The sequence below is a fragment of the Crocodylus siamensis genome, chromosome 1, assembly GCF_052110815.1.
Source record: "Crocodylus siamensis isolate JL-2025a chromosome 1, ASM5211081v1, whole genome shotgun sequence".
In the NCBI taxonomy this organism is placed as follows: Eukaryota; Metazoa; Chordata; order Crocodylia; family Crocodylidae; genus Crocodylus; species Crocodylus siamensis.
In genome coordinates, this window is record NC_143395.1 from 28,286,432 (window position 1) to 28,358,520 (window position 72,089).

General features: G+C 41.7%; 2 long non-coding RNA genes across 2 annotated transcripts; both read right to left on the reverse strand.

Moving 5' to 3' along the window:
* Nucleotides 1-679: 679 nt before the first annotated feature.
* On the reverse strand, nucleotides 680-30,968 carry LOC149872676 (uncharacterized). The gene is made up of 3 exons (XR_016439787.1): nucleotides 30,883-30,968; nucleotides 2,311-2,386; nucleotides 680-856 (listed from the first exon to the last, which is right to left on the reverse strand). It is a non-coding gene; the product is annotated as an uncharacterized LOC149872676 (long non-coding RNA).
* An 8,452-nt stretch (nucleotides 30,969-39,420) lies between these two features.
* LOC149872677 (uncharacterized) lies at nucleotides 39,421-46,818 on the reverse strand. Its single transcript, XR_016439786.1, has 3 exons — nucleotides 46,731-46,818; nucleotides 42,699-42,782; nucleotides 39,421-39,731 (listed from the first exon to the last, which is right to left on the reverse strand). It is a non-coding gene; the product is annotated as an uncharacterized LOC149872677 (long non-coding RNA).
* Nucleotides 46,819-72,089: the final 25,271 nt, after the last annotated feature.

Below are 72,089 nucleotides of genomic sequence, written 5' to 3' on the forward strand. Positions count from 1 at the left end.
GAAGGAGTATCAAGAAAAGCTTTCAAGAGCTCTTTATATGAAGCAGTAGTAGGGCACCACCTGCACAACTCTTTTTTTTTTTTTTGCTAAGTCAGTTACTTATTCAACATCACCCACCCACAACAGAATTATTGCCATCTCTTTCTCTCCCCTTTCAGACTGTGTAGACATCAGGAAAGCCAGAATAGGATGCAGAATTCAGCATTACAAAAGTTGCGAAAGATCCCTGCTGTAGACAACATATTGCAGGAGATGCGGCAACAGTATGATAATGCATAATTCATCATTCAGCAGCGTAGCCATACTTCTCTCTGACAATAGTGCCAGCATGTAAAAAAAGAAGAAAAAAAGATAGCTAAAAAGTACAGAAAATTATGACTATACATAGACTTGTCATGCTGTGTAAATTGCTGAAACTTGTGCAATGGTGATCGCCTGTCTGATAATAGAATTCTGAAATAATATTAGGAGTGGTGTGAAAAATTTATGGCCAATTTAGTCATTCAAGCAAGGCTAGAAATCTCTTGGTTAAGGCTGCAGTGGGAGATAACTTGCCACAAGATGAACTGATTGGAACTCTGCTAAGTATATGCTTCAGTGACTTCTGGAACAGGCAAAAGCTGTTTATGAAATCATAAGGGAGCGCAAGATGGGCAAAGCACTTACCTAAAGTCATGGATTTTGGAATTTAAGAGTGAAGTGTTCTCTTCTGCCACTTTTCAAAGGTAGCTCTGGGAATCTGCATTAAGCATCTTAAAACCAGGCATTGTCTCATAGGACAGGAAGGTGAGTAGGATACTATTGCTGTAAGATTGGAAGGTGTAATCGCTCTCTGGCTGGCTGCAAAGTTCAGAAACTGAAAAATAGACAAAACCAGTATTTGTTAGCAGCCTTGGGCTATGGAAAAAATATTTCCATGGGCTTAGGTACAGAAAAATCTTCACATTAGCTTTGAGATGATAAATAAGAACTCAAGACAAAACTAGTTGGAAGTGCAGCAGTGCCTTTTGTTAATATGAATAAGCACACTGCTCAGTCTGAGTCCACTCAGACTTCCATGTAACTTCCTCTATTGATCCTGAAGGAATAGAAGGGAAACCTGTATCAGGAACTTAAGTTTATGTTGTCGCTCTGCTAATATCATGGTGCAAAGTTTATTCATGGGTGGGTCTGAGTTTCAAAATGAGATGTTCTAAATGAAATCTCAGTTCTTCAGGTGTGGAGTTTAAAGATTTGGTTACATGCTATCTCCACTCCTGGGCTTTGAAAAGTATATTTAGGCATAAACCTTGCACAGATGAAATGGCATGACAGTAGTGCTACTCAAGCTATGTAGCTGTCATTTCATCTTTTCTTCTTCAGAGCAACTTTCTGCACCAAGATGGAGGAAAAACAAATGTAGGTAAACAAACTTCAGCTATTGGTATGGAGCAATGCATTCGAGTTGGGATAAGAGCTGAAGCAACATCATGAAGACATATTCAGATTCCTCCACCCCCCATTTGGTAGTTTAAAGCAAGTTTGCTTGAGGTATATTCAGACAGCTTTCTGCAAATATGCTAGCAAGCCAGTGTATTCTCTCTTTTGCCATAGAGAAAAACTCATGAATAGGACAGAAACAAGACCTGTGTACCAATGAAGTGCTAGTGGGAATGTCTACACAAGATGCTACATTGCCGTAGTGCCAAGGTACGGTGACATAGCTTGTGGCTATGGTGATATAGTGTTGGTGAGTACTAAGGATGATACCACTGCTACTGAGCAGTAGCAACGAGTAGCTTGTTGCTGCTGTGCAGTAGGGTTGAAAATGACCTATGCGCCGCCAGACTGCGCAGTTCCAGGGGGCACTGTGCAGTCAGGGGCACGTATAGACGTGGCCAGTGAGGCCTTTTTAATGGAATATAGATGGGCATGTGTCTTAAGCTGGCATTCTGTACAGAGTTGCTTGTTATGCATACAGAAAGTAATATTATCTACAAATCAGATAATAAAAAGATGTATAGCAAACAGCAGTTTGTAAATATTTTAAACGTACACTTTTATAAACTCAATACAAATCTTTTATTATTTGTGTTCTTTTTCTTCTCCCTTCTCCAGTCTTCTGTTGTAGCATTCATTTCTAAGTGACATTTTGCTCAGAAAAAAGTCAAATGTAAATTTAAAATCTGGGAGACCAAATTCACTTACCATTATAGAAAATAGTAATCAGCTTAGCTACCCAAAAATAACTCAGGCAGTTAGCATTCACCAGCTTGCATGCTGTATTGATACATTTAGTTTACAACTTCCACATCCATCTGCCAAACCCACCTGGGTTTCAGATGGGGCATTTGCTGTCTCCATTAATGATGAGCTTCAGTTTATTCCCTATGCTTTTCCCACAGCACTTTGAAAAAGGAAAAGGAGAAGAAATGTTACAACGCACATTATACCGTGGTGTGTTAGTTTGAATTATAAAATAAATGACATTCTGTATGAAGAACTGTGCCAGACAGTGTTTCCTCCTTCTTATGACACCCACAATGAGTCAGAAAAGAGAGCATTTCATCCAGAGTCAGAAGCCAAAAATAAATAGACTTCTAGTAGGACAGAAACTGATTTGTTTTTATTAGGTGCCTGACAATGTTACTCCACATGGGATTAACACCAAACTTCAGTATCTGTATTGTAGAGCAGAATAAGGACTGCTGGATTTGGACATGTAACTGTCAGGAATGAAGGACAGCAGGCTCCACTGATGCATTGCAGGAAAGTTCTGCGGTGCATAGAAGAGGGTCTTCCCATCCCAAAAGCTATATGCTCTCCTCCCGCACCCCGATGAGGTTTGCCTAAGGAATGGGTCTCCCCTTTTTCAGGAAGAGTAGTTAAGCATGCAGTGAGACAACATCAAATTCAGTAAGACTCAAATACATGCTAAAAGTTAAGTATTTGCCTAAGTATTTTCCTGAACCAGGGCTTGAATCTTCAATGATGCCAGTATATGTTTCTATCCTACACTCTCCTTCCCCTGCTCCACTCTGTTTTTTGCAGAACCCCAAGTTTGTTTCTTTTTTCCTCCCCAGATTTATGGACGAGGAAGATGGGATTCACTCCCTTCTTTTTTCTTCGTGTAAGCACCATACATGCAGGTCTTTAGAGACTGTATATATGTATAAATATGGTGCATCATCACATATAACACAACACACATTTTTCTTTAGGTAAAAAGAAACTGGTAGCTTTACTAATATGCTAAAGAACTAGGGTTATATTATGCAGTTCAAGATTGAAGCAAAACAAATAGAATTTGCTATATCATGTATTCAGTATAAAAAACACAACGAACTGAGCAACAATAATCAAAAGATGTTGTTTCTTTTTGTCTTGTTATCAGTAGAATTAAATATATATCTATTTAAGATGCAGAAAACAAAACTAGCCTTCTTGAGTGCCTTGACAATGCATCACTGAAAATTATTCCCACACCTGAGTTGATGTTTAACTCAGTTAATGTTTCCACACCTGAGTTTATGTTTCTAGGTAGAATTAAAAACAATCTGCATGTCTTTGAAATAGGAGCTATATTAAAAGGAGCAGCAGAATTTCAGAAGAAAATGAAAAGCCAATTAGTGCTATGATGTATATTGAAAAATGAGACCGAGTTGTTAACACCTTTGGAATGAAGAGTTTAGAAGGAATCTGGTAGATTATGAGCCATGAAGCCAAGTGACTCCCTCCTTGCTGCTTGAAAAGAAATGATGCTGCCACCCTCAGGCAATTAGTTTTTACCATCAGTGCCTTCAAATGTAGATGGAAAGCTGTAGTAGCTGTTACACTGGAACTGGTACATGCATGTGAGCCGGTAGCTATACAAGTGAGCTAATCTCCCTGACTTCAATGCTAGATGAAGCAAGGTTAAAGTTGAAGTAGTCTTCCTACATTTGTATAGCTACAAGCCCCTGCACAGTAACTGTTACTGTGTTACAGCTGCTGCATGGTCCAGAATAGCAGTTCTCCCTCCTCTCTTAATCCTACTCCGAGAGTATGTTTGTTCACCCAGTGTTTTCCAATAGTTAATGACACAATTACCACAGCAGAGCTGTGACCATTTTATGTGTTAATGCATCTGAGTTTATTATAGGCAGATATTTTCTTCCTATAGCTTAGGCTCCTTAGGCTTTTTTGTTAATAAGTAGGCAATATATAAGCACACATTCTGAGGATTTCTAGGCAGAGGAAGATGTGAACAGGTCAATTGTGCAGCACAGCCAAGTGAAGACAGGGACAAATAGTTACTTGTTTGTCGGGGGCTTCATTTAGAACAGTTTAGGATGCCAGCAGTGTTCCACAGTGGTTATCAAAAGTATGGGAATGGAAAAATTCCTCTGTAGGGCACTCCCATCTCAACTCTAGACTTTTTCATCTTCTATGGTGCCAGAGGTTGCAGTGGCAGCTCAGAAGAGTATCCATCTCAAATGTAGGCCTTGATGGGTAGGGGAGGAGGACAGCTGTAGGGGCCTCAGTACTGTAAGCAATGGCTAAGACAATTCTTCCACATCTCAAGGCAGTCAGAGATCCTTCAACAACCTCAAGTGACTGCACAGTTGTGGGCTAAAGAGATTTACAACAACTCTTGGGGATCTTGTTAAACTAATGTCTAAACATTATTACAGAGACCACATTTTAGCCTGTGCTCTGTTTGCATATCAATAGCTCTCTGTGCAATGAATCGCATTAAACACTTACTTTGGAATGAAAGGTGGGAAAAGCCTTACCACTGTTAATGGCTCCCCAAAACTGATACAGAGACTCTAAACAATGGTTCTTTTGAATGACAGCTAAGCAGTATCAACTTTGAATAGTGCCTGACTTCTGAAACATAGCTAATTTGCTAGCTGCATAGAGTATTATCAGTTGTATGCACATCCTTCTCCATGCACCTGCACAGGATGTGGGCATCGTCAAGGACAGGAAGGCTTTCTATTCCCTGAATATGCAGGTGTGTGGAATGACAAGTGTCAGCTTTAAGTTTCCAGGATTATTTCATAATGCATATACACTCAGGCAATCTGCCCTATGTCAACAATCTGGGACTGTTTCCTTGCTGACAGCATCATGGTAAGTACAACATTATGTGGACAGACCTGATGGAAAATTGCCCTACAGTCTACGCAAAAGTGTATAAAAACGTATGTTCCATATTGTAGGCGACCAAATGTGTCCCTGAATTCTCCTTATATGGGATGGTTAGTTTCATGATAGATTAACATATCATGCTTAAATGTGGTTGAGCAAGAAGTATTTTTTATTTCACTTAAGAAACATCAACTGAATAATGAAAGTCATGCAGTGATTGGTGGCTTGCAGTTTTCCAGGTGAGTTAATATATTGCTTCTTACCCAGGGTTACAGATGTGCTTTTTTACATTACCTGAATAAGGTAAGGAACATGGAGTGGCTAGCTCAGGTTAAAAAGAAAAAGAAAGACAAACAAAAAACAAACAGAAACAATATGGCCAAAAATGCCAGCCAGCACAACAGTCTATAAAAATCAATGACAAATTAGCAATTTTAAAAGACCATAAAAGAGAAAAAAGGATGCTTCCATATAATCCTGGTTCATGTCATTGTGAAAAAACTCACCTTTAGGATTTGGAGTTTTCTTATTATTTCTAGTCCCACAAAACTGAAATGTCATGTTCCATAAGAATTGCCTAGCCCCATGAATATGTGAGGACCCCAAAATATTTTTGTAAAAATGGTTTTATATTGTAAAAGTATGTATTTCAATTATTTGGGAAATTATTTATTATATTTATATATTTTATATTTTTTCTGGTATATTTGTTAATTATGTAAACACCAGGAAAAGTATTTTTAAAACCAGGGTAGGACCCCTGATCGATTTCTCAATAGAAGGACTCATTTAGTAGTCTGTTGTGACTGACAGATCTTCCTGCAGTGGCAGAGTTGGGTAGGCTCAGTCTAAGAAAGGTCCCTAAAAAAAATAACAGGATTCAAGTGCTAAAGTTATCCTTCAGGCAGAAAAAGCTTCATTATTGAAGGGATAACACTGCAAAGCCCAGAGTTTTTCCATAAAAAAAAAAAGTTAATTTTGCTTCTGATACCGCCACATGTACCAATGAAGGGTTTCTTCACAGAGGTCAGAGAAAAATATTGGAATCCTTGCCTTTGTTATCCCATTATAACAGAACCCTGGGTGAGATAGCAGGCACACCAGTTTGGCTAGCGAGCTTATATTTGTAAAAAAGACTACCCAGAAAAATATCCTGAAATACTGGTGTCTAACCCAGTTTCGTATTTCATTATATAAATCATAGGATGAGGATGACCACCAAGTTGGGGGATTCCAGAACTTCTTATCTAAGGGATTATCTCCCCATCTCTAGCTTTAGTTCCCTGGAGTGCATTTCTTTTCCTATATGACTTATAAATTACCCTTCCCTTTACTGCCTTTTAGCAGTGGTCCTCTGAATAGTGTTCTCTCCTATGGACCTTTTCTTTAGGGAATGTGCTCTCACCTCATGCTTTATATAGTATCATCTGCAGAATTGTTATGTCCTCACTAAAGAGTCTCATAAAATGATGCATTCTGGACCTGAATGGATCTCTGGCCCTGAGTGAACGAGATTACTGGCTACTGGTTATTTTCTCAATTTGGCTGCTGACATGAAGTTTCAGCAGACTATTGAGAGAAAGAGAGAAACCCGTCACTATCAGGTTAAACTAATGACCCTTGGCTATACAGTCTACAGATGAATGCAAGCATAGACATTTTTCCAGTTTTCTACTGAGATTCTATGTGTTTGCTAACTACAGAATATGTGTGAATAATTTAATGAAAGATTAGTATTACTTCCATTTTGCAATACTTACTGTGATCAACCTATGACATTCCACTGATTTTGTTTGTTTGTTTGTTTATTAAAGGTATTATCACAGACCATCCTTTGATTTCCTGGTATAGGATTTTGGGTGGCCCACTCCAATCTCTTTATGGATTGCCTGTGAAAACCATTAGGAATTTGTATGCAAGTCTATATTCTTGGAAAGTATATTAGCAAATTGAGTTTCCTATAAGAACCGGAAACCTACTACTTTGGGGAAAATATGGCAGTGGCTCTAAACAGATACAATTTGATCTCTATAATTTGTTTATTGCCTTTTGTCCAAATTACTGATCACTCTATCTCCTAACAGTGACTTAATAGGTTCTATATACTAGAGTTACAGTAGACAGTTTTTAGGGGGATGGTTTAACTGTTCAAGGAGCTTTGACATATTTTATTGAATATCCATCTGTTTTCTTTTTGTTCTTCATGGTCTTAGGGTTATACTACCTTTATTTATATTTATATATACCACCATATTTATAATTTTATGTCATCCAGATTCCTTTAGATGCCAAACATGATATTTTCTCTTCATGGGAATAGGCACATAAATACAGTATTTTAGCCCTCAAAGTCTGCCTTCAGTATTACGGTAGACATTTCTGGAGGGATATACACACTGCCTTATTATCTCCTGTTTTATTGCCAGCCTTATCTGACTACGAAGGCAAGAAAATTAGCAAATATCTGGGCTCTTTTAGTTTGGCTTCTTACTGGAGAATAAAACAATTATGCAAACCATTTTTATCAGATAATGATGTGCATGACATGCACCAGATCCTTATAATCTCATATGAAGCCCCCACCTCTCCTTCCTGCAAAATATGTTTTTTTCCCTGTTCAATATAAATCTACAAAGAGAGCATATGAGGTACCACAAAAATAGATATCCTCTTCTATTAATATATGCTCAAGGTTGAGCAGTGCAAAGAAGAGATCAGCAACTGAATGAAGGCTGGCTGGTTTACACTTAAGCCAAAAAACACACCAGATGACATAAGTGGGGGAGAAGCATTTTGAAGAATTTAAGAATACTTTTACCTCACCAACAATCTTAGAAAGCAACCACATTCTTGATCAACTAAAGAGTTCAGATGGTCTCCAGAGGTAGCTCTAAGTACAGGCTAGATTATGCCAAGACACAAATTGCCATGGTGATTGGTATTGATTAACATAAGACTTTCATTAACCAAAGGGTTGAGCACTTCCTATATTTCTAGCCCTCTTTGATAAAGATCAGCACTTATAATTAAACTAGAGTTTTAAAGGTGAGCACGGTAGCCCTAAGCATATACCAGGCCCTGCCACTGAGTTAATTATGGAGGAAACCCAGAAAAAGCAATCCCTGCTCATCTCCAAAGTAATTTCCTCTGCTTCAGCTTAAGACCATTGCTCCTAGTTATGTCCCCTACAGCCATAGAGAAATGTCTATCCCCATTCCCTTTATAACCCTTTACAACCACGTAGTTGAAGACTGTTGTCAAATCCCCTCTCAATATTCTCTTCCCCAGACTAAATAATCTCATTCTTTCAGCTTTTCTTCATAAGTCACGTTTTCCAGGAATTGTTGCTACTCTCTGTTGAACTCCTTCCAATATGTCCACATCCTTCTTGAAGTGGGGGGCCCAAAACTGGACAGACTACTCCAGGTGAGGCTTCACCAGTAATGAATAAAGAAGAAGAATCACTCCCCTTTATTTGCAAGTGACCACAGTCTCAGCACATTTGTAGCTGAATAATTGTCTAATTTCTATTAAGCATCACAAGAAGGAGTGATTTAAGGAGAACCACGACACAGGCTTACAGATGCTTCAGGGTAATTTCTTCCAAACAAAAGAGCATGACGTTTCAAAGGACCTGTAGAGACAGGAATCACTGAATAACTGAGGCAGTTGGGGATGTTGCCACAGTTAGAGGCTTGGGTGACAGACAAAATGCCCATGCATGTTTGGTTCCTCAGAGACAACTAGCAGCACCTTGTGGCACCACTAGATGGTCCCAGGGAATGCCCATGCCATCCATGCTTTGGTGTGTGGCAAGTTACCACGGGGGTGGTAGGGGAGGTTGGGACCAGCACTGGGATGCCTCCTGGGGGCCTCCTGGGGCTGCAGCAGCAGCGATTCTACCACACAAAGCCTGGTGGCAGCTGCAGTGCAGCCCCTGGCGGCCTGGCTCTTCTTTTGAGCAGCGCACACTCTCTGTGTGTGTGCTGCTCTGCTTTTTTTCTCTGTGGTGAGAAAAACCCTCCATGCTGCTCCGTTGTAGCATGAAGAACAGCTGAACGTGTGGCACCACATACCGCATGGCTGTGCATGTCTGGATGCAGCCAATGGTGGTTTTCCTCATTGTTAAGCATAAAAAGGAGGTCATGGAAGGAAGGGTTAAGAAAGAATATTAAGAGTTTTTGCCTCTGTTGAGTTTTAGGTAATAGCTAGATTTCAAGGAGAAGATCTCAAAAAGGTGGAACAGTATTTTTCTTGAACAGAAGGAGAAAGGTCTGAAGTAGAAAGCTAGTTCTGTGAGTCATCAACAGGCAGATGCCAGTTGAATTTATACTTGCAGATGAAATTATCTATAGATAAGGAGGGGTACTCCCACAGCAAGTTGAAGTGAGGTTGAGAAGCATCCCCTGAAGAACATACTGAAAAAGCAATTAAAAAAATAGGAAGAAAACTAGGACAAAGCATAGTAATAGAAGACAATGGAATACAAGGCTTCAAGAAGAGGATTGAGAGTCCATCAAAGACAACTGTTGGGAAAAGAAAGACGAGAATATTTGTGAGGTGAAAGAGCCCCTGGGGAGACAGAAGTTAAGGACAAGAATAAGGGAGGTGATCACAGTAGATGTAAGAAGAATAGAAGCAGATGTGGTCACTGTACAAGAGAAGGAATAAGAGGACAGTAGAAAAAAACCTTTTGTGTTTGTGACTGTATAGAATGAGGAAAGACTTGTATTGCGAGAGAGATGGAAAGATCTGAGGAGGAAGAAGGTCATGTCATGTGTCAGTTTTCTTTTGGGAAAAATCATTTAGATCCTATGTGAAGAGAGAAATATTTTTTTTCTTCCAAGACCCCATTATGCACAGCTTTGGGTAATGCATGTAGAATGGAAACAGTAAAATAAAACACCTTACATATATTATGGAATCATGTCACTTGAAAACATGGGAGAAACAGCCACTGTTATGACTAGTTTCAAGTTTCACCAAAAGCTTGATTCAGCTGTGTTTGCAGGTGATCTAGCCACAGTTATGATTGTTTGGGTAAATGCTCAAGTAAAATGCAATAAAGTATAAAGCACAGGTCATTATTCATTGTTTCCAGGCACTGTATGTAAACACAAATGAAATGACCATGAGAATGGTTTTAGCATTCATGTTGATTCATACCAATTTAGATTTCTAATTTGTATATATAAATATTATTATTAAAGTGAAACATGTATCCATGTGAGTACAATACTGCTTTGTCTAATGTCAAATAATGTCCTGTACCAACAAATGACCAGTCAAAGTTGTGCACTCATCTTTTAACAGCCTTTTTTGGGCACAGTCTCCTATTTTCTGAGTAGTGGATTGATATACTTGGGTTAATGTGAAAGAAAACATGTAGTGTACAATACTGTGATCTACTGTATGGTTCTTTGAATATGGTGAAAGGGTCATATAGTAATGTCAGGTGACACTGCAATGGAAAGTATTCAAGCACCAAGAGCTAAGTGAAAAAAATAAGTTTCCTTAAAAGCAGGGACGAAAATATATACATTTAGAGTATGACAAAACTCACTGGCTGCCTATAGATGTGATAGTTAGTGCTCTAATTGGAATGCATCGAAGCAGACTCGATTCGATTTGGATTTGACCAATTCAGGGGATAGTGATTCAATTCAGTGATTTGAATCACTGTCCCGAATCCATTCAACTGAACCTGATTCAGAGATTTGGCTGCTTCCAAATCTCCAAATCACACAGGTCCATCCCCGGCCAACTCTTCCAGCCCCAGCAATGGCTGCCCCACCTGCCCACTGCTCCCCACTGTCCCACGCTGCATGGGGGGCTCTTCACAAGCCCCAACCCCCCCCAACTGTCCCAGCCCCACCCGTAGCTGCCTTACTCACCCCAGCTCTGGCCTTTTAATGAAAAAAAAAAACAACTAAACCCTAGGCTCACCAGTTCCTGCATGGTGGGGGGCTCTTCCATGAGCCTCCTGAAGCCCTGAGCCCACTGCAGGACCTGGTGAGTCTCAGGTTTTTCATTTTTTTTCTCTTAAAGGGCCAGAGCTGGAGCCGGCGGGGCAGCCATGGCAGGGCTGGGGGCGGGGGCGAGGGCAGTGTCCAGGAGCTCATAGCAGAGCCCCCCATGCAGCATGGGGCAGTGGGGATTGCCTCCGGCCTAGCAGCACCCAGTGAGTGGGGGCTTTTTTTTAAAGCACTGAGAGCTGGGGCTGGGCAGGGCAGCCACTCGGGGGCTAGGGGGATGGGCAGGGGTTGGGGGGCTTGGGGAGCAGGCAGCAGATGGGGCCTGGCAGGGGGTCCCCCATGGTCCCCTCTCTCCCCCTACTTATCAGGTACTTATCAGCTACTTATCATCTCTGAGTCTGGCTCCAGCTCTCTGCTGCATGAGTAGGGACTGTCCGAATCATGGAAGCTCTCTGAATTTTTTCCAAATCGATCCCAATCAATTTGGAGAGCTTTGAATTGATTCAGATCTTTTCATTGGTCACCTGATTCAATTCAGATTTGGAGTTTTTGCCACCAAATCGGGCCAAATCTCCTCCACATCAAATCAGCACCTGAAGCTTCGCACAGCCGTAGCTGGTATTAGGGCAATTCAAGCCATGCCCTGAGTCCTGAGTAGATCAGGATCCCCTTGAATTATATATATGTTTCAGGGTTTATTATACTGTGGTAAATGACTTCATGCTCTGTTTATTATGGTTCTTAGTGCTTATTTACTAATTTATTTTTTTGACCATTTCTTAACCATTGTTCTATTTAAAGTCTCATTACTTCAGTGGGGGGAAGTTTTCTGTAAGAGGTGTTTTCTTGGTAGCAGTGCTTGAAAAAAAAGATGGAATTGTTCCCTTAATTATAAGTTATTAGAGAATTTCAAGAAACAGCTAGTGGCGTTGTGCCTTGGTTTAATCCTCTTTCTTTTTCATAACTCATGTGAATATACCTTCCTATTTAAAATTTACAATGAAATTTTATCCAGGTTTCCTATCCAAGGAAACTTGGATAAAATTTATCCTATTCTGAAACCAGAAACTTGGATAGGACAGCAGTCATCCATTTGAACAAATTAAATGATTCTTTCATTTTCTTGTTTCATAGTTTCACAGTTTCTAGGGTTGGAAGGGACCTGAGCAGATCATCTAGTCCGACCCCCTGCCATGGCAGGAAAGAGTACTGGGGTCAAACGACCCCAGCAAGGTGTTCATCTAACTTCCATCTCCATTGTTATATGGACATGGTTTTTGTTTTTACTCTTACTACCTGTGAACAATGTCTCTGCTCCTCAAAAGGGAAACATTTTATGATGAAGCATGAAAAGTTGCTTTCCAAGGTGCCAAAAACATATACAGTGTAGTTTTTTCATCCTGTGCCTCCAGTTTAATTTATAGGATAGTTGTCTAGGAAAGGGGCCTGAAACTGAACCATTTCATAGGACTCCAAGAAGCTTCCCTGCTAATTCCTGAATGAGTTCACTATTTATAGCATTGTTATTACCACCTGAAGATACCACAGAGAAAATTCTTCAGGTAGTGACATACAATTTATTTCATTTGTGGTCCTAGGTATGACTAGAGGACCTGACAATAACATGGTGGAGCTATTTGTGGCAGGGTAGCTCCTATAAAATACCACATTGTTGCAACCTGCAGAGTAAGGCAAATTACTCAAAACCTTAATCCCCACTGCCTTGTGGGTTCTCTTTGGTTGGAGAAAGGCTAAGGGGCATCATTCTGACAGAAATGCACCCTTCCTGAGGCATTAGGCAGTCAGCTACAGCCTTAATCTGTTGCTTTGTGGTAGAAGTTACAAGCATTGAGGCACAGAATAGTTGGACACAGTCTAGCCTTTGGACTCTTAATGATCTATAGTGGGAAGGGTAGGATTAGTGCAGCCTCTACTTCTCCCTAGTCTTGCTTAGGCATAAAAATTGAAGGCCTTGGTGCGTTGATCACAAGACTTCATAAGGGACATAAGGAACCTGAGGCAGATACCAAGATGGCCAAGCAATCCTATTCATGGGTGGCCTGCTTACCTCTCCTGAGGAAGGCTGTAGGAAAGGTAGGTGAAAAAAATCATGCCCCAACTCAGTCTATCCTGGCCAAAATAAAATGAAGTGACTTGCATGCTGGAATGTTTGGACTCTGACCCCTGGATTTGATTTAGACTCTGATTTATAGAAAATGGCACTACTAAACTATGCATTGGTTAGACTTGAAATTAATATACCTGAATTATCAGAAACTTGGCTCTCAGATACAGGTTCTATTCAAGAGAATGACTACACTAGATTCTGGCATGGGAAGCCAGTAGGAGAACAGGGAGTAGGCTTTGCTAAGTTTAGAAAAAACTTACTGTCTTCCTGTGAAAGCCCCATTGCTGTGTCTAGTTGACTTATGATGCTCAGAGTTCACACACAGAATGGCTTTATTTAGTATCTATGTGCCTACTCTTTAAGCCAACAACAAAGATAAAAATATTTTTTATCAACAACTTGGAAAAGAGATTGAGAAAACTCACAGAACTGAGAACATTATAATACTTGGCAAATTCAATGCAAGAGTTGAATGTAGTTTTGAGAACTGACCTAGTATTCTGGGCAAACACGGAATTAGTAATATAAATGAAAATAGCCAATAAGTGTTAAAACTCTGTGCAAGTCAAAACCTATGTTTTACTAACACCTGCTTTGCTGGGAAAATTACCATACTAACTTGAATACAAGAAAAGATTATTTTTCCCACTTGGCATAGCATGGGGAAAAAGCTCCTTATCTTATCATCACAAATAGTGAAATCTCACTAAATACATTGCCTATTATTAAACTTCTGCCTATCGTTACACTTCAGCAATGGAAACCAACTGTGAAGCTGATTAAATGGTGGCAACACTGAGCATGACTATAGAACATTGCCTACATTGGGAAAATGCTAATGAGAACCTACCACAATAATTGGTTAGTGTAGCCTATCTGACTAAGACATACAGTAGTGTGCATTAAGTGCATTCCTTCTTAATGCTGACTCTCTTTCAAGTCATGGTGAGTCACAAGATTGCATGCAGTTATCTCAGAATTCCTCTGTTAGCCCCTCTCTTAGCCTGGGATATATGATCAGTGTGGCCCTACCCTTCCTGAGATGAAGCTAGACCATGTTGCCCTGTCCTTCATCTGCATACATTTTTCTGAGCTTTCCAGAGGACTTTTGACAAGAACACTGATTCCACTCATGAGTTGGGGTTAATTACCACATGAATCCTTTGCGGGGTGGGGTACACACACATAGTGAGTGGTGCTGAGCTATTGGGTCACCATGGCTTGAAATGCTCTTGGCTCTGGTGAAGCCCAGTCCAACGAAATATGGTGTAAATCACAAGTCTTTGACAGCTGGCAGGCTTTGAGGCCTGGCCAGGCCCAACACCCAGGCCTGCAGTAGTTCTTTTCACCTGCCCCTGTACCCTAAGAGACATACATACAGTTGGCAGGCTTTGGTGGCCTGGTAGGGCCTAGCACCCAGGCCTGCAGTAAATTTCACACCCCCCAAGCAGACACAGTTGCACAAGCACCCACATCAGTCATGAGTTTTGCCTGTTATCAGTCAGAGGTGCAGGGCCCCAGAAGCCAGACTCCCCCTGCACCTATCCTGGGAAAGCTTAAAAATTAAGATGCACAATGCTGCTGTAACAGCATTTGGCAAAAATGCAAGGAAAATGTAGGCTGTTGGAAAAGCACTCTGAAACCCTTCTACCACTGGTTAAGAACAACAGAACAGCATTAACTATCTACAAGAAAGCTCTGAACACCATAACCTTTACAAAGTGGAGAAAAGTTCTAAGACAAATGCAAAAGGAAGCTAGGAGGTGCACCCAAGATTTTTGGCTGAAACTCTGCGATGATATTCAGAAACTGACATAGGTGATAGCCATGGTATGTACAAAGGTATCAAAAGCTCCATAGGCTGTAAGAATCTAGGTGAAAGAATCTATGCTGAAGTCCATGTGGTTTTTGCTCAGGAGACTCCACTATTGATATGATATTTTTGATCAAGAATCTGCAAGAGAAATATAGAGAGAGACAAATAACACTGTACATAGCCTTCATTGATCTGACAAAGGCCTTCAATACAGTCAACAGACAGGGACTTTTTACTGTTCTGAAGAAACTGGGTTATCCCCCCTGAGTTGTTGAAAATCATTCACTCATTACATCAAAATATGAAGGCAACTGTAGTGTATTAAAACAAGGACTCAAATGCCTTTTATATCAACAATGGGCTATGTCTTAGCCCTGGAACTCTTTAACTTCTACTTTTCATTACTGCTTTTTGATGCATTCAAGGACAGCAGTGATGATGATATTTATCTTTGAACCAGACTAGATGGAGGCTTGTTCAACATCACAGGATTTAGGATGAAAACCATAGTGAAAGCTGGTTCTGAGAGATTTCCTGGTTGCGGATGTTGCAGTCTTGGTTTCCCACAGTGAATCTTTCTTACAAAATCTCTTAGGTAGATTTTCTAAGTCATGCAAAAGCTTTGGTTTGACAACAAGTCTAAGAAGACTGTAATTATGTACCAAGGGGTGGAAAAAAGACTACTCGACATCACTCTGGAGGGAAAATCTCTTGGCATCATCAACAGCTTTTGTTAGTTGGGTTCCACGATCAGCAGCATCTTCACCTCCATAGTCAACTGACTAATAGAATCATGAAAGCAGCTAAGGTTTTCAGGCTATTACAGAAACATGCATGGAATAATAGTAAATTATCAAGTGAGATGAAGATGCAAATCTATGATGGCAACACTGAGCATGACTATGCAAATCTTGAAGATGCAAATCTTGTGTGCTGTCTTTTTTGCTTTATGGTTCAGAAATGTGAACTACATGTGCTAGGCACATCAAGAGATTGAACAGTTTCCACATAAGATGCCTGTGTAAGATACTAAAAATAAAGTGGGAAGATACCAAATACAGAGGTGATAGAGCATGCAGGACTGACACACTTAGAAACCACTATCATGAGGAGGTTGAAATGCCCAGACATGTCTGAAGAATGGGAGGAATGTATCCCAACAATATTTTGTACAGTGAGATTTGAGATGGCTCTAAAAAGTGGGATCACCCTTTATGGTAGTACCACAATGTGTGTAAAAATAATATGAAATCTTTCAACATCCATATGGAAAGCTGGAAGGAACACACAGAATCCTATCTGATCTGGAGGGAACATCTGGCATGGGGTATAGCACAATGTGTAGCTGCTTTGATTCAGAAGATGGAAACAAAGTGAGAAAGAAGAAATAGCATGCTTTAAATTTGGACTCCAACTGAGACAACACGTGGATCAGATCTATGAAATTTGTAATAAGCCGTGTCTCTGTTGAATTGGGCTTGTGAGCCACAAGTGGATTCATCAGGCACTGGACTAGAACTCTTACATGTACACCATGATCATTTCTTTGACAATCCCTAGCAGTCAAAGGTGATTGTCTTCCATGATTGTCTTATCTTTGTGTCCAAAGATGGCTGATGAGGTCTATCCAGGATTGACAGACTCTACTGACATTCATACATGTGTTTTTGCATGGGGTGGGTAGTGATGGATTCTTGATTTGGTCTGCAACAGGCTGTTTCTGCTGATCCTGCTTTTTTTAGAATCTGTTGTTGTTAGGTTTCAAAGTACTGAGATTCCTGCAGCAGACCCTTACTTCATTTGGGGGCAGTCCTGGGCAATAGTCTTCCATGAGTTGACCTTGATATTGCATTTTTTAAGCTGGCTTTGAAGATGTCCCTGAAGCACTTCCTTTACCCTCCTCTTGAGCGTATGCCTTGGCTGAGCTGGGAGAATAAAACTTGCTTCAGGAGTCTGCAGTCAGACACCTGGATGACACGGCCAGGCCAATGAAGTTGATGGATGATCATTGTCTCAGTACCCATGGTGTTTGCTTTCAGGATGACACTAATGTTGGTGTTTTCCCACTGGATTAAGAGGATCTTCCACAGGCAGTGCTGATGGTACTTCTACAAAAACTTTAGATGTCTCCTGTATGTTGTTCATGTCTCAGCTCTGTACAGCAAGGTGGGGATCATGACTGCTTGATAAACTATGAGCTTGGTTTTGGATCTAATGTCATGATCTTCAAACACCCATTTTTTCAGGTATCCAAAGTCAGCACCTGCACAGTTGAGGTGATGTTGGATTTCTGCATTAATGTCAGTCTTCTGAGAGAGATGGCTTCTGAGGTACAGAAAATACACAATGTTCTCCAGATTCTCACCATAGATCTGGATTACCAGAGCTGGGAACTGTTTATTAGGAGCTTGTTGGTGTAGGACCTTAGTCTTCTGAATGTTAAGTGTCAGTCCCATTTTCTTGAATGCCTTGGTGAAGATGTTGATGATTGCCTGAAGATCTGCTTTTGAGTAAGCACAGATTACAGCATCATTAGCATCCAGGAGCAAAATGAGTGAGGTCAGGGTGGTCTTGGTTTTGTCTCAGAATCAACTGAAGTTAAAGAGCTTACCATCCATTTGGTAGTTTAGCTCCACTCTGGCTGGAAGCTTGTTGGTGGTCAGATGTAGCATCGTGGCAAGGAATATTGAGAAGAGTATTGGAGTGATGACACAGCCTTGCTTAACTCCCATTTTAACCTCAAAGGGATCTGTGATAAATCCATTGCTGAGAACCACTGCTCACATACCATCATGGAGCAGGAAAGAATAGTGACAGATTTTGGTGGGCATCCATACTTCAGAAGGAATATCCACAGTGCTTCTTGGCTGACAGAGTCAAAGTCATTCATGGTGTCAAAGGAGGCCATGCAGGTTTATGTTGTTCCTGGCATTTTTCCTGCAGCCAGCAAGCTGTAAAGTTCATGTCAGTTGTGCCTCTTGATGCCCTAAACCCACAATGAGATGCCATGGAGAGCTCTTCAGCAAGTGGAAGGAGATGGTTCAGGATGGTTCTCACAATGATCTTCCTTGTGGTGGACAGCAAGGAGATCCTTCTGTAGTTTCCACAGTTAGATTTGTCTTCTTTCTTGAAGACAGTCACAATCATAATTTCCTTGAGGTTGTTTAGGATTTCCTCATCATTCCAGATTCTTAAGATGAGGGCATGAAGTGGTGATGTGAACTCCTCTCCCCGCACTTGAAGATTTCCATAGGGATTCTATCTGCTTCAGGTGCCTTATCACTATTCATCTGCTTGATGGCTTTCCTTACTTCATTAAGGTTTGGAGGGATTCCGAGATCATCTTTGACTGGTTGTTGTGGGAAGTTGAGAACATGCTCATCAATAAAAGTCTCGATTGAGAAGGTCTTCAAAATGTGTCTTCCAATGGGTATTGATGGCTCCTCTTTCCTTGATCAGGTCTCCTCCATCTTTAGGTCTAAAACAGGTCGGCCCCTGAGTGCTCGGACCATAAATGGGCTTGGTGCCTCTGAAGAAACCACACATATCATGGATATCAGGAGGGTTTTGAATCTCCATTGCCTCGTCTTCCCACCATTAATTCTTCATGTTGTGGGTCCTCCTTTGGACCTCTGCCTTTGCTTGTTAGATCGACAGTTTCCTATTATTATTTGATTTGATTTCAAAATAAATTGACAGCACATGTCAACAACTTCTGTGCAATGCCCATGAATGCTGCCCTGAAGGACACACTATGTACCACATCTCAGAATTGAGGCAATGTTACCATCTAACAGCAACCCTGAGTAAATGCCCAGTGATGCTTTTAGGTTCTCAGTCTCAAGTAAGGGTATTAGCAAGCTGCTGAGGTTGGTTTGAGGTGGTTACATTGCCTAATATTTTGGATTTGAGACATATAGAGATCAAGAGAGTGGGATGTGCCAGTTAATGACACACTGATATTAACACTGAAAAAGGAGGTTAGGGGCTAGGTTCCATTTCAGTGTAAATGCGAAAATTGTGCTTACCCAGCTAAACAAATGGTCCCACTAAACACATGTAAAAAATCCACCAGACATTTAAATTAATTCTATTTTGCCTGGGAACAAAATAGAGTTGCAAACTGTGCATAGTGTCTAAAATTGAAACATGCATGGCTGGGTAAGTGCTATTTGGGAGTGGAATGTGAAATAGGATCTACTTGTAGATGTACCAGGTAGCTTTTAGTAACTAACATCTCTGAACAACAGTGACCATGATTTTGTAGCCACTTCTTAAAATCATTCTTTCCAGAGTGACCCAGTCAGCTGCTGAGGTTAAGCTATAATGTATAGCCTAATCCTTGCATTTTTCATTCTGAGTGTTTTAGGTGAGTGGGTATCAAACTATTGACAAAGGAACAACGTCGGTGGAATTTTGGATGTACTAAGGATATATAAGAGGACAGTGTCATTCTGTGGGGAGGGGGTTAGATATATTTTATTCTATCTATTTGGCTAAACCTGAGGTATGGCCAAGGTTTAAGGTTTTTTCTGACATCATGCAGTAAGAATGATAAGAGAGGTATCCACTGCTGATAAGAAACATACCCATACTAGTTGCATCCCTTCCATCTCATGACTCAAGGCTAATAAAAGTTTTAATCTTGTCATATGACCACAGTCACTGGTTCAGTGTCTACTATTATGGCTAATATTCACTGAAATCAATATTCTCTTAATTTCCCACCGGGTTACTGACTCCTGTTGAGAAATGGACCAACACCATTCAGTGAGTCTTCATGGGGCTTCCATTTAATTCTAGAAGCATAGGAATATCCACACTGGCTCAAACATGCAGTACATATTCTTCACCAATGGTCAGCACCAGTTTTTTTCTGAAGAAGGGACAAACAATCCCATCGTAGGCTGTATAAAATTAGTTCTCTTATCTTAATCTAAATCAGAAATTTGTTTAACCCTGAAACATTTAGTTTTATATGCCTTCCAATGCTATTTTTAGGTATTCATTATTATAATGCCTGTATAATTCTTGATAGTCATAGAAATACCCAGTTCCTCATTGAATATTTATAAATCTCTTGGCATCAATGATATCCCATGTCAATGAGTTCCACTGTTTAATTGCACTTTTTAATTATGCATTGTCTGGAAAAATGTTTCCTTTTGTCAGTTCTCAGGTAATTTTTTTTATTATTATTATGAAAAAAGATGAGTGGTGACTCCAAAATAACTTCTCCGGAACATTCGTTATTTCGTATACTTTTAGAAAGCCCGCCGCTTTTTTATGGCAAAACCCCCCTTTTTGCTATGTACATTTTTACTTTTCTATTCATTGAATAATTCCTGTCACTCTTTTTTGAATTTACTCTATTTCTGTAGTACAGGGAGTCATCAGACTCACAACACAATCGGTTCCTGAAAACGGTGTCTTAAGTTGAAATGTTGTAACTCAGAACTAATTTTCCCATAGGAAACAATGTTATAAATGGGGGATTGGTTCCTGAACCAAGGCCCAAAACCCTATTTTCACCAAAAATAACCCAGATTTTTGTACTCAATCAATTATAGATGGGTAATATAGCTACATTAATGTATTTATATTGTAAATAGCAATCATATTGATTTAGAAGGACTTATTTGAGGTGACTTTGCTGGACTTTTTGAAGGTCTCTAGGTTGGACTTTTTGAAGGGTTTTTGGCTGGATTATTCGAAGGAGCCTTGGCTGCAGGTTTTTCTGGCGTCTTGTCTGCCTTCTTAAAGAAAGTGTCCAAGGAAGTTTGGACAGATGCTCTCCAGGGAGATGGGTGACACAGCAACTTATTCACTGACATGGCATCACATCAGATCAAGCATTGTAAAGTCAAAACTGATGTCAGTGTCAATTTAGTGTCAAAACTGAAACAGAGTGTCAATTTAGAAACATAAGTGTGAAACATTGCTGTCACGCTGTAAGTCAAGGACAGCCTGTATCCTTTTTTGATCTGGGATGGCCATTATAGCACATAGTTTTCTAGGAAAAGACAGAATTGCTTCACATGGTGACTATATTTTCACCATATTCTTCTCTATCTTAATCCTTAGGAATCCTAACATCTTGTTGGCTTTTTTTTTTTAACAGCAACCACACATAGAGGCCAACCTTTGATGTTTAGATCCTTTTCCTGAATTGACCCTTGTAAGTTACACAGTTATTCATTTCTTCCTTCATTTGCATTACTTTTCCAGCTGGTTAATAAATACATTAAACACCAGACCTCATATAGAACATTTAAGAATCCCACTCCTAAGCTTTTGCCATTTCTATTCTTTTTCTGGCTCTTATCTTTTAATTCATGGCAATACTTTGCCTCCACCCTCATGCCTACTTAACTACTGCTATGGATTCTAAAGCCCATCAAATCAGTTGCCATATACTGAAGGGGAAAGGATTTACTTAAAGTTCCTGGGCCAGATTCTCTCTAGTGATCTAGCCCATTTATAACAACACATAGCATTTATAACAATACATTGGGTTGGAAAAATGGTTAATCTTCCTAGCTCTGGATCCCATACCAGCTGTTTGGTCCCTCACATGAACAGGACTGACACAGGCAGAAACATACAAATTCATGCTCACTTATGCACCACTGCATGGGCATTGCCCCGTGTTTATTTTTAAGCACATTTTGGAAAATATTTTGGGAATAAAAGTAAACAAGCATTTTAAATTTTAAAAGTACTTTGTAGTGTTTAAAATGTAAAATGCTTTCTAGGAATTAGAGAGAATCTCAAATGTCTCAGCAGGTTTGGAAATAAAGATTCTCCAATCCACTCTGCAAGCTTATTCCATAAAAGTAAAATGCAAATTTCCATAAATTAAAGTGCATTCCATTCTTTCCATGAGTTTTTCTTATACAACAGTTTAAATTTAGCACTACAATTTCTACCTATAAACCCTAGGAAATGACATAGTTGATAGCTAAAAGAGTAGTTAGACTAAAGGCCATTCTGGGCAAGGTCTGTTTATTCATACAGAGATTAGCACAATAAGAGTTTGGCTGGGGCCCCTAGATGTTACAATTATATTAAATAATAATAATTGTAATAATAATAGTAATAACATAACAAGGTATTACATTGCAAATGAACAAAAAAGAAGTAGACCTCTGGCAGGAATGATTATTTTTTAATGGAACCAGTTTCTTACATAAAATAGTATAAACAATATTTCTTCAAGTGCAAACATTTCCCCGTGAAGAAGAAATATTCCTCCCCTCCATTTTCTACTATTTTTCAGAACCACTATCTTTTAATAAAGTACTTAAATAACCTTGGGAACTAAAACACATTTTCTTTTATTTTTTTTTTAGCTGTTTGATTTGTTTGGAAAGTTATTAAAATAAAAGCTTTAAAGGACAACATGAAAACCAGGAATGAATTGAAAAAGTAGCTGTTATCTAAAAAGGCATTTCTGCCTCTTTAGTTAAAACTACCCATATAAAACCTGTATTAATTTTAAATTATTAACTTGAGAGAGAAATATAATAAAACGTGTTGCTAATGCTTTGTTATCCTTATGACTTCAACTACAGCTCAAAAAATGCAATTAATTCTGTAACGTACACTCTGTGGCGGATGTCATTCAAGCTGCAGCAGCTTATTGGGTAGTTAAAAGGATAAAATCAAGTAGTCATTCTACTAATCCCTTTACAAGGAAACAGCTTTCTGCATAAAAAGTGGAACTTATGTGGTCATTAGCAGATGCTACATCAAGCAACCAAAAATATACACATTTAAATTCTTAAGCACAATCTATGAACACTACACAGATGGTTTCCAAGAAACTGTACCTAAATTGATTACGATAAAAATGATCTGCTGCAATTGTTTCTGTCAAAAGGGAGAACAGAATTTGTCCCAATGTGTCGCTCTGCCCACTCATGCAGAGAACCCAGCTGCTGGGACAGATGTTGCTCTAAGCACTTTATTTTAGGGTCATTAAAATGGTTACAGGGGTTAGTCATTCATTGTTTTATAAATTGTGCTTACTAGCTGAGCTCAATAGACACTAGAAAACTTCTTTGTAGTTGATCAGGAAAAAAAGTTGCATGTCAAATTGCATCTACTTAATGTGGATTGTTAAAAAAAGAGTAGCAAATGGTGATGCACAGTCACAGGAAAGGATGAAAAAACAATCATTCCTCTCAGAAAAAGCACCTATACTTAGACCTATTAATAATATTTGTGCCTCGACCTTTATCTTCTTTGACTATGAATAGAAAACCTGCCTCAAGGCCTTCTTGTATTTGTTTTTTATTCCATGTACCATTACAGAATTAGGCTTTTGTATATAATGCATTCCAGCACAGTCTTTCCTACAAAGAATTAAGAGCAGAAATTGCCAGACAGCAAACGTTTAAGATCGATTGATTTGATCAGCACAGAATGGTTCCAGTCTACCTTCCTGCTGCCTTTGCAAATGTTGTTCTTTGGCAGCTTGAGTGAACTCAAGCTTTCCTTAGAAATATTTGGCTAGACCTTTTCTTTGCTGGCAAGTTGGGTGGTTTTCCATGGCTCATCTAATTAAGGACTGACTTTGCCATGTTCATGCAGTACGTTTCAATGAGAAGCAGAACTGTAAAAGGATGAATCCCAATGATAAATAGCAAGACTGGCAGGCATCTCCTTCTCCAATCATTTTGATAGCATTTATAGTCTGTGCTGCCAAAGACAGGGAATTTTATATATATATATATATACACATACATATATATATATATATCTCCTAATTTATATAGTACCTGTTATCACATCAACAATTCTTTTTAAATTAAAAAAAAAAACCATGGTAACTTCATTTTGGAGTAGATATCCTGATTTGGCAGAGCAATTATCTAGGTGATCGATGTGCGGTTTTCAGGCTTTTCAACTTTTTTTTTTTGCTTTTAAGATCAAATTCACCCTTATATAGAAAAACCCAGCGCAAGACTTTGCTTAAATCTAATTCACATCTTCAAGATGAGACTATAACCTTATGTTGGCTCTTTGTACCTTTGCAAAAGATGAATTTCACTCCACTAATTTTATTTGGGTGAATTTGGAGCAACCATACCTGGTTCCCCAGCATTCAGTAGGGCACCTAAATTAGCTTATTTTGAATGTGGCAAAAATTAAAATAAAAATAAATCAAGGGAAAATTAAGCAGAAAAATGAGTAATAGTTTCTTTTAAAAGGCATGGGTTTGAAGTCACTTTCAAAAAGTTTTTTCTAAACTCCAAGTAATTACGAAGTCCTCAGGTATTTCCTACAGCTCATATAGACAGAAGAACAAGAACCAGCCAAAAGAGAGATCCTTCCAGAAGAGATAATTCCTGAAAATATATTGCTTATAAGCAGTCACAGTTTCAACCATATCAGTAAAGACTTCAAACAAATCACAAAGCATACAAGGAAATTTTAGTCCAAAATAGTCTGGTTTTACCTGGATTTAGATATTGGATCTGCCAATTCTTTCAGTATGATATAAAGCTGTTTGGCATGGATATGTGAGGACCCCAAAAGAACCCTTGAATGGTAAACAACATCTGTACTTGATGTTTAAAGTTTTTATGTATAAAATATATTTGTTCATTACAACCTTACAAAGAAGAGACTTTACTATTATGGACAGGAAAGCATTAGATTCTTGATTTTGGCAGCTATTTTCACTATAAAATATTATATAAAAACTGAGAGGCCACATGGTTCATTGCATAGGGGAGTAGGCTAGGAATCAGGTGACCTGGGTTTTGTCTTCAGCCCTACCTGTGACTTCCTCTGCCATTCTCAGTAAGCCACTGTACCTTTCTTTGTTATTTCCCTATTGCCCTTGGATATGTACAGACATTATACTTAGATAGACTTAACTAGGGTTAGGTTGATCTAAGTTCTGAACTGTACAAATGTTCAAGGAGTTTAGATAGGGCAAAACATGGTTGGCCCAATTTAAATGAATTCACCAAAGGAGGTGCACTATGTAGATAGAGCTAGCCCATGCCTGATCTAACTGAACATTTGAAGTGCAGCCCCAGTGCTGGGAAAGCCAAGCCTCTTGCCCCAGGTCCAAGGCTGGACTTTTCCTACTCCCTCCCCTCTCCAACTGGGCTATTTTTAGCCCTTCAACCCCGCTGTGGATTAGCTATCTCCCCCATCCCACCAAAACCCCTCAGACCCAACAATTCCCTCCTCATCCTGCCTGCCCTTTCACCCCCCTGCCCTTACTTACATAGGGACCTGATCTATGATCATGCAGCTTAAAGCAAGCTGTGTGATCATAGATCATGTCCCATGAATATATGAACACATGAAAATGTCCTTTGTCTATCCACCCTATTTATATTATAAGCTTTTCAGGATAAAGGCCTCTTCTCACTCTGTTTCTATACAATCGGATCTATAAAGGGCCCCGAACTCAGGTGGGACTTTCAGGAACCTCTGTAATATAAAAAAATAAAGGAGTCCTTCAACAATGTACTGCTATGCTAGGGTCTGGATATAACTTTTAGGAGACATATTTAAGTGTATAATAGCAGAAGCTCTGCCACCTTTTCACTTGCAGAACAAATATATTTTTTAGCATCTGTGGTTCATACATTGTTCCCAGAAGAACACAGAGAGACACATCCTGGTGATAAGCATGCTCAAGAACTTAAAAGAATTTTTGATATTTTGCACACCAGGCAAGACAACATAAGGCTGTTCACAGCCTCATGTGTCACTCTAAATTCCATTATACTTACATTAGGTTCTGCTTGTTCTTCTTGCAAATGCACTGACAGATTTTTGCAGCCCCATGCAATGGCTTTTTTTAGCATATGAAAGGTTTGTAGTTTATTTTAGCCTTGGAGATACTTAAGAAATTATTAAAGCAAATCAAAATATGCTGCTTGCATGTGCTGTGAACTATACTGAGTAACCAAATCCCTTTCTCATAGACAGCTGAACAGAAATTGCAAAGTCAGTTATTTAAATTGATGATGTTGGGGTAGCAAAGGTAGTTGATGACTTGATATGCATTCAATGGAAGCTGAAGCTATGCAATTTAGGAAAGGAGGTATCAACATACCTGTCTTGAATTCAAGCTCATTCTATTCTGGCTTTGTTTTATTTGTATTAAAATACTAGCCATAATTCTCCACAGAGATGAGATCCTTATTGTATTAAGTGCTATATATACCCATGCTATGAAAAAATGCTTACCTGGAGAAGCTCACTATTGGTCTGATATCAGATCAGTACCAATATGACAAAAATTGTCCGTATCAGATATCAGCCCTATGGGGCTGATAATTTGGCCAATACATGCCCGTGCTGCACACAGCCACAGTGCAGCACAGAGCAGAGGCAGCAGCATGGAGAGCTGCCTCCAGCTGGTAAGTTGGAAGTGGAGGGGGGAGGGAAGGAGCATGGGGGGGAGATCAACGACCCTGCAGTGGGGGAGGGGGCAGGGACAGGCATTGCCCAGCCAACAAGAGCACAGCATGGCAGCAAGAGGGCACAGCAGCCCCCCAGAACTCCAGGGACCTAGCAGACCTCCTAAGGCTAAAAAGAAAAGCCTACAAAAGATGGAGGACGGGATTCACATCCAAGGAGAATTATTCTGCACTGGTCTGGTCCTGGAGGGAGCAAACCAGGAAAGCCAAGGCTGCAAATGAACTCCAACTAGCTTTGAGCATCAAGGACAATAAAAAGTCCTTTTTCAGATATATGGGGAGCCGGAGGAAAAGCAAGGGCAACAAACATTGGGACTCTGCTGAACCAGATGGGGCAACTGATGCCCAGGAAAAAGGCAACCTATTAAATGGGTACTTTGCATCGGTCTTTCATCAGTCCCATGGGACGCCCATGCCCACCATGGGACAGGGAGGTCTGGGTGAGGGAGATCCCCAGTCTTCCATAAATGCTAACCTCATGAAGGAACATCTTGAGAAGCTGGATAGCTTCAAGTCAGCCGGTCCTGACAATCTCCACCCCAGGGTACTCAAGGAGCTGGCAAGCATCATAGCTCAGCCCCTGGCATGGACCTTTGAAAACTCCTGGCACTCTGGTGAAGTGCCCGAAGACTGGAAGAAGGCCAACGTGGTGCCTATCTTCAAGAAAGGGAGGAAAGTGGATCCGGCTAACTAAAGGCCCATCAGCCTGACTTCTATCTCAAGAAAGATCTTAGAAAAGTTTATTAAAGAGGCCATCCTTAATGGACTGCCCAAGGCCAACATCCTAAGGGATAGCCAGCATGGGTTTGTTGCGGGTAGGTCTTGCTTGACCAATCTCATTTCCTTCTACAATCAGGTGACCTATCACCTGGACAAGGGAGAGGAGATTGATATCATATATCATGACTTCAAAAAAGCCTTCGATCTGGTATCCCATGATCACCTCTTGGTGAAACTGGCCAGTTGTGGCCTTGGGTCTACCATGATCCCCTGGCTGGGAAATTGGCTCTGTGGTCACACCCAGAGGGTAGTAATTGATGGACCAGTGGGGTCCCCCAAAGCTCTGTCCTTGGACCCATTTTGTTCAACATCTTCATAAATGATGTGGACATTGGAGTCAGGAGCAGACTGGCCAAGTTTGCCTATGACACCAAACTTTGGAGAAAAGCATCCACACCAGAATACAGGCGGGTGATCCAGGCTGACCTGGACAGGCTCACAAATGGGTGGATGAGAACCCGATGGTGTTTAACACTGAAAAATGCAAAGTTCTTCACCTTGGGAAGAAAAACCTGCAGCATCCTTATAGGCTCGGCAGTGTTACATTGGCTAGCACTATGGAAGAAAGAGACTTGGGTGTCATCATTGACCACAAGTTGAACATGAGCCTTCAATACAATGCTGCAGCTAGTAAAGCGACCAAAACACTGGCTTGCATCCATAGATGCATTCTCAAGAATGACCAGGACGTCATTCTTCCCTTGTACTCGGCCTTGGGGAGGCCGCAGCTGGAGTACTGCATCCAGTTTTGGGCTCCACAATTCAAAAGGGATGTGGAGAAGCTTGAGACAGTCCAGAGAAGAGCCACATGCATGATCAGAGGTCAGGAAAACAGACCTTACGACGACAGGCTGAGAGCCATGGGGCTCGTTAGCTTGGAAAAGCGTAGGCTCAGTGGTGATCTGATGGCCACCTATAAGTTTATCAGGGGTGACCATCAGGATCTGGGGGAACATTTGTTCACCAGAGCGCCCCAAAGGATGATGAGGTCGAATGGTCATAAACTACTGCGAGACCATTTCAGGCTGGACATAAGGAAGAATGTCTTTACTGTCCGAGCCCCCAAGGTCTGGAACAGCCTGCCATCGGAGCTGGTTCAAGCACCTACATTGAACACCTTCAAGAGCAAATTGGATGCTTATCTTGCAGGGATCCTATGACCCCAGCTGACTTCCTGCCCTTTGGGCAGGGGGCTGGACTCGATGATCTTCCGAGGTCCCTTCCAGCCCTGATGTCTATGAAATCTATGAAATACATGGGACAGAGGAGTGGAGCTATGGCAAAATTTGGGGTGACTATAGCTTCCCCACAGTGCTGCTGGAGCTCACTCTGAGCCGACTCCCAGGAAGAAAAGCCGCGTGCAGCACCAGCTCCACCCCGCAGCTGCAGCCCACCACACACTGCGCAGATCAAGAGGCACATGCCCCCCCAGGTTGCAAGCAGTGGCAGGAGCTGCCCCCATTCCATGAGCCATGCCTCCATCCCATGCCTTCTCCCCCTGCCCCACCTGGGCAGCACCTGCCCATGTTCCCTGCCTTACCACTGGGGGTGTTGATCTGCCACCCCCAGACCTGTTCCTTCACCCCTCCCTTTCCACCACACTGGACTTACCAGCTGATGGCAGTTGTATCAGATTCTGGATCAATAGCAGCCAAAATGCCTCCTTAAATATCAACTATGGTATCGTCCCCTTATCGGTGCACCCCTACTTAATATGTAACAGATAATTATGATACGTTTCATTGCTAATAGTATGTACTTTAGCTCAAAAGAAAAGTTTCTCACAGCATTTGTACAGCCAGCACACTAGTTTCATTCAAGGGCTCTGGTGCTGATATATATATTTTTTGCTTGCTTCATTTATGCTACCTGAAGGGGGATTTTAAAGAAGACAGAAGTAACCTTTTCACTGTGGCTGTTGGGAACAGGACTAGGAGCAATAGCCTTAAGCTGCAGCAGAGGAAATTTAGGTTGGAGATTAGGAAGAATTGTCTGACTATGAAGGTAGTCAAGCATTGGAAAAGGCTTCCTAGAGAAGTTGTTAAATCTCCACCCCTGGAATTTTTCAAGGCCAGATTAGACAGACACTTGGCTAGGATAGTTTAGTGAGGGAAGATCCTGCTTTGAACAGAGAGCTGTATTTATTGAGGTCCCTTCCAGCCTTACTTTCCCATGGTCCTATGATTTATTTAATGAGCAAACAGGACACACATTGCTGCTTTCCAAAATATGAGCACTGAAGTCCTGTCCCCAGTGAGGCCTTGGCAAAACAGCCTTTGACTTCAGTGGGATGAAGATTTCATCCAGAAATGCACCTGCTTCTCTGTGGCATTCCAGCCTACCATGAATAACCATACCCTGTGAGTACATGCTACTCTACTCCTCCCTTCATCTAGTTTCAGTCTTGGACTAGATTATCATGATTCAGTTGCCCTGAGCAACTCTATTGATGCAAAGCAGCCCCAAATTTAACTAAGCAGGCTGGTTACACCCAGTTTATGGCTGCTTCATATGGCTGAATAAAGCAGCTGGAATGCATCAGTTAATCTTGTCTTTTGTCTACAAGGGCAGTATTACAAAGTAAGGATCTGTAAAGAGAGTAGCATATGAGAAGCAAAGCCAAAAGTGGGTGCTTATCTGAAGATGGCTAATAGGTCATTAACCTCCCATTTGATTTTCCACAGGGCATTAGCCTCCCATCCTATGAAAACGAATCTCCTTTAAAGCCTCTCAAGTTGGATACCAAAAAATTTCAGGATTCTAAAACAACTAACAACGTTTGAAATTTTTAGGCAAAGGGAATACATCTGGAGGATTTCCAATTAATTTTCAAGAGGAAAAAGGCAGGCCAGTTCTTTGGGTAGATGTGATATCTTTTATTAGACCAACTGAGTAGTTGGAAAAATGTTATTTGTAAGTTTTTGGGTACAAACCAAAAACCCAGCAAGAGGACAACCACATGTAAACTCCTATACCTGTCAGTCACTCCACTTTGAGGGAAGAAAACTAAATGTGTGAACATAATCAAGTCACGGTCACTGTATTTTAAAATTCTTGAATAAAGAAGTTAAAGACTAAAGAGTGTCTATCAAGGGTATTAATGTAAGATGTGTGGGTATCTGATGTTCAACCATTTGGGGAAGCAAGAAAGTGGACTTCCTCTGGTCCAGCTGAAGAGTATGCATTTCTGTTGCAATTGGTTCTTTATGGTCACATGTTCTTTACCATTTTATGTACTTGAAGCATAAAACCAAAGCTGCTGGTTAAAGTTAGCTCATGTGATAGACAAGGAAGATTATTAATACATTTTGGCTGCCTGCTCACTGTAAGTTGTAGCATCTGCAAGCACCTGCAACTGCGTAGGTGTGTTTTTCTACTCTTGTTGATTATCTTATCAAGAAGGTCTTTGATGGAAACCACATCCTCTCACTCAGAATCAGAAAAGGTTTATATTAAAGTGGCTGAGAACTCACAATGAACCCCCCCAAATATCTGTTTCAAATATGATTCTCTAAGTAATTTTCTTTGTACCTGAGTTGTAAACATGACCTTTGCAAACCAACAGTACTTTCCCAACTGAAAGGGTGTTATAGAAACAAGATAAAATGAACTTACAGCAGAGTTTGATTCTGCACTGCCATGCACATTGTCTAATTATTTGCACCTGCAAAAAACGGGTGCAAAATGTAACCATCTTGATCTGTTGACATAGAATACCCCCTTTCCACAAGTGCGGACGATTCTACCATCTGCAGGAGACAATAAAATATAATAACTTTAAATAAAAATGTTAAATTACAATCATGGCATTAAAGAGGCAATACATTCTGATTAGCCAGAAAAGTCAAGGCAACTCAGCTAAGACTTCTTTTCTGTCCTTCATCTATCTAACTACATCTTAACATTAAAAGGAGTTTAGTTAAATGCCATTATTTTTAGGTTTGTTATCTCAAATTCTAGGCAAATGAGGGAAGGAGAAAATGGGAAAATATGACATGTTTGCCTCCAGTAAAAGAGACTTGATGATTCAAGAGGTCCTTTCCAACCCTGTGTTCCTAAACAAAATCAACGGAGTTACTCTGACATAAAATCCATGTAATGGGGCAGTGAATCAGGGTCTTTGACTCTGAATTTCCTAACTTTTCTTGTTTCCAAAGGATTCACACTTTGTTTTAGCCTGGAACAAAATCAAAGTTGTCCATTCTCTACAGTGCACCAGACTGCAAAGTATGGGACAGCGCATCTGTTTTCATATATAGGACTAATATATAAACAAATGCACTGTTTTTTCAAAATATTTGTAAATAAACACAGAGGCGCTACTAGAAGAAAGCTCACTATGGAACAAATCTATTTTTCATTCATATCAGTGGAAATATTCCTACTGGGTTCATTAGGGGGTGAGTAAGACTTGTGTATAACAAAATATTTAACTTTAAATGTTTTTAAAATGTGTGTCCTCAACTCCTTGCAATTGTTTATCTGGAGTTAGTGAACCAGACAGATGCTAAAATGCAATTCACTTCTAGTGGTTCAATGGAATAGGCAAAACTCATGATTAGAAAATCTCCTTTCAGACAGAATGTGGGTAACATTTGCACAAGTGCCTAAAGGATTTAGGAACTTCAAACCCATTTTCAATCATGACAGAGTCACTAAGATGTCTAACAGCCCTGCTGACAGTGGCTCCCTGAAGAGTGAAGGTACTGCTGAGTAACACAACTTGCCTTGCTCCTGCACCTTGTATGCTACAACCCAGAAGTGAGGCAGCAAAGCGGGTGTAGGGAAACCTAAACATGCTCAGAGATGCTCTCAGGCTCTTTTTCTCAGTCATGCTTCTTGTTGCACTTTCTGGCCATCACTAAACCTGCTATCCTGCCTCATTTCTGGGTTTTGGTGTGTGCCAGGCAGGAGTAAGTGAGGCACTATGTGCTTCTTGGCAGTGTTCCTGGGGCTGCCAAAGAAGCAGTGCAGGCAGGCCATTAGGGTCAATGAAGGACTTTGGCCTTGGGCTTGACCTGTAGGTCACCATGAAGTAAGTTAGGGTGTAAACGCACAGTGCATTTTCTACTTTGAACTATAGCACTAAGAATGTAGACTGCAGGAAGTGCTAAACAGTTCATTTCACTATGAAATTGGAAGAAGCTACCTCACAATTACAATGCACTAAAAGTGCCTATAGCAGGAGCTAGTGCATAGTAGCTAGAACACTGTCCATTAACACATGCTTTGCAGTAATTTCCCCAGGTAGAAAAGCCTTTAGACACCTAACTGCCATTTCAACCCTTTAAGACCAACATACAGGCATCAACGAGATCCTTAGCTAATGATGAGGACCTAAAGAGTGGCTACATCTAGTGCAACATAATCTGGGTAGCACAAATCAGAGATGATTCTGCCTTAGAGTGGCATAATTTTGAGCCACATAAGGAGAGCTTAAAACCAGCTTCAGGTGTCAATATGCAGACAATCCAGATATAAACAGCTCCAGGAGCCAGCCAAAATGATTGTGTAACAATCCATGGGCATGCACAAAACTTCCTGAACCCAGCTGATGCCCAAACTCTGAAAGGATTCTCAGCACCTCTCCCTGTCTCATAGACTTTCTTGGAGCATGTCTAAACATGCAAAACAGGCAGCCACAGACACAACAGCTTGGTGGATATCCCCTGTTACACCTCATGACTCACTGATTAGAGCTTCTTCTTTGGGAATCCCTCACAGTTGTGGATGGTTGTCTCCTATGATTATCTTATCTGTGGGTCCAAAATGGCTGATGAGCCTGATCCAGAACTGACAGACTCTGCTGCAAGTTGGGTATGTGTCTCCATGCATAGTGCCTCCAGATTTTTTATTCAGTCTATGAAACGCTGTTTCTGCAGCTTCCACTTTTTCATCTCATGTTGTCATCATAAAGTTTCAAAGTACTGAAATCCTTGCAGCAGACTCTTCCTCCATTTGGGATGGTCTTGGGTGATACCCTCCCTTAAGTTGATGTTGATGTTGCATTTTTTTAAGTTGGCATTGAGGGCATCCTGGAAGTCCTTTCTCTGCCCTCTTCCTTGACTACACTGGACGTCTAGAATCAGATATCTGGATCATTTGGCTGGCCCAACCAAGTTGATGTTGAATGTCATCATCTTGATGCTCATAGTGTTTGCTTGTGAAGGGTGCTAATGTTGGTGCATCTGTCTTCCCACTGAATTCATAGGATCTTCTGCAAGCAGGTACTTCTCCAATGACTTGAGACATCTCTTGTACTTTGTCCGTGTCTCAGCTCTGTACAGTGAAGTGGGGATCACAACTTCGTGATAAACCATCAGCTTGGTTTTGGATCTGATGTTGCAATCTTCAAACACCCATTCCCTCAGGTGTCTGAAGGCTGCACTTGCATATTTGAGGCAATGTTAGATTTCTTCATTAATGTCAGCCTTGTGCTAGAGATGGCTTCCGAGGTATGGGAAATACTTAACATTCTCCAGAATCTCACTGTGAATCTGAATTATTGGAGCTGACGAATACCCATTAAGAGCTTATTGATGGAAGACCTTAGTCTTTTGAATGTTAAGCATCAGTCCCATTTTCTTGTATGACTCAGTAAAGACATCAACAATTGCCTGAAGGTCTTCTTCTGAGTGAGCACAGACTACAGCATCATCAGTGTACAGGACCTCAGTGATTGAGGTGAGGGTGGTCTTAGTTTTGGCTTAGATTTGGCTGAGATTAAACAGTTTACCATCCATTTGTTAATTTAGCTGCATTCTGACTGAAAGCTTGTTGGTAGTCAGATGTAGCATCATGGTAAGAAATATTGGGAAGAGTGTTGGAGCAATGATACAGCCTTGCTTAATTCCCATCTTAACCTCAAAGGCTGCCTTAATGTGCAGTAATGAATGCACGTGGTTTTTGATTGACCTTTTATGTGCAGTAGCCTATTTTACTGAATATTAGTGTAATCACATAGTTTTTTATGTAATGCTTTAATGCACAGTAAAATAGGCTATTGTGCACACATGTAGATGCACCTTATCTCTCCTATTAAAGCTGTTCCACACTGTATAAATGCCTAAATATTCATTGGAGTAGACACTTGTAATATGACTCACGTCCCAGGACAATAGTTACTTCCCCTTTATCCTTGTCTGTCTCTGGCCTTGCCTTCTAATGAGATCATTCAAATTAAATAATAATTTTTACCAGCTTTTGGATTTAAACTATGCTTAATTTTCTGAAAATTTCCCAATAATCCAGAATCTATACATATGAGAACAGGTTTTCTTAATAAGTTAAAGAATAATCAAATAAAGCTTCAACCAGAGTGTCTGGAAGACAATCAAGAAACGGCCAAGGCGTGGGAATTTCTGGGTATAATAATTAGAAAGAAGACTTTTAGATCATGCAAAGATAAAAAGATTACTTGGATTAAGTTAAAAAAGGTGGTGGTGAAAGAAAGCCCAGTCAGCCAGTAACCCTGCTTATTACAAAAGAAAATGAAAGAGTTAGTTGTAGTTTGAGCAGTGATTCTCAACCAGGGTGCTATGGGGACATCCTGGGGTGCCTTGAGATATTTTTAGAGGTACTGTGTAATATTAGCACTGGTAGGTGTTTAAATACCTACACATGATTCACAAGCCAAACTCACAGATTACAATATGAACCCAAAGCGGTGGAAATATTTTGACCTGTTGTGGTCTTTCTGAGTTCTTTGCAGCAGAAGAATTGCTCCATTATTTTTCCTTAAACAATGAGTGACAGTTAAGAACTAGCATTTTCTGAGGGGTTCCTTGAGTCTAATAAGAGGTACCTGGACTCTAAAAAGATTAGATACTTTATCTCAAAGTCGGAACAGACACTAGGTGCATTTGCTACAACTCATAAGTGCCACAGAACAAAATCCAGGCCTCATAAAAAAAGTCATAATTCTGCTGTTCACAGTGGATACTTACCCACGGCTAAACCTGCACCATAATTTTATCTCTAGAAGAGAGTCTATACTTCTCAGAACCTTCAGAGTACTAACGATGAGTGTACTGTTGACTTGAGGGTCTGAAGCAGTACTTGAGCTGAGGGAAAAAGGGGAATGAAAAAGAATGCTTCAGTCTTCAGCTTTTTCCCGTTTGCTGGGTAGACTCAGGCATATGGTACTCATAAGCATCCTGCCCCAGTCGAGTGCTTCTAATAAGCATGGCAACTTGCTTCCATCTTCCTGTCCCACTCTGCCTTGCTTCTGAATGATATCCTTCCAACCAGAGCAGAAGTAAAGTTACAGATTCTTATCCCTGGAAAATTGCTCTCTGTATTCATTTAATAAGATACGATGAAAACCATTTGATAAGATTTGCTCATTAAGGTTATTGGGATAAAGTTTATTACGAAGAGTGGAGTGATCAGTCTGATAAAAAGCTTTGTAGTTAAAGAATGCACAGGTTGGTAGAAGAGAGATCACAATGATGCCTACCTCTTATATAACATTTAAATCCATTTATCTCAAAACACTTTTAAAGGAGTGCAAGCGTTATATTATACAGAAAGATAAACTGAGGTACCAACAGGCAATTTATCTTGCTAAAGTCCAGTGACTCCTCCACTGGACCATGTTGCCTCCCTTTTCAAATGTAGATAAGGGTGGGGCATTTTTTTATTGCAACAATATGCAATAAAGGCTGTGATTTGAGTGTTTTGCAACAAATTGGTAGTTGATTGTTTGGAAGATCAGAATTGAGACTAATTTTAAGCCTTAAAAAGCTGCTACAATGTTTGATTAGTATTAAAAAGCAATGAGAGCACTGTGTAGAGTACTAAGCAGCCCACTCTATAGAGATTTCTAGGACAAGTAATCAAACAGAATACAGGGTTACACAGAAGGCAGGGCATAGGGGTACCACTGGGTGTGAACAAGCATTTGTGTGACTCTGTTTAGGTTTAGGCAGCTCCCTGAGTAGGGATCACCGCATGCAAGCATTTGCTGCTTGCAAGAAGGAGGTGCTGGTGGGAATAGAGAAGGCTGAAGGGTTGGGTGGTGGGGGGTAGGGAGGACACCAGGATGCCATATCTTGTGGGGGCTGCCCAGTCCAAGGGTGTGCTAATCAGTGGAGGGAAACAGCCTGGTCAAGGCTGGAGAGGTAAAAGAAGCACAGCCCACAGGCTCTGGAGAGTGTCTGGGGTTCCCCAGCCCCACGGCTTTGCTGGTGACATGTGCAAGCATTCAGTAGGTCAGTTAACACATTTTAGGTCATGCCATTCCATGCCAATCTAAAGTTAATTCCTGTCTAACTGGTTCATACGCAACAGCTTATTTCATCAGATGCTATAACGACTGATGCATAGCTTATGCTTCTGAACCACTCTAAGGGTTCCTATACACATACAGGGAACCTGCTCTGATGTGCTGGAAATTCAGTACACTGGAGCAGACTCAATTAATCGAGTCTTCTGGAGCATGGAAATTGATGCAATTTGGCAGCCTTCCCACATCACATGTCTCAGCATCCCCATGTGTCCCCGCCCTGAAAAAATAGTGATAGAGTGCTTTGAAATAAAATATATTCAATGAGCTTTAGTTCAAAGCCCCCTGTCACTATTTTTTCAGCATGGGGATGCGCAGGGGTGCTGATTCACATGACATGTGGGCGCTATTAATTAGCATGGCTCACTAATTAAAGCACCTGGAGCCATATCCCACAGCATGTGTAAAAAAGGTACCAGGTTGCCTTGCTTTCTGCCTAACTTAAAACCAGCAGAACTCACTAGTTTACTGCACAGTAAGTGCATGTGTCTACACATGTGCATGTTTATTGTACAGTAAATGATGCTAATTTTGAATAAATTTGCTGCCTGTGCAGGCCTGCTGGCACCCTGGCACTGCAGTGCTGCAAGACTGCCAAGCTTGCAGGGTGCTACAGGGTGCTACAGGCTCCAGCAAGGCCTGCCAGCACTGAGACCTACCTGCAGGCAGCTTCTATAGCCTATTCCCAATGCACCCCAAGCAGCCTGCCTGGATCCTGCAGGTGCTGTGGGACATTGCCTGAATCACATGGCTGTCAGTCCCATACCGTGCCCCTGAGCTGAGCATCGCAGGCAGCTGCCCAGGCCCAGCAGCACAGGGACAGCTGCACAGAGGCTTAGAGAGCTGGTGTGGGACCCTTGATGGCTGCCCTGATCATCTTCACCCACACTCATGCTCACGCCCATGCTCATCATCCAAGGCCCCAACTGGTGCATGGAAGAGACTGGCAACCTCGTGGTGTTCTAGGGTAAAGTGAAGGTGCAGTGCCAGTTCATGCGGGGTGGGAGCTCCAATACCCATTTCTATGAAGGGCTGTCAGGCCAGATATGGGAGCAAGGGCATGACTGGTTGGTGTGGCAGTGCCACATAAAAGTCAAGGTCTTGTGGGTGCAATGGGTGGCTGTGCATGAACTCAATCATCAGTTGAGGAGTGCCCGCAGGCCTTGGCCTTTATGCAGCAATTGACAGCCCTCCTGGCACCCCAGGAAACAGGCTGCAGCTGCACTGTGTACAGCAGCATGGGCGGCCTGCCTGAGCCCCCATTCCAGCCTGGTACTGACAATGACACATGACTGGGGGAGGGTCTCTCAGATCTGGAGCACCCTCTCCCACCAAGCTCCCTGGCTACAGCCTCCACCAGCAGCTCAGAGAGCCCAGGCCGGCACTTGCCCTTACAGCTGCTCAGCCTCGGGCCCAGCCATGAAGAGAGGTCGGCCATGTCACTGCCAGCTGGCAGCAGCCCCAGCTTCTCCCCATGGTGGGTAGGTCCTGTCCAGGCACCCGTACACTGTGTCCCACCATCTGAGGTCACGACCCAGAGCTACAGTGTCACCATCAATAGGGACTGACTAGAGCCACCAGCCATACCAGACCTGGCAACGTGGTAAGCCCCAGCCTCCCTGCCCCACACCCTGCCCCTCCTCCTTATTTGCTCTGCCCACACTCCCCTGGCCCTGGGTCCCCCCCTCCACAGCATGCAGGGAGGCAGGAGACAGTGCAAACCTTTATTGAGCAGCCCAAATGCCCACAGCTAGGTGGCCATAGGGCTCTCACATGCCAAGAATACATCCATGCCAGTGGCAATATTGTCCTTGGCTGCAGGGGGCAGGGATGTGTAGCATAGCCACATAGCATTGTGGGGCAGCCCAGGCTTGTCCCCCATGACATCAAAGTTCAGGTGAGTGAGTGACAGTTGTGCAGGTACACTTGGGGCACCCTGGCTATCAGCAGCATAGTGGGTCAGGAACCCCAAGGTCTCCAAACAGCTCCTCATGCAGTTCCCAGGACACACACAGCAGGGGCATGCTTGAGGCACAGGACCAGTGTGGGGCAGAGCTGTCTCTGGGGCACCTCCCTGGATGGAAAGCTTGGCTGGCTTCTGCCTGAGCCTAACACTGCCTGCCTGACTTACCATGGTTCCTGGGCACCCACGCATGCCCAAGCCCCGATGTGAGGCTGGCCAGTGCATGGCCTTTGGTACAGAGCATCTTATCTCAGAAACTAATTAATTGCCTGTCAAGAATTATGTGGGGGTGGAGATGGAGCACCACCACCCACCACCCCACACTGCCACTGCCTCCTAGGAACAGGGAAGGAAGCTTCCATGTGGCGGCCACTACCACCACCCACCAGCCCATATGCTGCCACTCTGCATTCAACCATACGCCATGCCCCAAACCCTTCCCTCACTCTACATGCAGCCCTGCACCATTCCTCCCACCGCCCCACCACCCTGTGTCCAGCCCTTCAACACCCACCCTCTCTCATCCCCTGTTCTGTATCTGCCTAGCCCTCTCTGCCTGGCCTGCTCTGCTGGAGCCATGTCCTTCCCAGTGCCTCATTCATTATGGGCATTCTTGATGCAGCACCAGCTGGAGCCTAGCCCCCCCCAAGAGCATTACGGACAGACAGACAAACATATAGACAGATGGACTAAGCCCTTTATATATAGAGAATGTTGTAAATGCCCACAAACAGCTTAGCTTAGCAGGGAACTCTTCGTTAAACTAAATCACAAAAAGGAAGCTTATGAGCAGTGGAAATTGTCGGGGTAACAGGGCCCCAAGGTCACAGTGATCGGGGTGGCAATCGGATACGAACAGGTGGGATTACTGACGTGGAGTTCAGAGGAAGAGACATGTAGCGGATACAAACAAGGTGGGTTTATTTTAACTTACACTTTGATGAAGCGTAGGAACGATATTCTTCAGTTACAGGAACAAACAACAATAAACAACAGAGGGGTCTGTTGGCCCACGAGGTTCACCGACAAGACAAGCCTGTCGGATAAGTCTCAGGGCTGCTCATAAATGGATATATATACAAACGAAGACAACACAACTGTAACTTAAACAACACGTGATGCCAGTCCGAGTTAATGGACGACAAGTAGTTGTATACGAAGCCGAGGTTGATAGCCGGAACGTGATGCAGCAAAGAGCAGGTACATAGGAATGAGCTGAATCGTGGTCAATGTGGAATGCCGAGGTCAGTTCAAAGCCAGGTAAGCAGCAGCCGGGTCGAAGAATCCAAATCGCAGAAATCATAGAGACGTAGTCAAAACCAGAAAGTATACAGTTCGTAACCAGAAGATCAAACACAGAAAATAAAGGTAAGTCGCTGTGCAGACTGAAGAATGGAACTGGGAAATTAGATTCCAAACTCTCTCTTACTAACAGTCCCTGCCTAAGCAGCCTCTGCCTTCAGATAGAGCAGTTCCTTTCTCTCCTACTGCACAGACACACCCTACCAACACTCACGCACCCACCAATACACACCAACCCACCCCAAAGGTTTTAAAGTGACCCTTCAGCCAATCAGGGTGTCCGGTTGGAGGAATTTTCTAGACCCTGACATCATGCTTCTAACACACTGAGCATGTGCAGGTCTGAGCTTTATGTAGCAACTGAGCATGTGCAGGACTAAAAGTAGGTCATGCCTGATTGACATGCCTGGAGGTCACCCAGGGGGCACATGCTGGGCACACTGTGGAATTTTCCATTAGCTGATGTTATCTGCGCATGTCTGGGGACTTAACTCCGGTGTTGTCATCACCGTTCAAGATTTTACTAGGATAGAAATTTGAACAAATAACTAGGGAGAAGTATAAGAGCATTGCTCAGGAATGCAGGGATGAAGTCAGGAAGGCCAAAGTGCAATTGGAGTTGCAGTTAACAAGGGGTGTAACAAGAAGGGTTTCTACAAGTATGTTGGTAGCAAGAGGAGGATCAGGGAAAGTATGGGTCCCTTTCTGAACAGGGGAGGCAACCTTGTGACACAGGATGCAGAAAAAGCTGAAGTGCTTAATGCCTTTTTTACTTCAGTCTTCACAATCAAGATCAGCTCCCAAACTACCGCATTGGGCAGCACAGTTTGGGGAAGAGGTGATCAGCCAACAGTGGCAAAAGAACAAGTTAGGGACTATTTAGAAAAGCTGGACATATACAAGTCCATGGCACTGGATGGGATACACCTGAGAGTGCTGAGGAAGTTGGCTGATGAGATTGAAGAGCCACTGGCCCTCATCTTTCAAAACTCATGGCTATCAGTAGAGATCCCTGATGATTGGAGAAGGACAAACATAGTGCCCATATTTAAGAGATGGAAAAAGGAGGATCCAGGGAATTACGGACCAGTCAGCCTCACCTCGGTCCCTGGAAAAATCATGGAGCTGATCTTCAAGGAATCTATTTCTAAGCACTTGGAGGAGAAGTTGACTAGGAACAGTCAGCATGGATTCACCAAGGGCAAGTCATGCCTGACAACCTGATTGCCTTCTATGATGAAATGACTGGCTACGTGGACATCAGAAGACCAGTGGATGTGGTATACTTTGATTTTAGCAAGGCTTGTCATATTGTCTCCCACAACATTATTGCAGGTAAGCTAAGGAAGTATGGGGCTAGATGAATGGACTGTAAGGTGGATAGAAAACTGGCTGAAGCACTGGGCTCAAAAGGTAGTAATCAATGGCTCAATGTCTAGTTGGCAGCTGGTATCAAGTGGAGTGCCCCAGAGGTCAGTCCTGGGGCTGCTTTTGTTCAATGTCTTCATCAGTGACCTGGAAGTTGGCATAAAGTGCACCCTCAACAAGTATGCAGATGATACCAAGCTGAGAGGTGTAGTAGATATGCTGGAAGGTAGGGTTAGGATTCAGGGTGAAAAGAAATCTCATGAGGTTCAACAAGGACAAGTTCAAATTCCCACACTTAAGATAGAATCCCATGTACTGCTACAGACTGGGGGCTGGCTGGCTGGGCAGCTGCTCTTCAGAAAAGAACCTGGGGGTTACAGTGGATAATAAACTGAATATGAGTCAACAGTGTGCTCTTGTTGCAAAAAAGACTAACAGCATACTGGGCTGCATTGGTAGGTAGCAGATCAAATGTAGTGATTCTCCTCTCTTTAGCACTGGCAAGGTCACATCTCGAGTACTGTGTTCAGTTGTGGGCTCTCCACTACAGAAAGGATGTGGAAAAATTGGAGAGAGTCCAGCAGAGAGCAATTAAAATAGTGAGGGGGTGGTGCACATTTTCTGAGGAGAGGCTGAGGGAACTGGGCTTATTTATTTTGGAGAAGAGAAAACTGAGAGGTGATTTAACAGCAGCCTATAACTACCTGAAGGGAGCTTTGAAAGACAATAGAGCTAGACTGTTCTCAATGGTGGCAGGTGACAGAACATGGAGCAATGGTCTCAAGTTGCAGCAAGGGAAGTTTCAATGAGATATTAGAAACAATTTTCTGACTAGGAGGGTAGTAAAACACTGGAACAGGTTACCCAGAGAGGTTGTGGAATCTCCATCCTTGGAGATTTTCAAGTTCCGCGTAGACAAAGCTTTGACTGGGATACTCTAGTTGGGAATGGTCCAAGAGGGCAAAGGTAGCCCCAGTGGTGATGTCATTGGTGTCTGTGTGAGGGTCCAGCCAGGTGGATGGGGTACAGCATCAGCTTCATGGTGGCAACAGCCCTGGGATGGCACGGTGGGGCTGGGCAGGTGGTTGCTGTGCATGGGGGAGCTAAGCAGGCTGAGATGGCTTTGGGTCAGGGGGTGGTCAGCATGATGGGCCATCAGGGCCAGCATGGTGACCAGAAGGAGCCCCAGGCAGGTGCTGGTTGTTGCTGCCATGGGCAGGGACTGGGGCAGCCATAGTGCAGGGATGAGGAGGAGGTGGGGCAAGAACTGCCACATGCTGCCTCTGTGCTGTGCACTCTGCTCCTGGCCAGGGAGTAGATAGTAGGGCTGCCATTTCAAGAGGGTTGCCAGCTGCTAGCAACAGCAGTTGAAGCCTGAAGCTTCCTCCACTGGGCCCATTGCAGGGCTGCAGGAAGTGGCAGCAGTTTGGTGCTAAGAGCAGCAAATCTGCTGCTGTCCCTGCATGTGTAGATGCCTGCCCAGGAGCATTTACTCACAAGTAATTTACTTACAGTAAACTGATTTCAGATCAAATGGTTGTGTAGATACACTCTAGTAGTAGTATATGGTAGATTAAGCAGTCAGCTTTCTAGCCTCTGTAAATAAAAGAAACAGGTGAGTGAGTGACTAGACCAGAAGAGTGCACTCATGGGGTCTTCAGTGAATGGTGAAATAAGTAGTAACCATACAGGTGTAATATGAAAAATATAACTACAAAGAAATTAATCCAAGTTCTCTTATAAAGTGCAAACTATGGGAGTAATTCTGTTGAAGTTAATGGAATGAAGTAAATTTTTAGATCAGGCTTTCATATATTGACATACTGTTGTGGGAGGTGAATTAAAATAGTTTAATTCTTGAGGGAACAAGTTTGATCTGAGAAATTATTTTTATCCAGGTGAATCACTTCTTGCTAACATAATGAAGAATAGGGGAAATCAATATTATTTAGAAAACCTCATATGGATAAATAAGAGCTTATAACTAGTGGCATTTGCACCCTAATATACTCTGTTGAATAAGGGCACAGTCTTCTTGGAGTCACTGAAATCAGTGGAAAGACAATAGGAGCTAATTCAGTCTTTATAAATCCTTCTTAAAATATTAAGCATCTGACTTTTTTAACATTGTTCATGGTGACTGTCTCCTATAATACATGTAATTATTGGTTAACAGGGACATTCAGTAACTAGTATTTATTTCTCTGATCATAACAGATTGGAAGCATTGAGTCGGTGGCCTTGAGGATTTATGAGTCAAATGTCTCTTGTTGTGTATTTTTTGAGATATGTAGCCAGCAGAAACAAAAACATCTAAAACAAAAGTGGGGACTTGTAGTAACAAGCTGAATTGGAATGTAATCACAATCCAGCTGTCTTCACAACAGGATTCTGAATGGGAAGAGCATTTGAAAAGGGGAGCGTAAGCAACAAGTACAATAATCATATTAATTCATGCACTGAAATACACAAATGGAATTTTCTAGATGAATTCAAGAATACTTCTTTGTACAGAGAAACATAAATAAAGTTTAATCAAAGTATTGGTTTCATCTTTGTGCAATGAATACCGTAAGTATGGGAAATCAAGGGTTGGAAAGCCCAGGATATTCTTAGTAACATACTTCATCTCATAGGTCTGTTATTCTGCCTAACATAAAATAAGAAATCTGTGACCATATATATAAGGTCAAATATTCAACAAATATTCACCTATTCAATATTCAATGTTCAAATATTCAGCAGCTTGTGGCCACGTGTCAGTTAAAAGAATAGGCAATGCACTGGGATGGAGGGGAGGCTGGGTTAGTATATGCCCCTCCTCCCAGATTTCTGCCCTCACAGTGGGGTGTAGAGAACAAGGCTGAAGCCCAGTGGGGGTGGCAGTGGCAGCACAATTTCTGTGCCAACAGTGGGGCATGGGATGGCAGCAGTAGTGCAGAATTGTACTTCCCCACTGGCAGCACTTAACACATTGCCTGCGGGTAAAAATATACCCCCAATTTATATCTCGTGTAGTCATGAGAGAACTGAAGTCCATGATTACATTGCAGAGTTTGAATGAAGCTTTTCAGCTAAAATGGTGTTTTTTAACAGGGACTAGGTAAATGTGACTGTGTAGAGCTTCTTGCCCTAACTCCTCCCTGAGGAGGCCAGTGGGAGTAGTGTTAAAGCTTGAGTTGATAGATTTTTCAAAGGCCATGCCATTTGGCATTCTACATATTTTTGCGTATGCCACTAGGGAATTAAATGAGCCTCCCCTCTAGGCTGGATGGATTTTAGTGGATGACTGACATCTGGCGTTGAGGGAACAGACACTTGGTTTTCCATGGTGATGTTAGGCGGTTCCAGCTGGAAAGGACTGAAGCAATGGATAAGATGGCACAAAGCAGCACAGATGAATTCCAAAGCAAGCTGATCATTTTACAGCTGAGTGAGCAATGGGTACCGTGCTGAACAATTTGGGGTTTTTCCTGTGACATGAGATAGCACTTAATTATTACAAGTGTTTTAAAGAACTTACGCTAGATAAATACAAGACATAATTGTAAGAGTGAGAGTAATTGCTCTTTATACTATTCTGAAAGTAAGTCTTGTGTCTCACAGCTTTCTGTATCATAGGCTCTGGAAAAGTACACACTTTCTGTAAGATTACATCATCAGGTATCCCTCTCATCTGTTATCCTTGTCATCAGTTATATTCCATTTTAAGACAAAGAATCTGACAGCTATCTTTTATCTTTCACCATTACACAACATACATCAAAGCCACAGACATTAGATGTCAGATGCCAGGTATCAAATGTCAGTGCCGCACTAAAGAAATCACTTGCTAGGAATCAGATATCAGGCAAAAAGTTGCCTTGAAGAGGTGCAGGAATTCAGATGGTACAGAAATAAATATGACCATGGTGTCATTATAGCAGTTGATGCAACTTTAAATTTCCTACAAAATTTCAGTGTCCCTATGCTTGTTCAATTTCATGACTTGTCTACTTGTTTTACATTAATCCTTCCTTAAAAGGTCTGTGTTATTGCTATCTGGAGTACATTCACTACTTCCTATAGAAGACAGGTATAACATCTAGAGAAGGTTTGTGAGAATGCATTAACACTACTAGATGCATAAAATTTACTCTGAGCTAGGGGGTCAGCATAAGTCTAATGTACCAATTAAATCCCATTTAAGACCTCATCAAATAGTATTTGATATAGGGTCCATCTACACAAAGCGTATTAATATGCATTAGCCTAATTTAATGAGCATTATGGGTGTGCATCTACATATGCACGTCCTTAATTTGCATTAAAATGGTAAAATTAGGCTAATCATGCCTAAATTTGATACCTGCAAATTCAGGTATCAAATTTAGGTGCAATGAATTAAAGCACATTAACACACATGTAGATGCAACCTGGCACTAACTTTAGTGTTGGATTTGCTCAGCCGCTAGGGGTACATGGCAGGACTCCAGGGACTTGGCACTAATTTTATGGCCAAGTCCCTGCACATGTAGACACCTGCCAAAAATTGCTTAACGTGCATTAGCTTAATGTATATTAAATTTAGTCAAGCTCAATGTCACTTAAAAAACAAGATAAATAATAGAAAATAGAAAAAAGCACATCATCTTTCAATTGATTATAGAAAATAATGAATTAGGAAACCTCTGGACCATGAAAAAGAATGTGCCTAGAGGGAAAACTGTCTGAAGACTAAAATTATCAAGATAAATGTAAATATAATTATGAAAGTAGAAAAATTGAAAGGGAGCTCAAAGGACATCTACAACCCCCTGAATGGATATAGGTTATACTGTTAGTAATCCAGCCCAGAGAGGTGTCTGTCCAGCCTTTACTCAAAAGCCGCCAATTAAGGAGATTCCCCAATTTTCCTGTGCAGCTTATTCCAGTGTCCTACTGCTCTTACAGTTAGGAAGACTTTTTTTTGAGGTTTGATTCAAATTCACTTTTCTATACAGGTTTCCCTTGTTTATGTACATTCTGTATATGCAAATTTGCTCTTATGCAATGACCATTTTTATACCAAAAATTCATTATATGAAAGGTAAATTCACTTATGCAATCAGTGTGGTGGAAGCCCACAGTTAGCTGGTTTGTGTCGTGCATTGTTGGAGTGACACAAACCAAAATATAGGCTCTTGTGTGGATCTGTGCTCCTTGCTTGTTGCCTGTGACATGTATTTCCGTAGTTGCCATCCCCATTATGATAGTGTGCTGTGCTTGTGTGTACTGTCAGCTGTTGGTGAGTACCAAAATTGTCTTGTAAAAGTGGTAGAAATGGGGGTCAGTACAGTCAAAGTCTTGGAACGTATCCCTATTTGGTACATTGTAAAGTGGGTTCCCTTTATGCAAATTCAAGTTATTCACCATTTTCCAGGAACACATGTACAGCATAAAGTGAGGGAAACCTGTAGTATAAAACTGCTACCTTGTGATCTGCCCTCTGTGACAAGGGAAAACTATTTTTATTAATTTTTATGGCAATCCTTTTAATATTTTAAAAAATGCTGACATGCCCACCTAAACATCCTTTTCTTCAAGTTAAATATATCCTGGTTCCTTCAACCTTTCTTCGTTTGTGTTGCATTCCAACTTTTTGTTAAAACTGGTCAAAAAGAAAAACATATATGAGAAAAGACTAAAAAGTAAAAAGTAACATTGAAAGGGACTTACAACATTACAATGAGCATTGATACAGATCTGTGAAATGTTAAGGTCCTTCACAAGGGAGAAATGTGACTAACATCCCACCTGGCTGGCTTTGATTCCACACTGCAAATAACCAGGAGTTCTTGTACAGCAGATTGAGTAAAGGTGGCTTTTGCAATAAGCCTGAAGCAGGTCTCAAAGTTATGCTTCTGGAGGTCGGGTTAGATGCCTTCACCACTACTACTATGCCTGGTATGTGCAAAAGGCAAGTATTTCTTAGGGTGATATATTTTATTGTAGCAACTGTGTATTTGGGATAAAGTGAGACAAGGTTTCGAATGCAATACGTTTTTCCTCAGGTTATATAGTTAGGCACTCAGAGACAGCATCTAGAAATCAGTCAGTCTGAAAAAAAGAGACAGTTAGCTCACTAATATCTGAAATCTGGATTCCCTAGTCCACAGTGGCCTTGTCCCCTTATTTAATGCCTGACTTTTGATTATAATATTGTTTTATCTAATATTATATTTGTACACCGACTTGGAAACTTCTATGTGGTCTTAGAGCATGTCCCTACTTTCAGAGGTGTTTTTTTCCAGGGGCACAAAAAGCAGTGGCACACATTTGTGCCGCTACTTTGTGCCCCAGGGAATGCCCCTGCACGTGTGCTCTGGCATGTGCCAAATTGTCCTGGGTGGAGTAGGGGAGGCTGGGGACAACATCTGTGCTGGCCCCAGCAGCTTTACCTAGGGTCCTGGCCTCCAGGAGCAGGAGTGGCACCGATTCAGATGCATGGAGCCTGGGTAGCAGCCAGAGCATGGCTTTCAATGGCCAGGCTCCATTTCTGGTGGTGCATGCTGCTGCTGCATGCACCACACCGCTTTTTGCGGCATTTTTTATTTTTTTGATATTGGAACATCCCAGTATCAAATTTTGGTATCGCATTGCAAATCTGCAGCATGGCGCACAGTTACATGTTCACTACATACCATTTGTGGTGCCACAAACCATACATGCGTGGCTGGATGGATGTTCATTTAGAATCATTTTCCACTAATTGATTGTTTCTATTTCATCTTATAGTTATTGCTTTTTAATGTATATATCAACACAGTAACAAATGGGAAATTTCAATTAACATAAACTATATAAATTCACTTAAGACTTCATATTCTTCTCAGGTATGCACCTATAACTCCATGGACCTGAGTGGAGCAACTCTTATATCACTGTAGAAAGTTAGACCAGAATCAGTCTTGATATTGAATTCTTCCTGTTCATATATGAATCTTGCTTCTGAAAGTTGATTTCTGTTCCTTATGTGCCCGACACCTGTCACTCCTTGCCCAAAGGTAAAAGGGATAAGTAAATGAATTGGATTCTTTTTCTTAGGCTTTTCTTAGGCTTGAATATATCAAAGGGAAAATAGATACGTGAGCAGAAGAGGACTGACATTGTACCTTCTGATATTCTAATTTAGATACGCTGAGCCAACACATCAATAATATGTGATTTAGGAGTGCATGAAAAAAGTATCATTAGCAATGACAAACCGAACACACAGACACCATTGTCCATCTGTGTGTTTTGAGTGTGATTTTTTGGCACATATACAGCCCCATAAATGTGAACGGGTGGATTATCAAGCATGCCATTAATTTTTTCTGTAGCATTTGTAGCAACACAAGCTTATGAGGAGGAGTTTTGTTAGGTTTTTGTTTGTTTGTTTTGTGGCTTAGATTACTGTTGAATGAACAACTCCATCAGTGTCTGTGCATTAACTGAACTTTGGTCTGTATTTTCTCTTATATTTCTGTGTATATGTAGTGGACCTCTGCCTTCTACCTAGTAGAATATCAAACCTAATCAAGCAAATGTAGCTAAATATTTGTTCATGAACTATACTACAGAATAAATTGTATATGACTACACCACTCTCTAGTGGCTATAGCTTATAGAAGATACCCTCTACCGCTAAATTAGTTCTTAGGCAGAGAACTAAGAACCACTAGTAGATTTTATTGGATCAGGCATTTGAAAGCAATGCAAGAAGTAAAGTGGAAGCTATATTTTTTTAACATCTGTCAAACTTTTTTCAAGTATAATAAACTAACTATTCAATCTAAATTTAAGAGAAAACCAGAAAAGGTGGTCAGAAAACAAGGACTTCATTTTATGAACAATTTTGAGTTTTCAGCATTTGATATTCTGTACTAAGCATTTGATAGTCTTCTGCATAGAAGTGAAACCCTTTCCTTTTTTTTTTTTTGAGAAAATTTGAAAGTGGGGAGGGCGAGGGAAATGAGGATTAAAGCTCTTTGGTTAGGCTGCTTACTTAGAAACGAGAGTCACAGGTTCCAAGCCCTGTACTGGATAAGAATGACTTGAATCTAGGTTTCCCACCCAGGAGGTAAGTACCCGTAACTACCAAACAAGAAAACTAGATGGGAGAGATTAGAATCATAGAAAAGTAGGACTGAAAGGGACCTCAGAAAGTCATCTAGTTTAATCCCTGCTTGAAGCAGAATCATCCCTTTGTAAAATGTCCTAGAAGGCAGTGTAGAGTGGCAACACACCTTTACCTCTCTTAGCAGTCCCACCTACCCCATCCCCTTTTCCCTATCCTTTGTGTTTAAATTACTGTGTTCTTTTTCATTTAGCACTGCTGCTCTTTGCAAGTCCGTTCATAACATCTGATAAAGTAAGCTGTAGCCCATGAAAGCGTATGCCTTTCTGAATTAGTTTGTCTTTAACTCCACCCTTGTCCTGCCTTCTGTCTGACTTCAGATTAACACATCTAACTACATTTAAACTAACCTAGACAAGTGTTTGTCTAACTGAGAAACAGAAAATGTGAGTAATATATCCAGAGTCAACACAAATAGCGCATAGCACAAACTGGAATTCAACACAGTTATTCTGTTCCAGTCTTACATCTTAACTCCAAGCCTATCCTGCCTCTTATTCAGTCCTTTTGAAGCTGATTTAATAATTGCTTCTTATCTACCCCCTAACAGTTTTGTGCCCACTATATGTATAACAACATACTGCCTCCAAAAAGCCTGAAATACATTGGACCAAATGAATTGTGTATATAATCTCTATATAACTATAAATATATTTATGAATAACTTAAAGGACACGAAGTAAGAAAAGATTCAAAGAGGAATTGAGAAATCCAAAGGAGTTATACAAGATAGGAATTCCATCCTCTATCTCATTTCTACACATTCCTTCATATATGAAACTGATTTTCAGCCATGCTTTCAAATTGGCACCTACCCAACATAGGGTCAATTCTGGTTTCTAAAATTGCTTAAAAATAAAGAAAGGGAAAAGAAAATGACTACATTTGAAGCATAATATGGCCTGGCAATTCAGACAGATTAAAGAGAATCTTGCCAAAATCTTGTACAACAAATCTAGACAGTTTTGAATGGTTTCCCATTCCCTTTTAAAGATCTGTGAAAATTATCAAAGGATTTTGCACGCTGGTTCCTATATCTTCCATAACAGTCTGAGAGGATTTTATGATGTGATAGCTTAAAAGAAAATATCTGTCTTGCAAACATTTTTGCCATTCCCCAACTGTCTTGTTATTTCTAAGGAGCACTCAACACTATTTCCAACTGCATACAAATTCTTGTGCTTGTATTAAGCCTTTGAATGGATGAACCATGTTATATTAAAAGGAATGTTCAACCATGGGGGAAGAAATGAAACCAAATGGTTATTTTTTTAGCCTTCTTTACAAGCAGCTCTTATAAAAAATACTACAATGATTCACTCAGTAAAAGCCTAAAGCATTTTAGTAACTATGGGTCAAATCCTGCATGGCGGATCTGAGTGGTCTGGAATTTTCCACTACAACAGATTTCCATCAAAAGACGCTGATTTGTGGAAACAGATATTTTATGGACATGTAGTCATTTCAGACACTTCCAGTGAAACACAATCAGGTGTCTGTTAGGAACCTGCCTACTCACCTAACAGAATTCTAGATTCACAGTGTTGGGGCATCTCTTCCGTGAGGACTGTTTCAGATTCAAGGACTTGAGGTGTTCTGGCTACAGAATACAACTACAATGTGGGCTGCCTGAGGACTGGGGATCCCAGGGCTTGTAAGCTCCCTGGCACAGAGCTGGAAGCATAACACCTTTTGGAAACCTCACCTTAGGCTTTCATATCTATATCTGGGGGTCATCATTGACCACAAGATGAATATGAGCCTGCAATGCAATGCTGCGGCTAATAAAGTGACCAAAATGCTGGCTTGCATCCATAGATGCTTCTCGAGCAAATCCTGGGACGCCATTTTCCCCTTGTACTCAGCCTTGGTGAGGCCGCAGCTGGAGTACTGCGTCCAGTTTTGGGCTCCACAATTCAAAAAGATGTGGAGAAGCTTGAGAGAGTCCAGCGGAGAGCCACGTGCATGATTAGAGGTCAGGAAAACAGATCTTACGATGATAGGCTGAGAGACATGGGACTCTTTAGCCTGGAAAAGCGCAGGCTCAGGGGTGATCTGATGGCCACCTATAAGTTTATCAGGGGTGACTACCAGGATCTGGGGGAACGTTTGTTCACCAGAGTGCCCCAAGGGATGACTAGGTCAAATGGTCACAAACTCGTGCAAGACCGCTTCAGGCTGGACATAAGGAAGAATTTCTTTACTGACCGAGCCCCCAAGGTCTGGAACAGTCTGCCAGCGGAGGTGGTTCAAGCACCTACATTGAACACCTTCAAGAGTAAATTGGATGCTTATCTTGCTGGGATCCTATGACCCCAGCTGACTTCCTGCCCTTTGGGCAGGGGGCTGGACTCGATGATCTCTCGAGGTCCCTTCCAGCCCTGATGTCTATGAAATCTATGAAATCTGATGTCTATGAAATATTCCCTGGGTTTCTTGAAGCTCTGGGAACCTCGGTTGGGACCAGAACTATTTAGGACTTCCAGGTTCTCCGCTACAGAACAGGGAGCCCAAGTATGGAAACTCCCAGCACTGTGTTGAGGCTCTCAGGACTTCAAGATACCTGGCAAGCTGAGTGAAACCTTGTGAACCACAACTGACCCAGGAGCCTTGATAGTTGGGAGTGGGGCCTCCCATGCAATTGCACTTCAAAATAAAAATACTTAGTGTTTATTTCTAAACAAGTATTTGGGGGATTTTTCTTTTCATGGGAATTTTCTAAATTTCTCTTTGTTCTGAAATAGAATGATTTTTGTCAGAATCTTCCAAAGAACCAAAATTCTGAATTTTAAGAACCCCTGCTCCCAAGCCCTTAGGTAAAGTTTGTAGGATGAGACTGTAGCATATGGTCATATTCCTTAATAAGGGATAGGGCAAAACTGTAGCATCCTAGAGGAACACAAAGAAGGAATGCATTTGTCTTTCTCAAAAAATTATCCCTTCCTAAATTAGCTGGTATGTAGCTAACGAGGGAAAGAGTTCAGGACTTGTCCTTCTTCACGCTATTTGCACAAGTATTCCCAATCTTCATTGCAAGCCAGAGTGGAGCCATTCTTCTTCCTTTTGGCGGGGGAGGGGAGTTGGGGGTGATAAGCAGGTGTTGATACTTTGGAGGTTTGATTCAGAAAATTTTTTCAAAATGCAGAAGGGACAAAATTGCGGATTATGGAACTTAATCTGGGTCTAAATTTTGGAGATGTCTTAATTAGTGAAATCTGGTTTGGGCTGTAAATCTTAAGAGGTCAGGCTATATTGTGAAATATAATTTCCAGAGTGTAAGCACTTCTACTTTTCATTCTTACTGTAGTTAAGCGAATCAGTATGACAACAATAATCTTTTAATGCTTCATTCTTTTACCATTCTAGACTACTTATTGCCTAAGAGGATCCATTGACAGAAAGATATTTAAACTAGGGCTGTGCAAAATTTCACCGGCAGGTTCATTTTGATGCTGTTTCGACTCGTTTTGAGCTCAAAACAGTGAAATCGAAACAAAACAGACAGCTTCAAAAGAGCCTTGAAACAAAACGAAGTACGCTGAAAATTTTAAAATGTTTTGAGTTTCGAAGCTCAAGCTGGGCTCACCAGCAGGGAAACAGAAATTAAAGTAAGGAGAGGGAGGGGGGAGGGGAAGAAGTACTCTCGTTATTGGCTGTGTAGCTGGCCATTGACTGAGGTTCCATCCAATCCCAGTGCTCTGGGGGAGGGGTGGAAAAACTGCATAAAAGGCAGCATTGTTTGAACTGCCCTGCTGTTTGCTTTGGTGTCAGTTACCGAGCTGTGTGTCCTGGTTTTACCTGTCAGTAGCTGGAGGTGCAGGGGCCCAGAACCCAGACTCCCCTTGAACCCATCTCTTTGACAGCTGGCAGGCTTTGTGGCCTCAGCAGGGACTAGCAGGGCTGCAACTTTCACCCTACTGTGCCTTAAGACACAGAGTGTCACCCATGTCATGAGTTTTCCTTGTCTGCAGGTTGAGGTACAGTTTCCCCCAAACCCCTGCACCTATCTCCTTGAAACTTGGCAGGTTATGGGGCCTTAGCAGGGGTTAGCATCTCCACAGTTTTTACCCTGCTGTGTCTTAACACATACATATGACATGAGTTTTGCTTTCAAGACTTTGAGGTGTAGTTTTCCCATAACCCCTGCAGCCATGTCCTTGAAACTTGGCAGGTGTTCATGACCTCAGAAAGGACTACCATTCCTGCAGGTTTCATTCAAATCAGGCCAGAAATGACAAAGTTATAGACTGTTTTGATCTTCCCTATTATAGCCTATGGGCGAAATGTCAAAACAGCATCAAAACAGTGAAACTGTTTCAACAAAACAAAATGAAGCGGTGGTTTCAAATCGAAACAAAATTTGAAACAAAACACTGTTCCGTTGAAGCGTTGAAACGCAAGTTGAAATAGAACGGTGCCATTTTGCACAGCCCTAATTTAAACCTGCCAGGAGCTTAACTCAAGTTTTACAACTTCCCGCACTGCAGATAAATTCAGCTCAAGTTTACTCTGATCTTTGGAAACAGTTTTAATCAGGATTTTGTTTGATCCAAATTGCTGTCCTCATCTCCAGTTGTTGGACCAGGTTCACTGGTCAAATCTGGCATGTTGGGAAACTTCAGCAATGCAAAGCAGCTGTAAACCTGGCTCAGATGGTAGGTCAAGCCAGGTTTATAGAAACTTTGCCTAGGCAGAATGGCTCAAAGCAACTGGAACACACTAGCAAATATGGCTTATCATCTGTATATACATATTGACTATTTTTCCTTCCTTTGGCTTTGGAAAGAGATGTCTAAATTTAAGCAAACAATCATTCCAAATAAAAAGAATTAAATCCATTTCTTGCATGCTTGGCCAAAGCACATATAGGAGACCAACCTATAATTTAAAAAATAAGGAAAACTGTGGAATAGGTCAGCAGGGCCCCTTTATAGTTTAAATACCAAGTTGGTTTGGATATTGGCAACATTTAAAATTCCATATAACACTGTGCCAATTGATAGTCTGAGTTGAATCAGCATGTTACTGAGTTGTGGTTCCAGTTTCTTCCCACCAGCTTTTGTGGACTTGTGTCTTTTCATTTGAAGTTGTTTTTTTACTATTGCCAGTTGTTGAATGCGTTTCCCTATTTCCTTTTTTCAAAAGGATTTGATGAGTTTTAAGGCTTTTTAATGACTGCCTTTATTCCCAGTATTCATCAGCTTTTCAATACTGTGGTCATAGTACTTTTACAAGCAGCACTTCCTGATACCCTGTACAGCGAGTTTGGAACTGGAGAAGAGCTTAAGGACAGAACTACCAAGACAGTTGTCATTTCCCAACTTTTGCACATACTTCACCATCTTTTATGTTACACTGGGGTAGCTCTATAGGGTGATTCAAGATGGTGCTATGTGGAATCTCAGAGTTCAGTTCTCCACCTTTGCTTCTTTATTCCTGAGATGTTAGCACTGTATTTTCATGCTTTGGTTGGGTTTCATAGGCTGCTGCTTTACAAACATCTGATGCCATTTTTTTTTTTAATATTTCCCCTTTAATATTTGAGGGAGCATTTGAAGTGAATTAATAAACATCAGATGAACATGATGCCTTTGGGATTTTTTATTGAGAACTCTTTTTCCCTGACATTAGCCATTCTGAGATATGATTCTGGGGCTATGCTGAATGAATATTCAATTTGTTATAAATTTGGGTCAGGTTATTTTTTATTTATTTGTTGTTTAAGTTATACTTATTACCTGTATATGTTGGTTCACTTAGCTAATGATTTAATGATTTACTTTCATCATTTTTATTGTTGTATATCCATTTCTGCAAAGTACAGCACTGCCCTAAAACTTAGATTCAAGAGTAATAAAAAATTAGTACAACATAGTACAACTTGGCCTCAAACATTTTATCATAATTCTATGTCAGCTGGCCTTGTTCTCAGATGTATTTTCGATAATGACTCCTAGTCATTATAAGGGCTGGTTTTGATCACTAATTTCCATGACTGAGGCGGTGACTTAGTCACTGAAGGTATGCACCCTTTCCACACAACTGATCCAAAATTCTGTTTCAGATTAAAACATATAACTAAATCACAGCTACCTACTTATTCAGCATGTAATTTTTATTTCATGTTATGTTAAATGAAAAAAATATATATTTCCTACATTAGAATTTAATATGTTGGACAAGTCATATTGATGTTGGACCTTCTGCTGGATTGCAGGATTTAGGCTAAGGTTTTGGTTCATTTTGTTGAGCTTGGCAAGTTGACTCCTCAGATCTTCCCTGAAATAGCTTTTGGAATATTTGAAGTGAAATCCTGGCTCTGCTGAAGTCAGTGTTAAAACTCCCATTGATTTAAGTGAGGTAGGATTTCACCCTTGCCGTAGATGTTGCTATTTTATATTTATTATGTATTATTTATTATCTTTATTCCAATAGCACCTTGGGGCCCTACACCTTGATCAGAATATTATTGTGTTAAGTGATATATAAACAATGAATAAAAAGACTGCCATGCCTCAAAAGTGCTCACAAGAGCTTAAAAGATAAGAGGCAAGTAAATGTAGAGAGGCAGATGGAGAAATAAGGAAACAAAGAGACAATACCGTCAGCCTAGTAAGCACTAGTAACAAGGTACCTTATGTTTCATGACATGGAAAGGAGGGAAGGTGTAGTAGAAAAAAAGGAGAAGTGATGTGGTTTAAAGTGATGGGCTGGGATCATAGGCTAGGTATAGACATTACATTTACCATGCGATAAGCATGCAGAAAGCACTCTACAGCTGTAACTGAACAGAAGATGACTGCACACACAGCGCTTTAAAAATGGTGGATCCGAATCTAACATAACTCTGGATGGATGTGGTAGCAGGTATCAGACTTTATGAGAAAGCACTTTATCGAATGTCTGTACCAGATCCCAACATGACTTAAGTTAGGTCACAGTCCCTTGGCATCCCAGAAGCTGTTCTCAGGGTGGCATGCTAACCTTGACCTGTGCTCATCTGCTCTGGGTGAGCACTGGCCCAGCTCCACCCCCAGGCTGTTGTAGAGATGAGACAGAAAAGACTCTGTCTCCTCCCTTCATGCCTGGGAGGGTGAGTGGGGGAATGGGGCCTGCCTTCTGTGCAAGTGCCCCCCCAGGTTGCTGGCTCAAGTCTTGTGGGGGCTGGGGCAAGCCTCTTGACAGCTGAAGCTTGGAGCCACATGAGGCTTTTCACTGTGCCAGGAACTGGGAGCAGAGGGGTTGAGAGAAAGGAGCCCCTCTGGTGTACAGGCCCTGGCCTTCTCACCCTCCCCCGACTCAATCCAGCAAGCTAGGGGACTCCATGTGACAGGGGGCCTCTGTTCCCTGTCCCTCTCCCCCCACTTCCAGTTGGTGAAAAGCCGAACTGGGTAGCTCCATGTTGCAGCTCCTGGATGCAGTTGTCAAGAGGCTGGGATAAGAGGGGTGCGGAGATGGAACTGGAAGAATTGGAAGTCCTTGCACAGTCATGGAGCATGCATTTGTGTACAGACACCCAAGGTAGCATGCCAATTGTCCTACTTTCTCAGAAAGAATGATATGGCCTCCCTGTTGCCCCTTCCTGCTTGTGCTTCCTCCAGGTTGCCCACTTACCTACCCCGGCATACTTAGTTTAAACCCCTCCTCACCAGGTTCGTGAGCCTGCCTGCGAAGATGCTCTTCCCTCACTTCATTAGATGGATCCCATGTCTTCCTAGCAATCCTTCTTCTTGGAACAACAACCTGTGCTTGAAAAAGCCAAAGCCCTGATGACGACATAATCTGTGCAACCATGCACTGATCTGCAGAATGGAACTGCTCCTGTCTGGGCACTTCTCCTTGAAATCCAAATGCCCAGTTTGGAATACTGTGGGGCACCCATCACATGTAATCTCCACAATTTTCCAGACCTGGGTACCACCAGATACAGCTTTTCTAATCACTCACACTAGTTTAGACTTTGCTTTGTGTTTGTAGAAATAAATGAAGACAACCAGGAATTAAAGCAGCTTGGCAAAAGGCCTTATCAGTGAGAAGAATCCTTAGAGTCACAGAAATGGAACAACTCTCCTGGTCTCAAATTTATTACAATGGACTGAGCTGGTTGGTATTCTAGCTGTGGAATTCTGGATAAATTGTAACTTGTAAAATAAGGCTTCTGAAAGGTCTGGGAACAATGAAATATACTTTTCCAAAAGAGATAAAAGCCCTGCATTAACAACTTGACACCATTCTGTGATGGAACTCTCTGTGTCCTAGACATGGCAGAATTACATTTTTGTGCTCTAATGCTGTACTGCACCGTACAGTGGCACAGCACATTGCTACGTCGCCGTAGGGAGACCTGTAGACCCGATCTCTGTAAAGTATAACCATTATAACTTGCGAGGTGCTTATTTCATTTGTAAATTCTGTTATCTCATGACTATTAGATTAAAATAAATTTACGAGGTTACTGAGATGCTGTTTTACTTCACAGAAAGCAAGCTAGTCATACCCTATCATATCATGATCTTCCCTCAACATTTTTATTCTACTTGTAATGATTATTTAGTTATACCATCCAATTTTATTATGCAATTTCAGTCTGTCACAGATTGTTAGTTAGATCTTCAGCCATTAAGGAAAAGGTCTCATAACCTGAGTATGTTAGACCCAGCAGATAGGTTGTGTGGTATGTGGTGCATCAAAGAACGGATCATCAGTAATTCTACAAGACTTGTGGCAATATTTAGGAGGAGTTTCCAAAGTATATTGACTACATGTTCATCTCAGTAGTTATAAATTCAGAGTAAACTTTTTCTCTCCGAAAACATGCATTAAAAAATATTCCAGCCAGCACTAAGTCCTAAGCTTAAAGAAATGTTTCCAAAATATAAATGAGAAGATGCAGCTTTCCAGTTATCTATTTATTTCACAGTTGCTTATGTAAAAGTGAACTGAAATAAATATACAAAAAAGCAGCTCTATGTTGTTTTGGTGGGACGATCACATGTATAAATAGGTAATCAAACCTTATGATTTTTACTTGTATTGCAATAGTGCTGATAAGCCCCAGTCTTGGGCTGGGACCACATTTTCTAGGTACTGTCCATACGGCCTAAAACAAGCATCCTTAACAAATAGTGAAGATTGATCTCAACCATTTCAGTGTTGAATGTGAGACTGTGAATCCATAAAGCCCAGTAACAATGAAAAGAGCAACCTAGAAGGTTCCCCCAACCCTCATTTATTCCTAGTAAGAAAATAGACAAATGGGTCTTTTGTACCTGTAAAGGCAGAGCCTCATTAACCAGTGAGGAGATTCCCAATCCACTAATAGTAGCAGGAGGCTTTCGCCCACCTAAGCACCTGTGCAGGGCAGAAGCAGTTTGCTTCAGGATATATCCCAGCTTGAGTGTACAGTACTGCCAGAAGCAAAGAACCATTTGAATTCAACAGCAACTTTCCCAGTATTGACACTGCAAGGTGAATCTGATAGGAAATTAGATGGAAAGGGAAATTTTGGTCCCTCAGTCCTATCTTTTCAGGAATTATAACTGAAATATTATGGCTTCCCTGACTCTCATCTATATTTACTTTCAGCCCTTTTCTTTGTGGTTTCTCCCCTGTCTCTTTGCAGCCTACCCTGTATCCCAATAATCCTTAACTACCTTATTTATAGAATGACAGTGGGGGTAGGGGGAGGCAGAATAAAATGCTGCTGCCAAGCACCCTGCGCTGCCAGTGCCTCCCAGGAGCTTGGGGGGGGAGAGGGCAAGGTAGCCCCGCCATCCCCTCCATCCTCTTCCACCAGCACCCTGCACTGCCTCTGCCTCCAGTGCCACTGGCCTCCCCGCTCCCCTGCCCCGGCTCCTCAGAAGCAGCAGAGCACCACCATGACAGCAGGGACAGAGTGAGGGGTGCGGGGGTGGGGAAGAGGGAGTGAGGCCATTGCCACTGGCCTTGCCCTGCCACTCTGTCCCCTCCATTAACACCATCCATCTCCACCCTTGTCCCTTCATGGCACTCTGTACTCTGGTTGTTTCACTAACCAATCAGCGTGCGCCAAGGGTGTTATGGACAGACAGACAGACAGACCAAGCCTTTTATTATTTAAAAATGCATGTTGCCTTCCCTAAAAATGGCTTGGTGCAGCTCACAAGAAAAAAAACGTAAAGTGTAAAATCAGATGAGTGATAATTACAGTAATTACCTTCTTACTTTTATAGAACTTATATTAAAGCATTTGAGAAGACATGCCCTTCCACCTTCTATCTCTGCCATATACTCACACACCCATGAGATAATGGTTGCTGGAGAAACTCCAACAGGCTTTTCCTTCTGTGTCTCAGTGGGCATCTACACATGATGGCAGGGGTGGGGGGCGAGGGGAAGTCAGCCTGCCAGCCCAGGGCTGCTCCAGCTTGGCTCAGTGTGCCAAGGAGGGGCTGGCAGGGGCATGAAGGTACTTCAGTGCAGTGCTAGCTAGCAGGCACAGGGTCTGGGAGGTCATCCAGCCAGCCCCATCAGTGTCTATCAGTGCATTGCTATACACCAAAGAACTCTGCTGCAGCATAGTATTTGTATTTACATGTACTACCTGTGGCAGAGTTATTTTCCTATGGCCTAATAGTACTGCATGTGTAGATGCTGAGACATTTACTATAGAGCTAATTAGGCAACTGAGGTAAACATCTCATGTAGATATGCCCAGTTAGACTGGGCATAAGTTGAAAGCAGGAATCAACATGTAAAATGGCTTTGCCCTTTCCAAGTTCATCTTACTTCAGGAAAGCATTCGAAATACTTAGAAATATTCCAACACACAGCAGTCATATAAAGGAATTTTGCCTTACTGTGTAAAGGCTAACCGGGCTCCCTAGCTGCATAAAAGTGCGAGTTACTTGCTTACCCATACTAATATCAAAGCTGGTAGTAAGGGTTGGAAATCTCAGTGACGGCATCACCCTCTCATTGGACGATGGAAATGCCACTCTGGAATCAGGAAGATAGAAGAAGGTCACTTGAACACTTGTAATGCGGAGGTTGGTGATTGACTATGAGTCTAACTTGAAGGCTTTCAGCCTACTGTCTGCCTAAGTTTGCCTTAATATTCATCCAGCACATTGGGAATAGGAGTATCTAAAAGCACTGTACAGCATTAGGGCTATATATGAAAATGATTAAATTTTAAAGGTAATGCAGAATCAATGAACACAATGAAATGATAAAAAGGGAGATAAAATAGAACATGGATGGGAAACAACAAAATAAGTTGATATTGAAAAAATATAAGAAAATACAACTTGTGAAAAAATAAGTAATGCATAGATATTCCAAGGGAAGAGGAGAATGAGAAATCAATAATGCTAGCAGAGATGTATGCAAGGGACTATACAATAACATTTTCATAGAGATCTGTCTGTCTGTAACCTACTATTCTAACTATTAACTGATGCTCTTTTAGGCAGCATACGAAGACACCTTATTCATTGGCCAAGGTGGAATTAATGGCTGTCTCTCTATGGGCTTTGGTGAAAATAGAGCAAAAATACCATATTCTAGTGGAAAAGAGTCATCCTGACTCTGGTCTAAAGAAGCAGGAAAAGCCATAATATTTTGCTGTACCACAGAGAAAGATCAGTGTGGAGCAAATTCAGAAAACAATATTAAAATGAGGGAAATTGAAGGAAAGAGGAAAAGCTAAAATAATTTACTTATAACCTGGCCAATCAATGACATAGAAGGACATGACAAACATTTTAATCTGTCTAAAAGATAAGACTACCAAGGAGGGAAAGCATATTTTAGGATGTAATAAGGAACAATAATTGAATCAAACCAAACAAAGGGAAGTATAGGTAGAATACTCATAGACACTTCTGAGCAGTGGGTTCTAGTGAGCTGGGGAATAGCGCCTTGAGGGAACTGGTGTAGTATTTAGGAAAGTACATTACAGGGATTGTACACAAACAACATTTTCACTCTCAGGATGACTCCATAAAATGATGAAGATTTTAAAAAGAGGTAAACTGCTGGAGCACACTATAAAGAACAATTTTAAATTCAATATATAAAGGGATGCAGATGAAAGGGAAAGAAAACTGTTGATGGAGAAGTTTAATTTTAAATGTATTCTTGCTTGTATACAAGTTGAGGTTCTAACGTTGAGTTTTTGCTAGTGAATCTGGAAGGTGGATAACAAAGCTTATGCATTACACATACACACCTTCACACACAAACATGTGCACACACACACGTTCAGATCACGGAGGGGTGGGACCATTCTGTGACAGTTCAGTCCTGAGAGCTGCTCTACTGCCCATTTCTTTAAGGGCTCTGGTCTAAAGAAGCAGGAAAAGAACCAGTCTCCCCAGCCACTGATTCTTGTTTAGGAATGCCTCTACTTTGGAAAGTTTCCCAGATAACCTAAATGGCTCCTAATTTACCATTCAGCAGCAACCTATGTATGGGGCATGTTGGAGACAGAAGGGTATTTTGCTATACTGAAGTTAAGTTGGCAGATAACTAGTCTTAATATTAAGAAGACACAACCATCACCTTCGCAATTCTCAGCAGTCCAATGCTGACAATGGATACAGCTAGGAGTCATAGCTTGAGTGACCATATGGGAACATGGGAAATCTGAGACACGCCCCTCTCCTCCCTGTTTCCCAAGCCAGTGGGGTTGGGGTGGCATGGTGCATGGGGCAGGCAGAACGCAGTGGTGCCTGCCCACCCAACCTGCCCCGTGTGCCGTGGTGTTCTGCCTCTACCTCAGCCATGCTCTAGACCACTGTGTTTCCGAGACACTAATTTTTTTAATTCTCACCACTCAGCCAGGACCGGCCTCCAAAATCTGGGACTCTCCTGGCTAAACCAGGTTGTATGGTCACACCCTAGTCACACTATTTCTTCAGCAGTCTACCCATATGGCATTGAATAAATCCCTGTCATTACCTATTTCCCTATCTCATAGGGATGATGCGAGGTCTAATGTTCTCATGATGATTATGATGGTAAACATTATAAAATGCTTATACATTCAGAACAAAATAAACAGCTTGGTGTATTTCATAAATGGTGTACAGGGTTTAGCATGTTTTGTGAAATGTGAAGCCATGATGATGTGATATTGCTTGTGGCACAAAGTCTGTGATGCAATGCTGTTTGCTCATCATAAATTGACTAGCTGTAAATATGATGCATAGCATTCAGCACAACACACACTTTTACCAATTGCCAGCTCAATAAGAGCAGATTTTTCCAGTTTAACTCAGGAACTATAATTTGTAACAGCAGGTACTTGACTATCTGCACTTGTATATCGGAGTGATCAGACTGCAACTGGTGGCAAATATTCTACATAAAACCACAGTACGTTCCCATCAGGTCATCAGTATATAAAGATCTAGAAAAAGCAGCCTTTTGTCTAATTGCAACAAAAGAGCTGATTAGAAGGAGATATTTTGGGATTATATCATTAAATGGTAATCATCCTGGGGTAGAGGAGCACGCACGTAATGTCAAATGTGGAGATGATTATTTTTCACTTAAATAATTTTTAGAAAAGATACTGCAGAAGCAATTGTTCTTTCAGTCACTAAGAGACAGGATATCTTTTGCATAGTGAAAACATTTAGCTAAGAAATGCAAAACTATATGAAATGGATGTATCATTTTCGTTAGTTCAAGGAGGAAACAAAAATGTTGCCTTTAAAAATGTACAATATACGATTACATCACGTATGACTTAAAAGTGATCATGAATTGTCTTTTTTTGTGCAAAATTGTTTTCTGATTAATTTACTAAGAAAAAATGAATTCTTAAGACTTTGCTTTGTGCTTTGAAACTCAGTTACTGAATGTCCTAACTAGCAAATTAGCACCCATTATACATTCTTAAGATGAAAACCCATAATTCCTTGTAGAGGTATCTTTGACCTGTCAAACTGAACATCCTTTCTGTGATGATGATTAGGTGGAAAATTCATTGTCCAGGTGCTGGGTTCTGCTTGCTAAAAAAATACAAGCAAATCACTAAGCTACTGCTGCTATTGTGGTCTAATCATTGGTTTTCTACAGTAAATGACAAGCCTGCTTCCCTGTAAGTGGCAGCAGCAGTGGCATTCTTTTTTCCTTTGTGCCTCCACAAAGCTTAATTGTTCTCATGGTCTGACAATAGTAAGAACCTCATACAGCCCAGTTTGGATTGAACAGTTCAGGATTCCATAAGCAATGACATTTTTATAGCAACATGGGTGGCAATAAAATTAATAGAATCTGTGGACATAGCAGCTTGAATCTTAAGTCTGTCCCACATTTATGGAAATAGCAGGTTTGTTTAAAACAGGTGCCTTGTTGTTTGGAAAGCAGTAAAGGGGAAAGGAATATTTTCAAATGGGAAACTGTAATTTGGAGTTAGCTTCAGTTTCCTCAGTCTCAAATGCTCAGGCCTCTATCAAACAGTAAATGCCATTAGTGCTATAACTCCAATGACTCAACAGCTATGCACTGCTTTCTAGTCAGTTAAAAGCAGAGTTGCATATACACAATGGAACCTCAATCCTGGCCACCACTAAGGTCAAAAGCCAATCACTCCCACACCTGCCAAAATTCAAATTCTGTTTCAGTACGAGCAGGTAAGGAAATGAAATGGCTAGAACTCAAATGCAGCCTAGCTAGTTTTCTTGCTTGGGCAATTAGAGCTACTTTCTTTAATGCACATTTAGACACCTACGTAAGTGGTCTGGAATAAGAAATGCTAAGCAGGCTTGTGTCATATTGAAACCAAGAAATTACAAAAAATCACAGTATGACTGTAGATACCTAATATTAGCTAAGACCACATTGATCTTTAACTATCTTACTCATTCCTACAATGGTAAATTGAGAATAATGACATGTATTTGTAGGAATGGTGAATGACTTGAAGATAGCCACTGCCATGTAGAATGAGAACATATTCTGAAACATAAAGCCACTTTAAATACAAATGTTAACTATTTTAATGCTTATTTTCATGGACGAATGAGACAATGTTTGGGAATAAATATGCAAAATGGGCTTTTGGGAATTGAAGCAGGGAAGTAAATAAGTTAAGGAAGAATTAAGGAAAAAAACTAAAGGTATGGAAGAGGGAGAGAAACAATCAGAGAAGAATGAGGAAGAGGAGAAACAAAGTGTTCAAAAAAAGGTAGATTTCTTCATTGAACTAATCAGGAATGCTAATAATGAATTCTTTAGCTTCTAAGTAATAGCCAGAATCTACAGCTTGTCTCTTCGCAAACCTTTCATTGACATCAATGATCCCCTGCCCTCCATAAATGCTGACCTCATGAAGGAACATGTTGAGAAGCTGGATACCTTCAAGTCAGCCAACCCTGACAATCTACACCCCAGGGTACTCAAGGAGCTGGTGAGCATCATAGCCCAGCCCCTGGCACAGATCTTTGAAAACCCCTGGCACTCTGGTGTAGTGCCCGAAGACTGGAAGAAGGCCAATGTGGTGCCTATCTTCAAGAAAGGGAGGAAAGTGGATCCGGCTAACTATAGGCCTATTAGCCTGACTTCTATCCCAGGTAAGATCTTATAAAAGTTTATTAAAGAGGCCATCCTTAATGGACTGGCCGATGCCAACATCCTAAGGGATAGCCAGCATGGGTTTGTTGTGACTGGTTTTGCTTGACCAATCTCATTTCCTTCTATGACCAGGTGACCTATCACCTGGACAAGGGAGATGAGATTGATGTCACGTATCTTGACTTCAAAAAAGCCTTCAATCTGGTATCCCATGATCACCTCTTGGCGAAACTAGCCAACTGTGGCCTTGGGTCTGCCATGATCTGCTGGCTGGGAAATTGGCTCCGTGGTTGGACCCAGAGGGTTGTAATTGATGGCAGTCACTCATCATGGTGTCCTGTGACCAGTGGGGTCCACAAAATGAACATGAGCCTGCAGTGCAATGCTGCGGCTAATAAAGCAACCAAAACACTGGCGTGCATCCATAGATGCTTCTCAAGCATATCACAGGACGTCATTCTCCCCTTTTACTCAGCCTTGGTGACGCCGCAGCTGGAGTACTGCATTCAGTTTTGGGCTCCACAATTCAAAAAGGATGTGGAAGCTTGAGAGAGTCCAGAGAAGAGCCACGCGCATGATCAGAGGTCAGGAAAACAGATTTTACAATGACAGGCTGAGAGCCATGGGACTCTTTAGCCTGGAAAAGCGCAGGCTCAGGGGTGATCTGATGGCCACCTATAAGTTTATCAGGGGTGACCACCAGGATCTGGGGGAACGTTTGTTCACCAGAGCGCCCCAAGGGATGACGATGTTGAACAGTCACAAACTCCTGCGAGACCGTTTCAGGCTGGACATAAGGAAGAATTTCTTTACTGTCTGAGCCCCCAAGGTCTGGAACAGCCTGGCATCGGAGGTGGTTCAAGCACCTACATTGAACACCTTCAAGAGCAAATTGGATACTTATCTTGCTGGGATCCTATGACCCCAGCTGACTTCCTGCCCTTTGGGCGGGGAGCTGGACTCGATGATCTTCCAAGGTCCCTTCCAGCTCTAATGTCTATGAAATCTATGAAAATCAATGGGAAGTTCACTGTGGTGAAGCATGAATGCTACTCTAAATATTTAGCCCTAGACAGTGAATCATGATTAAAGATAAAACAATGCCCTTTTTTGCTCATTTTTAATCCAATCTGTATTCTCTGAACAAAATATTTTTATCTTGTCAGATGTGTCAGAAGGCTTACCGCCATTTTCTCCAAACATAATTTATTGTTATTGAAGTATCGATCACTGGGCTTACATTATTGCCAAACTCTATTAATATAACCTCCCCGTAACAGAATCTGTTCATACATGCATGATTTATGTTCATATTTGTAGGTTTGTCTTGGTTTCATGAAGAGAAGGGAAACACTTCGGTACTGATTAATTTTCATTGGGCAGGGGTTGGTGCTTCTAAAGCCCTGTTGTGTGGGCCAAGTATACTCCATGCTGTTTACAACGGAGAAAGCAAACAAAGAAACCCCACAGCCTCAGTATCGTGACCACAGCCACAGCAAGTCAAATTGTTTATAAAAGTCAGCAAAAGTTAAAGACAAACTGGGTTAGCCCAATAAAATTCTTACTGGTCCATTCCGAGGACTGTATTGGAATCATGTCCAGTGAACAAGAGGAGCGTACATGAGAAATGGAGGGACTAGAATTGGTTTGTCAGAAATCAGGCCTGATTTGTGAGGACAGTAATGAGCAGATGGGTTGTCCCACCCTTTTTGGGGGCTAGAAGTTGACACTGAACCTAAGAGGACAGATCAACTTAATGATTGAAATCCCCACCTTCTCCTGGGACTTACTGTGACATCACTGGGCCTTCATTATCTTGATCCTGAGAGATGACTTAACCAGACCAGGCCAAGAGAGGATTCCCAATTAATTATACTGTCATCTCAGTTAGTTCCTGTCATTTTTTGAACAGCACCAAGATGAGAATTTGTTCCTGCTCTTACAGTGTCCTTCTATTGCCTTTTCTTTTTCAACCTTATTTTTTCTCTTCTTTGTCTTTGTTCCTTTTGGCTTCTGCTTATAAAACATCTAGCTCAGCCAATCAAGAGTATTTCTTTTGCAGTGCAGCCAGGAACCTGTGACTTGAAAGGCATGTAAAAGCAATTCCCTAAATATCCCAGTGCTGATACAAGTTTGCTAGGTCTTGGAAGGCCTCATAAGAGTGTAGCAGTGAGGCTGCAAGTAGGAGTCATCCACACAATCAGAAGCTGCAAATTCTCTCTTTCCCATTTTCCTTTCTCTTGTGTATGTTGGTTTGTATTTAAGGACTGGACATAAATCACAGCAACAGCTCCAACCTGTCTCAACTAAAGGTTTCTCTTTCTCAGAAAGGACAGGCATTGACATCTTTAGTGCCATCTAAAATACTCTTATTAGATGAGAATTCATTATACAAAAAAATTAAGGTAAAGCTAAAGTGTAAGGTCACAAAGGAAAATGAAATCCATGCTTAATAATTCAAATCCTTTAACTGTTTTTCTACTTTTTCCACATCTCTAATAACAAGTTAACAATATTTATCATGGTGAATGATCACCTTTGGCCTTAGCAGCCATTTAAAACTTTTTGTGCTGTCAGTGTACTTCTGAGTATCTCAGCGACACAACTTGTAAACTAAAATTGCATCTCTCCCCTCAAATATATGACCACTAATCAGACTGACCCACCTAAGTTTTCCTTGCCTCAGGCCATAGGCAATGGTAACATTATCTTAGAAAACCTCAGACAGTACCTTGTCCCAGAATAAATTAATCTCATCAGTTTCTTGAACAAAATAAGCTTTTAATAACAAGTAGATTACAAAAGAGAAACACAAAAAAGGAAGATATTAAACATTTAAGCACGGCATTAGGGTTCTGTCTAGAGGCCTGGCAAAGCTCTTTTATTTTATTAGTTACCAAGAAATCTAGTGATTTAAACCATTCCTGAATAGTTAGGAGCAGATTGCAGAAGGTTTTTTTAATATTAGTGAGCACTTACTCATATGAACACTAAATAAAAGACAAATCACAGTCACTATGGACTACCATTTATGATGTATACTCTGGGCTTCTATCATTGTTGATATATTTTCCATTTCATTTTCTTGTTTCAGAAATAGTATCCTATTTCTTATTAGGGATAGTATTCTACTTCTTGTAGCTTCACATTTATTGGTTTACAGTTGGGAACTTTTAAAAGTAAGTGCTAGCACACAAAAAATGTTTTGAATCTGAATATAGACATGTTTGAGGTAGTTGATAGCCATGAGAGAGGTTACTGATATTCACTAAAGACTCTGTTAAGATAAATGTAGAAAGAAGAGAAAAGGAAAAGGGACTAAAAACAACACGACCCAAATCCTGTTAAAGAGACTTGAGATGTGCTAAAAGTGAAAGAGAATGGCTTTTTTCAGCTCTATTGTTATGAGGGTAGAAGAAAATACCAGTTGCAAGCCCAAGATCAAAGGTAAATTTGGGATTTGGTTGTCAAAGTGATATGTAAAAGTTCAGGAGATGAAAAATCAGAATAGCACTCGTAGCAAAAAAAATGGAAATAAATATTTAGTTCCATTAATCTATTAAGAAAGGTAGTTTACAAAAGTAGAATTATATTCTAATATAATTCAGAGCTTTAAGAAATCAATAGGATAGATAATATATCATACTCAACTCTAATGGCATTATATTATTGTCTGCTAGGGAATCCACTAGAGACTCTAATCATAAAAAAAATTCAAAGCATCTTCCCATGTACTCTGGTTTTCAAAAACCTCTGGCTATCTATTGTGAATCAAGGACTCATTTCCTCCCATGGCTATGTGATAGAAATAAACTTTATTGATTGCAAACTTTACATTAAACTTTGACCTGCTTTTATCTTATATCTCAGCCAGGAATAATTTTCAGAAAAATCACTATTTCATACACAGGTCCCTGTTGACTGGAAATGAGTAGCAGGCATAAAAGAAATTTTGCATTAAACTGAGTAACAACTGATGCATTAAATGAGTTCTGTTTAGGTATAGTTGACTAATGTCTTCAGAACTGCTTTCCTACAAAGTATGTTTCTATCTGTGTATTTTCTATCAAATTATTTTTTCTGCATTACCCATTTCATCCCACAGTAATTAATTCAATATGTATGAGCTGCCCATGAAGTTTTCTGCTTTGCCATGTTCTCCAGTTAAGGCAGCTGAATTGTGTGCATATGTTTATTCCTGAACCATTTTGATGTCTGCTGAATTTAGCTTTTAAGCTGATTCCCTCTACTAAGAATGTTTTATTTCCAGTTCTCACATGACATACTTTTGTACAAGACTTCAAAAGTTGCATTGTTTCAAAGGAGCGTAACTGTCCAAGTGGCTCATGAACAGAGACACTCTCATAAATGGTTCTGGCCATTGGTAACTTTGAGGTCCATGGTTAGTAATCATAGATGTGGAAGCAGTAGTGGAACTGGAGTACAGGATAATGTGCTCACATCATCCCATTAAGGAGGTGGGCAACTGCATTCAGCATGAGCTGGAACCACAATGTATAATCTGTGTGCTTAATTTCAGATACTCAGCCTGAGAGTAACAAATGTGTGAGTCACTTTGATAATCTCTTCATCTAGGGGAAAAAAAAGGGACAGTTTCTTAGCAGGCTCTAGATGAAAGAAGAGATTTTCATTAGTTTTACTACTTGATTATCTACTTAATGAGGAGAGTCTTCACACCATTTTGACGGATGCTACTTGGGGGGTAGGGGTGGTGGCAGATATGAAGTTGCTTTTGTAGGACGACAAACACGGGGTCCCTGCTAGTTTTTCAACTCATTTTTCAACTAATCTTTGTAGGTTAGTCTAACCTGCCTAGGTTGAACCAATTTGTAACAGCACAGACATTCCTTGTGGACTGAGGAAATGGAGGCACATGCCTGCATTGCTCAGTCCAGAAGTCAGGGGATGCTAAAGTGTGCCCTCAGCTGCAGTGAACCTGTGCTGGGGAGGTGTGGCCCAGCCTGGGCAGAGAGAGGTTTAATTCCCCCCTCCCTGTCTCACTGGTGGGGACCTCACTGGTGCCCTGCCAGGCACTCTCCCCATGCTGCTGCAGTGGTGGGATGCTATGGCCCCTGAGGTAGAGGGGGCAGGGAGGGGAGTTATTGCCCACTTTACCCTCTCTGCCCCTGGGGGACCGCAGCTGGGTCTGTTTGCCCCAACTGCTGCTGCCTGCCCCTTCCTGCCCCCTCCACCAGATACTGGAGGGAGGGGGAATAAGCCCCATCCATGCCCCTAACCTAAGGGGTCCTGCCAGCTAGCATCTGGCTACACCCACACCTGGCCACTGCAGTAGTGAGGGAGCAGGGACCTTGATGGGGGCAGTAGCCCCTGTCATAGTGTTGAGGAGTGCGAGCCCCTTCCCAGCGGGGGGGGGGGCGGGCAGCACTGTGGGGCAGGCAGAGCTGTGGTGTACTATGCACAGCAGCACCAGGGCTTGGAGGGGACCCAAGCCCTCGAAGCCCCACCCACTCCTCCTGCCACCATGGTCCACAGCAGCTTCCCTCACCCCGCAGTATGGCCCCTCACTGGGAAGGGCCTCACACTTGGGGAAACCATAAGAGGGGTTGCTATCCTATCATGGTTGCCCCCCCCCCCCACTACTCCAGTGACTGGGCAGAGATGGGCCAGACACCAGCTGGCAGGGCCCCTTAGGTGGTGGGCAGGGATGAGGCTTATTCCCCTTTCTGCCTCTGGGGCACTGCAGCAGGGTGTGCCCACCCCAACCACCACCACCACCACTTGCTCTGTGCCTGGGGCAAATGGCAGAATAAGTCCCCACACCCAGCATCCGCAGGAGGGCGTTTATTCTGCCACATGCCCAGGGCACAGAGAGCGCAGTGGCCAAGGAAGGCAGATCCTACTGCAGTGCCTCGGCGGTAAGGGCGGAATAACCCCCCTCCCTGCCCCCCACCTAAGGGGCCCTGTAGCCCAGCATCTGGCCCTTTCCTGTCCCCGCCCCTGTCCAGCCACTGCAGTGGTGAGAGGGTAGCAACTGTGATGGGGGCAGAAGCCCCTGTCATGGTTTCCCACAGCGTGAGCCTCTTTCTGGTAGGGAGCTGAGTTGTGGGCCAGGGAAAGGTGCTGCAGACTGTGGTAGCGGTGGTGGTGGTGGTGGCTTGGAGGGCTCTGGCTCCCTCTGAGCCTCAGTGCTACTGTGCAGTCTGCCACAGCTCCGCCCACACTGCAGCAGGCCTCTCACCCCCACCAAGAAGGAGTTCACAGGAAGGTGCTGCTTGCTCCATCAAGAGCCCTGCCCCCTCACTGCTCCAGTGGAGTCCATATGCCGGCCAGCAGGACTCCTTAGGTGGTAGGCAGGGACAGGGGTTATTTCCCCTCTCTTCAGCATCTGGCAGAGGAGTCTTATTCCTCTGCTTGCTCCAAGCAGGGAGTAATGACAGTGGCAACTGGGGTAGGCAGACCTGGCTGCAGTCCCCTGGGGGTAGTGGGGGTGGAGGGAGGAATAACCTCCCTCCCTGCCCCCTCTGCCTCAAGGGCCATGTGGGCCCATTGATGAAGCCGTGAGGGGGGAATGCCTGGCAGACCTGGCTCAGGTCCTTACTGGTGGGACAGGGAGGGGGGACTTAAACTCCTCTTTGGCAAGACCCCCATCCCTTCCTGTCCCTGCTTGTCCATGCTTGGCTGGGGAACAGAGGGGCAGGGCCAGCCCTGCTTTGTTGGAGCAGAGAGCCCAGCCCAGAGAGCATGCCGGGATGATGGGGGACTCTGGTTTAACTTAAACCATGAAGGAGTCTAGGAAAGACGTTGCATAAACTGGTTTGAGCTTAATCCGTTAAGTCTGAGACTACATCCAACCGGGTTTTTCTTAAACTGGTTTTGGCCATTTTGAAACTGGTTTATGTGCACTGAATGTCTGTTCTGTTACAGGTTTAAACCAGTTTCTGATCACTTAAACCAGTTTATGTGTAATGTCTGTTCCTAGCCTGTGTGACATTGGCATACTGGTGGAACATAAGCCTCTCAACCAACTCTTTGTATTATCTCCTGCAGATATTAAGAGGAGAAGAATCAGCACAGATCCTTGTAGAACCCAATACATTAGGGTTGTTGGAAACTGTACATAATAATTGGCTCAACAATTGTATTTCTGAAAATTCTGTTTTATATCCTTATATAAATTCCTTCTTCAGTCCAAAAAAGGCATTGCCACAGTGAACAGA